The 72089-nt window shown below is 32.7% G+C and overlaps 1 protein-coding gene across 2 annotated transcripts; it reads right to left on the bottom strand.

Annotated features, from left to right (window-relative positions):
- Positions 1 to 28394: 28394 nt before the first annotated feature.
- On the bottom strand, positions 28395 to 53154 carry LOC133172263 (basement membrane-specific heparan sulfate proteoglycan core protein-like). Of its 2 annotated transcripts, none has more exons than XM_061307122.1 (8): positions 52989 to 53154; positions 51187 to 51380; positions 38416 to 38522; positions 37142 to 37361; positions 34645 to 34668; positions 33859 to 34158; positions 31263 to 31307; positions 28395 to 30037 (listed from the first exon to the last, which is right to left on the bottom strand). In XM_061307122.1, exons 2-8 carry the CDS (start codon positions 51257 to 51259, stop codon positions 29925 to 29927), a joined length of 882 nt encoding a protein of 293 aa, XP_061163106.1. In that variant the 5' UTR covers positions 51260 to 51380; positions 52989 to 53154; the 3' UTR covers positions 28395 to 29924. The 2 variants fall into 2 exon arrangements, with proteins under 2 accessions (XP_061163106.1, XP_061163111.1); XM_061307127.1 differs by lacking the exon at positions 52989 to 53154 and adding an exon at positions 52509 to 52705.
- Between the last annotated feature and the right edge of the window lie 18935 nt (positions 53155 to 72089).

Here is a 72089-nt window from a genome sequence, read left to right as displayed (position 1 = left end):
GATTCAAGTTTGTTCAAATCATGACCCCCGGGGGTAGGGTGGGGCCACAATGAACGATCAAAGTCTTACATAGGAATATATAGGAAAAATCTTTAAAATCTTCTCAAAACCAGCAAAGCCACGGTTTGTCATATTTATATGGAAGCATCATCATGACTTCCAGGGATAGGGTGGGGCCACGATGAAAGTTCAAACTTGTAGAAAAAAAAGTCACAGTTAGACAAAAAGTTGTGCAAGTATCCTTAGTTAGTGTAGATTTAATTTTGTTCAAATCATACCCCCCTCCCCCACTCCCTTTTAGGGGTAGGTTGGGACCACCTATACATTTAAGCTTTTCAATACTAAACTGATTTTTCCTTTTTTCCTAGCCACAGTGCTCAGGTGAGCGATATGGCCCCTGGGCCTCCTGTTTGTTAAATGTTGTTTTGTACCAAATTGTACCAATTTTTGAAGAAAGAATGTTTGCATAACAGACAGCTTTAAGTGCTTCGAATGCTTTGATTCTTCGTCGACAGAACTGAGCAACTACTGTAATACTGCATGAAAGTCTGGTTTCAATAATTTTTCTAAATTTAAGCGCGAGACATATATTCTAGTGATGTCAAATAAGGTTGTTCAGTAACACCCATTCCCATCTAACCTTTGTACAATAACTACTGTAATACTGCATGAAAGTCTGGTTTTAATAATTTTTCTAAATTTAAGCGTGAGACATATATTCTAGTGATGTCAAATAAGGTTCTTCAGTAACACCCATCCCCATCTAACCTTTGTACAATTCAAAATTTGATTAACCTAAGATTACTATCTGTTCTGTTAGTAGTGATAAATTTGAATATTTTTATTACAAAACAACCCAAATTTGGTTTCATTGAAATTTCCTTATTTCAGGCCTCCTGGCAATTTCCACATGTAGTCACCTATTGCCAGTTTCTCTTTCTTCTTAAAATTTGAATTTTCTTATGACTTGTCGTATTGAAAAAGGGTGTATTTTTGGGGGTGAATGACTTTTTCTTCGTGAACCCCTTTTCCGTATTACCCAAACAAACAAAATTGTGGACGAAAAAAACCTTTGAATTTCACTGCAGAATGTTTTTCACGATTATAAAAGAAAAATAAACTTTGGGGCATTATTTGTAATAAAACATACTGCACATGTCTCTGTCTGTAAACATTGTTAAAATCTATTTGTAGAAATGTTTATGTATTTCAGATAAAAGGCTAGTAATATATACGTGTACACATACTCCCTGTAGCGTACTGTTTAAAACCTTGATTTATTGAGAATATGGAGGTCAGTTCTACGATTGAAATGAATGCATCCAGTTTTTAGATCGATGTTAGGTATCTGCAGGCAGAAAAATATATCTAAGTCAACAATGTAATCAGTGTTGGTATTTTTCTCAGTGCTGGTATTTGATTAAAATATCCGCAATCTCAACCGTCGGTTGCATGAAGTGTTTGGTTAGGGTCATAATTATACAAGAAAGAATACAGAGGAAAATTACATAGATTTTCTGCTTCCAAGTCGGCTCAAAAATGCAATTTCAAATTGGCAAAATTTTCTCCACGTCATCACAATGTGTATTCTTGGCAATTTAAAAGTCAAAGCGCATCAAACTATAATGTCCATGTGATTTTCCCTGTCAAAAAAATGTACTTGACTACAGTCTACTATGGACAAGTATAGTGAATTCCATAGTATTTTGATTCACTTTGATACTTTTATAATACATGTACTGGAATCCCTTAATTTTTTTTTATACATTCAGTTCGAAGGGCATATACTCTATGTTTTTTTTTTTTTTTTTTTTTTTAAATTTTATTAAGACCCGCGGAACTTAACATCATTGGTAACAATAAGGAGATACAGTCATACACTATTGGAAAAACAAACTCTAAGGTACCTTAATGGTTGGATTGGATAGAAGCGAAAACTAACTGCAGTTCTCAACGATAGATTATATAATTATAATTTGATATTAATGGAACGAAGTAGATTATGGCAGGATAAAGTGGCTACTTGATTTTCGGGTAAGGGGGAGGAGTGCAATTCAGTCGTATGGTTTTGAAAAAGCAAACGTCGAATGTCGTTTTTAAGCCCAAACAGGTATTGCATGTGCGCAAATAAACTAGTGTTATTTTTTCGCTCTTGTCAGATAAAATGCAATATATATTAGAACGTTTTCCCACTTTGAAGAACAAGGTCTACAATAAAATAATTTTTGTAGATACATACGGCTACGATAGATGACAATTTTACCAGCTCTCTAAATTCAGATACAAGCAAAGTTATTCTTAAAGGCCCGGGGACACAATTTTCAGAAGTCAATTGCTGGAATTCAGAATATAGTTCTGCAGTCTAAGCTTCTCTATATTCTGCAAAAACTAAATGATATCCGCAAGTTTTTCGGTAACGAATCTGCAGTCTCAGGATCTTTCAAGCAAGCTCGAAGAACTGTGCTAGCTAGCTTCCAGAAAGATATCCATGGGGTCGCTAGCATTAATATTTTTAGGAACAATAGAGCACAATACGAATTTTTCATTGGAATGCATGTTTCTCACAAGGCAATACATAACAAATCCCGAGGAGGTAAGATAAGAAATCCCAGTACCAAATAACATGAGGCTTCAATATGGTTTCTCTGCTTCTTTAAGCCATATTTTCTCTGTAACAGTTTTGCAATTAAAATTCTTAGATTTTGTAAAATGTTGAAATTGGTCGAGTACGATTTGTTGTTTAGAAACAATGATTACAGTATCTGGACAATTGGATTTCTAATCCAAAACGTCTTTTGAATCCGCTTGAGAGTCACCTCTATGGTTTGTGTTTATATGTTTATAGTGTACTATTGTATCATTGTCTTGGGTGAACTAAAGCTTACGTCTTAATGTGTGTGTGTGTTAGCACTGAATTATTGTACAGGTCTCAACGGAATTGTTAGGCTCTATTAGATTTGACGTCATCGTGACAGGAATTAGAGAAGAGTGCGTTGGTGAACGTTTCTTTATCGGCAAATGCAGTGCTGTTCCTCTTTCTTGTTATACTGTATAAAGAAATGTTTTATGTCTGTCACAAAAATATATTATTAGAAAATAGAATTGAAAGATGTTATCAATGAAATTTAATGAGATTCAGTTATATATCTATGACATATTGTATAATATACATTGTATATGACAGAATATCACTTTCATTCAATCAATAAATTACCTGAGCATTCAATTAATGTAGAGTTGGTTTGATACCCTATCATATTTTAGCTGTCTGTGGCGTAGGCTATATGCTTTCATAGCTGAGCGGTTGTGAGACATCATAGCTAAGCAGTTGTGAGATTGTAAACATGGGTTTTAACAATTTGGATAATCTTTGGTTAAAAGAAGTCAAGATTCACTCTGGTTATCTTTAATAAAAAGTATTATTCCAACGCTCTTCGTGAAGGGGAGTTTCACTGCGAATTTATTTTTACTGTGAATATATCATTTTTTTTTTAATTTTCAGAGTGAAAATAACAGTCAGTGAAAATAACTGTCTATGGAAAATATTCATTATATTCAAGGATAAATAGTATTTCATTGTTGAAAATTTAATAAAAAATATTTTTTTATTAATAAGTTATTTCTATACTTAGATATAAACGAACTAGTTGTACTGGATCAACATACTTATCAGAGCTATATTGGGGAAAATCTGACCTTCATAAACAGGACCGACTTCCATAACAGTTTATCCAGACTAAAAAAAAAAGCAGGCGATGATATGATAATCAAATGGTAACACACATGAAATATTCATTTGTGGGTAATGTAGAAAGCTTTGAGCCGATAGTTTAAACTCTTAACACTCACATCAAGCGGGGATAGGACCGCCATATATAGAATGCACTCTAACGATTATTTAAAATGACTTTGTCCTTTTTGTTTCGGGAAGGTCCGCATTTTGAGGAACATTCTCTGATTATTAATCGTAAATTCGATGGCAACCATATGGAAAACAATGAAAATGTCAATAGGATTGGAGCATTTTAATCTTGGTTCTTTCGTTAGCAATTACTCCGTCCATCTGGCATTTGATGATGTCATTGTAGTAGCATTTAAAAAGCAAAATGATACCGGTTTATTTCATAGAAATTGAAGAAACAAAATTGAAATTAAACTGTTGCTTGTCGGATATAGAGAATGACGCAATGATCACAATATATTTAGAAAAAAAGAGTTATATATATACACTCCTGGTGGCACCTAAATATTTTGCCGGTTATTAAACATATTGAGTAAAACTTCCCTTCGAATATGAGTAAGAACTACTTATTTACACATAATCAATACTTAACCTGTATAGTATACTAATTAGATGTGCTTTAATAGTAAGTTGGCCTCAGATTTTTTTTTTTGCTGGTACAAGTACATTGACAGTATTTTTTTTAAAAGAGTTTTGAAAAAGAAGGGTTTTTTTTTTATACATTACTTGCCAGTTTAAATGGAATCCGTTTTGTCTGCAGGTTGGTAGAAACGATACATTTGGGTAAATGCTAACACCAGTAATCCAACAGTTTATTAATTATGAGTAAATAATTAATCAGGGATATATATTGTGGCTATTGAGTAGCTTTCATTCCGCATATAATGGAGAACCTCCCAGGAATTCGCTTGGAATATTGTAATTATTTTTCACACGCGCATCGGTAGTAGTTCTCCGTAGTTCATTTCCTTTCACCTACCATCCTAACGATACAACAGGGGTACGTTTAGTGTATGATTTCATCTGCAAAATAATTACATTTATTACTGCATATCCTGTATTAGCTTATCACTTAACACTTTTCATCACTTTTCACTTTTTAAAAAAAAAATGCGGGGATGAAGTTAGAGAGCAAGACATTATATATTTACATATACATATAAAACATTCTTGAGGCGATGAGGTTTCACCATACTTGAAACCTAAAAAAAAGTCTCAAAGATTAAAACGTCATGTCAATAAACTTATGTCACAATTATTTGGGAAAAGGCATGTTAGTCCAATTAAGTACAAAACTGATTATTATCTTTAAAGCATAACCAAAACGAAGCAATTAAGAAACAACAAAAATGATTTTTTTACATTCATTAAGGTATTTAAGGTATTACTGTACTGTTTAGCTTCAATGAAAAAGCAAAAATAATTAAAAACAAAACAAAATCAAAACACGGAAACAAACTGTCTAGATTGTGGAAAAGCTTATTTACATGTTGTTAAGCGAAGCTTTTACATAGTTCCAAAAAATCTGGGACAATTCTAAACACTGTTGTCAAATACAAACAAGTTAGAAATGTAATAGTAACTTTTATCAATATAGCCCATCGTTGAGATGATACGATTTTTGTGATTTGAATTTATTCAATAATGCTCTGTTAGATGCACAGCAAACAATTACATGTAGATCAGTGTTCTATATTTCCGGAAATAATTTTATAAAGTTAATCATTATATGCCATAAAAAATATATCCTGTCCCTGTTTGCTAAACGTTATTCAGAATATGAATTGCTTCATTTGAAACATATACCTCTAACTATCCCGACCGAATTATAAAAATATTGCAAACCAGTTATGGTACTATTGGGAACAGGATAAGGTTTTGTATTCTTTTAATCCAAACGCCAAATCAAATTCAAAACTACAAGGAAGCATCTAGGCAGAACCTAATTTTCTGTACGAACAGTATCATTTTGGAGAGAGGATTTGATATTTAGTTTGCCAAATAATTTATGTATACATGCAGTGGGTCAAAAATGTGTGCTTTGGTATTAATTTGGATCAAGGTCTCAAAATAATTATCTCGAAAGGGCGTTCACTTGGTAATTCTCGTCAACAGAACAAAGTTTAGCTCTATAAACAGGAAGACATATGTAGTTATATGCTTTGACTTACTTTTCTTAATGAATTCAATAAAAAGCTTTGCTTAACAACATGTAAATAAGCTTTTTCACAATCAAGAAATGTATGTTTGCCTAATTAAGTAGGAAACTGATATTTTGTGATTTAAATTTTTTTTTATAATGCCTTTTTAAATGCACAGCAAACAATTAGATCAGTATTGCCGGTATATACTTCCGAAAATGGAAAATTTATGGTGATATTTACATATAAGAATGGTGCTCATATAGATTTACAATTAGCTTTTATAAGTTGCCACATCTTTACTCTGTGATGCAACAAATTTGAAACTCAAAAACATTTTCTTGCAATTTAGCTTTGACACAGACAAGCTTTAACTTTCTAGAACCTATTATAACAAGAGGCCAATGGGCCACATCGCTCTTCTGAGCATTTTGGCTACGTAATTGAAAAGTTTGAAAATATAAACTGTCCCAATCTACCGCCTAAAAGGGGAGGGAAGGAGGTGGAAGATGATTTGAACGAAGTTAACTTGAATATATACTAACTTAAATCTACACTAACTACCCCAGGGGACATGATTTGAACAAACTAGAAACTATACTACCTGAGGATGCTTCTGTATTAATATGACTGATCATGGCTTTGCTTTTCTTGATCAGGAGATTTTTAAAGATATTTCCTATGTATTCCCATGTACATGTATAACTTTGACTTGCTGTTCCTGAGAAGAGTTTTGAAGATTTTTCCAATGTATTCCTTGGTATTACTTTCATCCCCTGTTGTGGCCTCACCTACCCCCAGGGGTAATGAAATGAACAATCTTGAATCTACACTAGAGGATGATTTCATATAAATATGACTTATCATGGCTTTGCTGTTTTTCAGAAGAATTTTTTAAAAAGATTTATCCTATATATTCCTATATATAACTTTGATCTCCTCGTGTGGCCCCCTACCCCCCCCCCCCCCCCGTCATGATTTGAACAAACTTGAATCTACACTACCTGAGGATGCTTCTGTATTAATACGAGTAATCATTTCTTAACTGTTCCTGAGAAAAGATTTTCAAAGATTTTTTCCTATAAATTCCTATGTAAAAATTTGATTGCCCATTGTGGTCTGCCCTACTTCCGGGGGTCATGATTTGAACGAACTTGAATCTACACTACCTGAGGATGCTTTCCTGTGAATATGACCAATCATGGAATTGCCGTTTTTGAGACGAAGATTTTTAAATATTTATCCTATATATTCCTAAGAAAAACGATTGCCCGTCGTGGCCCCATCCTACCATCAGGGCTCATGATTTTAGCAAACTTGAATCTACACTATGTCAGCAAGCTTTCAAATAAGTTTCATCTTTTCTGGCCCAGTAGTTCTTGAGAAGAAGACTTTTAAATGAACCCACCTAATACTTACTATTTCTCCATTTGGAAGAGTGAATAAATCTGAATGCCCTTCACCCAGACATACTCTATGCCAAGTTTGGTTGAAATTGGCCCATTTGTTCTGGAGAGGAAAATGAAAATGTAAAAAGGTCACGACGACAACAGACAAGGACAAATTTTGATCAGAAAAGCTCACTTGAGCATTCGGCTGCGTTTGTTTTTGTTTTGTTTTTTGCTTTGTGCATGCAGAAAGTCTTTAATTTTATTTACTTTCTGATTATTCTTGAATCAGTCTTTAAATAATCATTTCGAAAGAGAGTTGGTAATTCCCGTCAAAATATGTATGAAAAGCTTTCAGATCAAAATCCATAAAGAGTAAAATATACGTGATTCTGTTTTGACCAATTACATTTATAAATAACGAAAATTTTTGGGAGAATTCGAACTACCTCACCTTGAATAGTAGGTTTGCTTGTTTTTCTTTTCTTTCTAGTACTCGTTTAGGGCTGGAAATAAGTCTGGAAAAATACTTTTCGTCAATTGAAATCAAGTAAAAATTCTCGAAGGTTAAAAGCGCGACAAGTTTATGTCACAATTATATGGGAAAAAAGGCATGTTTACCAAATTAAATACACAGTTGATTGTTATCATAAAGCACAACCAAAATGAAGCGATTTAGAACGAACAGAAAATGCATTTTAACAACAATTACGATATTATTGTATCGTTCAGCTTCCATCAAAACAAGACAATTTTAAACTTAAAAAAATAGAGACTAGTTTGAACGAAAGCAAGCTTTATCAATAGAACTCATCGTTGATGTGACAGGATTTTTCTGTGATTTTTACAAATATGCTCAACTAGATGCCCAGCAAAGGATTAAATCAGTGTTATATGTTCCCAAAATAGGTTAGATAAGATTATTATAGATGCAGTCTGAACAAAACAAAACAGTCCTGTTTGCCAAAATCTATGATAGCCATTTTTACTTACATTGTTCAGGTGATTAGTTGTGGCTAAGAATGGTGTTATTATAGATTTATAATTAGTTTGTATAAGTATAAAAACCTTTATTACGTGATATAACATATTTTAAAATCAAGAACATTTTCTTGCCATTAAGCTTTGACACAGACAATTTTATCTATCCCAACCGAATTTTATAAATTGTTACAAATTATATAGGGAACAGGGTAAAGTTTGGGATTCCTTTAATCCAAAAGCCGGAAAAAGCATTTAAACACATTTCGGTGAAAAATCGAATTACCCTACATTCAACAAAGGTTTGTTTCTTATCTCTTTTAGTCCCTGTTAATGATTGAAAATAAGTATGGAATAATTTTTTTCTCCCTCAATTGAAAACAAGAAGTTTAAAAGAACTTGTAAATAAGCTTATGTCACAGTTATATGGGAAAAGGCATGTTTGTTTAATTAAGTATAAAGTTGATTGTTATCTTTAAAGCATATCCAAAACAAAGCAATTTAGAAACAACAGAAAATGCAATTTTACAGTATCTACGATATTAATGTATCATTCAACAAAAAAAGACAATTTTACCTTATTTTTCAAAAACAGACAATTATGAACTTATATAGTGCAATATGAACTACAAAGAGATGATGCAAATTTTGTTTAATTGTATTTATTTAATAATGCTTTGTTGCACATGCAAAAAAATAATTCGATATGTACAGTGTATGTCCGGAAGTGTTAAAAAAAGGTTAGCAAAGATGTCATCTTAAAAAAAATTATCCTGGCCCTGTTTGCAAAAACGTTATGTCAAATATGAAAAACAATTGTTTTGAAGCATGTACCTTGACATTCATACCTACAAATGGTAAGTTGTACGAAGAATGGTGCTGTTAAAGATTTATAATTAGCTTTGATTAGTATCCACATCTTCATTAAGTGATGCGACAACAAATTTGGACCCACGAAGATATTCTTTGTAATTTAGCTTTGACGCAGACCAATTTAAATACCCCGACCAAATTTTATAAATTGTTACAAACCAGTAATGACTTTTTGGGATCAGGGTAAGGTTTGGGATTATTTTAATCCATGAAAAATCGAATGAAGACTACAACGAAGAATCCAGACTGAACCTAAACCTTCTGTACAAACCAAATTTTTGGAAAAAGAATTTTGTAAATTAATTTACAACAAGGTTTATGTTATTTGTTTTAAGTACATACAGAAAGTCTACAATATCTTTTTTACTTTCTGGTATTAATTTAGATCAGTTCCTTAACTTTAAAAACATGTCGAAAGGGTGTTCGTGTATCCCATCAATGGATCAATGATAAGCTTTTTTTATTACACAATGTAGCTCTATAAAGATATATGTAAGTCTGTTTTCTGACCGGTTTTCTTTTATGACTAAACGGAAAGCATAAACACATTTTGGGAAAATTCGAACTACCCCACATTCGGCATAAGGTTCACTGATTCTCTTTTTTTTAGTACTTGTTTTTGTCTGAAAATATGTCTGGAATAAATGCTTTTCCTCAGTTGAAATTCTCAAAGCTGGAAACAACACATCAAAATGTTTCTGTTATATAGAAAAAGGCATGTTAACCTAATTAAGTACAAAACTGATTGATATCTTATAGCCAAAATGAAGCAATTGCAATATGATTATATCGTCCAGGGTCAATGAAAACATGACAATTTTAAACATTTTTTTCAAACACAAACAAGTTTAATCGACACAAGACTTTATCAATATAGCCCATAGTTGAGAATCTTTTGTGACTTGAATATGTTCATTATTGCTTAAGTAGATGCTCGGCAAATAATTAGATCAGGGTTAATTATATATTTCTGAAAGTGGCAAAAAAGTTAACAAGCTATTTCAGAGATATGTTATCCCAAGCTTTCGATTTCTTATCTTATGTCTGTCCTATCTTGTCTGTCCGTCACACTTAAAAAAAGTTTTTAATTTTGAAATTGACATGTAAGCTATTTTTTGTGAATTCTGTGCACATTGCCCACACTGAATTACATAAGTATACACCATTATTTATACTATGTTGACTTAATGGGGCAAATGCTCTTTAAACTCCTCTGGTGTCAAAGTTGACGCCCAAAGTCAAGGGCTTAAAAATCATAGTATATTAGAAAAGATCTTGAAACAGGTAATGCACAAATTAAACATAAAAACCCTATTTTTCTGGGAAAAAAATGTGATTTAGGTTAATTTTTTGTGACAGACAGACTGAAAGTCTAATGAGATTAAATGTCCTAGCGCTTATGAAACGGGGGACGATTTCAGTGGCCCTGTTTGCCAAAATGTATGTCAAATGTGAAAAATGCTGTTTTGAACTTTATAACTTCTATACTCCATGAATTCCAATAAATTTCCTGTCATTTCAAAGTCTAATGATTGGAATAAATAATCATTTTGAATTTGTTTTAGCATTTTGTCTTTTCTTACTGTTTTTTTTTTTAATTGAAGCTGTCTAAAAATCAATCGTTTTTACCTGAAAAAATAGCATATAGAGGTATAAAGGTGTCCTCACGCCAAAGCCGTTCAATTTTTTTTTTCAGCAATAAAAATCTACAAGTGAGTTTTCAAAGCTTACACAACACATGAAGAGATTTATGTCACAAGTATTTGTGGAGAGCATATTTGCCTTATTATGTACAAAGCTGATTATTATCTTTAAAGCAATAATCATGAAAACCTTGGAAATTCAGAGCCAATAGAAATAGCCATATACTATTGCATCCTTCAGTTTCATGGAACAATTTTTTTTATTCTAAAGAAAGAAGTTTGAACGAGAGCAAGCTGTCAATAGACATCGTTGAGATAATTGACATTTTTTGTGATTTGAGTTTATTTTTTTAAATGCTTCATTAAATACTCAGCAAGCATTTCATATTTCCAAAAGTGGTTAAAGAAGGTTAATTTAAGATGCAATCTGAAAAAACATCCTTGTCCTGTTTGCCAAAATTTATGTCAAGTATAAAAGAAATTGCTGTTTTAAGACTAGTGATTAGTTAAAAATTGTGTAACGTGTATTGATTTACAATTTATTTTATTGTCAAATATGGAGAAAAAAAAGCTGTTTTGAAACATGTACCTTGACATTTATACCTACAAATGAATAGTAGTTACTAAAAATGGTGCTGTGATAGATTTATAATTAGTTTTTATAAGTGACCACATCTTTATTACGTGATACAATTGCTTTGACGCAGACAAGTTTAACTATCCCGACCGAATTTTGTCAATTGTTACAAAATTGTAATGGCCCTATAGGGAACAGGAAAAATCGAAATTAAGACTTCAACGTAGGATCAGGCACAAGCTGTGAGGATTTGATTCTTTAATTTTATAATTTGTTTTGCTTTATACTTGCAGTAGGTTTACAGATTCAGTTTTACTTACTTTTATTCATCTGGATCTAATGTTCCAAAAATCATACCAACATGGTGTAATTTGTATTTGCTGTCAACACTTGCCAATATGAATAAAGAGCAAGATATATAAATATTTATGTTTTTTCTTTACACTAATTTTATCTTTGAATAATGAAAAAGCATATTTGTCTAACTTCATCAAAATATCTAGCTCAGTTGATTTATACTTATAAAAATAACAAAAGAACATAAAACATTTTCAAACACAGACACAGCATTTTTTCCATATAGTTCATCGATAAGATGAAGCAAATTGTTTCTAACTTTGAACTTACTAGCTCAATATCTAGCTCAGTTGATTTGTACTTATAAAAATAACAAAAGAACATGAAAACATTTTCATACACAGACAAAGCATTTTTTTTCCTCATATAGTTCATCGATAAGATGTAAATATAAAGATTTAAATATCTTTAAATCTTGAAATAATTGGTATTTCCCGTCAACAGCGATGACAAGCTTTTTAAAATTTTAGCTTTATAAACAGCAAGATATGTAAACGATATATATCTAGCTGATATATATCAAGTTGTGTTCATTTCAGTAATATTATTTTTTGAACAACGGAAAAACATTTATAATCACGATTTGCGTAGAATTGGAACTACCTCACATTCAACATTAGGTTCGCCCCTCAACTTTGCTAATACTTGTTTTTGGTTGAAAATAAGTTTGGAATAAACGTCTTTCCTCAATTTAAATCAAAAAATGAGTTCTTAGACTTAAACAACACGTCGATAGACTTACCGGTATGGCGTAATTAAGTATACAGTATTGATTGTTATCTTTAAAGCATAATCAAATCGAAGCAATTATAAACCGAAAGAAAATGTATTTTTTACAATTATGATGCTTCAATGAAAATTTGACAACTTAAAAAGAAAATGTTTTCAAACTCAGACGTGTTTGAACGAGGGAAAACAATATCAATGTAGCACATTGATTTTAGATGATACAATTTTAAAAGGAAAATTATTCAATAAAGCTTTTTGAAATGTGCAGCAAATAATTAAATTACTATTATACATTTCCGAAAAAGGTAAAAACGTTAATTACAGATGTAATCTGGACAATTTTCTTGCCTTGTTTGCTTAAATTATGTTATCTATCTTACGACAGGGTCTGAACCCTATGAAGTGGCCTCTTCTGTTTTTTAACATGTCATTATAAAACATTAAAAGGTTCAAATGAATAAAAAATTGCTTTTTTGAAAACTCTGTCTTGACATTTATACTTACCAGTGATTAGTTGTAACTAAAAATGGAAATGTTATAGATTTATAAGTAGCTTTATTAGTGGACATATCTTTAATTTATAACATGCTACGACAACACTTTTAAAACTCATACACATTTTCCTGCAATTTTATCTTTGACGCATGCCGATTTTTAGTATCTCGATCGAATTTTATAAATTGTTACAAAACAGTAATGACTCTATTGAGAAAAGGGTAGATTTAATTGGGAAAGGGTAAGGTTTTGAGATTTTTCTGATCAATGACACCCAAGAAAACATCAATACTATAATAAAAGGATCCAAGCGGTCAAAGGTAAATGAATGCAATGAATAATAGCATGGTTGCAAATGGATGAGACAAAATAATACAAAATAGAATAAAGGATGTATTTATGGAATTTTACATAGTTTTCATTTTACATGATATAGCTAAAATACAGCTTGAAGCGACATGTTACGCAAAAGAAGATGGGGGTATTTGGCGTTTAAATAGTTCGTAGTTTAAATGTCCTGTCAAGCAAACGATTTGGTCGGCTGGACAGACTTAACGAAAGTTACACTCACAGGGAAATGTTACATTGCATTGACACACCCACCCACACACCCACCCACATACATACATACATACATACATACATACATACATACATACATACATACATATATATATATATATATATATATATATATATATATATATATATATATATATATATATATATATATATATATATATATATATATCCGAAAGGCGTCAGCCAGTGCAAAAATGTATGTTATGATGAAATGAATATAAAGAGTAAATTTCAGGTTAACCTAGAGTAAATTTTTGGTTGCTTCTGTTACAAGTCAGCAAAAAGGCGGCATATAGTAATTACAGATGATCACTGATTACAGATTTATGATGATTGGTACTAAAATTAATCGACTCTCTGTTATATAATAAAGAAGATTGGCCCGGAATGTGATGAGATTTCAAATTAACGTTACATTTGTGGGTCGTAAAACCCAGTTGTGTTTGATATTTTTTTCGTGATTAGCTATCGTAACCGTGTTCTTGGTTTTTTTCCGGAGATGGCTTATTTTAAAATAGTATTCATGTACATAATCTGAGAATTATTGACATACCGTGTCAGTAAAATGAAAGGCATACCTAAAAAGAAAACTTGAAAAAGGTCTTAATAAAAGCATTTTATTGGAGTACTTAATGGTCACTGAACGATTTCAAAGAAAGATGGTAATCTTTTTTTTTTAAATTGGATTGTTTTAAAGAGTTGGAGTTGCTAGGACGAATTTTCCAGGTCAGTTGAAGTTTGCAGTTGCAGCATTTCTTTAAGAGCCATTCTCTGTAACGACTTGAACTTTTATATAGGAGCTGTGGCACGCATAGTCTCAGAATTTCTCCAAACTCTCTATGATAAAAGTCTTTGATACTGTAAACTCAAATCAGGCAGAAAATGGTTGCTATGTGTCATGGTTACCATGGCAACATGTCCTAAAGTTTGAAAAATGGCATTTTTCAACATGTTCAGAGTCCCACAGTTAACGTTTGCAGCAAAGCAAACAAGTGGCAATGATTGTTTCTGAAAGTTGAAGCCTGATGTCTTAAATGCGCGATAAACATGTTTGGTAAATCAACTATTACATTCGTTGCTATGGAAACAAAGTATTCAAAAGTAATAATTTTGCCCGTTTAATTTTATAAAATCATACACTTAAGAATAAAAAAAAAATATAGGTTGAAATGCAAGCAAATAATAGACAAAAGATCCTTGTAACATATATCAAGGAAGAAATATGATATTTCTTATAGGATGGCAATGGTTGCCATGGTTTTAATACCAAGAAAGGATTTTAAATTTACTCTCTTAGTGTTTAAATCTTATCCTATCTTTTTAAAAAGCATATTTTTATATAACTGATGATCAATTTTTAAAGACGTTCATGTGACCCTAATTTTCACGTTTCAAAAAATTCAAATTCAATTCTTTAAATAGTGCGTTGCTATGGAAATGAGCCGAAAAAATATGCATGGAACTCTGAAAAATATTTTGTTTCCTTGGATACGTACCCTTGTATGTAGATTCCCAAAACTTTTACGATTGATAATTATGAACAACTAACCTGACTTTCAATTTTGACTGCCACCCAATCTCTAACTGGATGCAAAAAGCTGGCACATAGGGTTTCATATTGATATAAAATTAACAAAATCGAACATTTTCCCTTCTGGGTTACCATAGCAACAGTGTTGTATTTTTCCACAAACGTTATCAATATATGATATTCAACTTTAGTTCTTCCAGATAAGTACTATTTAAGGTGAGTCAAATAATATGTTTCTTGAATAAAAGGTAAGTAAATTCCTAAGGCAGCAAAAAAATATCACTTTAAACAACTGGTACATTGTTTCCATGGTTACACTGCAAAGTAACAATTAATCCCAATTTTTCTTATGTTGCCGGTGTTGCAAGGTCCTAAGGATGTATATGTGCCAGTCATGAATTTTATTGTTTTTCCTGAAGATAGTAGCATTAACCCAATCTTAGCAACATATTTTGCACGGTTACACTGTATTACCATGGCAACCAAGTTTTTTTTAGAATAATATTGCCAATACCTAATTACTTAAGGTCAAATATTTTTATTGTTTTTTGTTAGGTTGTTGATTGAGTTTGATCATTTAACACCTATCATTAGTGAATATTGAGCGTTTTTTCTGCATTTTTCGGCATCTAAAAGGTATTCCAAATGTACCCATGGTTACAACTTACTTAGAGATAAATTCTAAATAGTTTCTTTACAGCAGAAGTGGCAACAAGGTTTCGGGTTTTTGTGAGAATGGTTTGTTTGTTTTTCTTAGTCTTTATTAAGGCTTAATAAAGATTCAAAGTAGCAGAAAATCTCAATTTTTCCAACTTTTCTGGCTGTTACCATGGCAACCAAGACGCATAGCAACGAAATTTTATTTGATATATGTTTCTGGTGTCAAGTTGTAATAATGGGCAAAGTTTCATCAAAATCGGTGACCATGCGTGGCAAAGAAGTTTAAGTGGTTACAGAGAATCGCTATTAAAACGAAGACACGAATTTAGAATCATCAATGCAAGATTACAGTAAGACTTGATCTTTCAGCTGACAGATCACGTGACCTACCCGAGCACATTAATTTTTTTTCATTTTTTTTTTAAGCAAGCACAACTTGGTTGATTTTGGGTATATATTGATTAATGTATTTAAAATTGATTATTATTCTGTTTGATTTTTCATCTTTCTGATGTTTCTAATTGGATACCACCAAGAACATCCCATTAATTAACACAGTCTGAATTCTCTCGAGAGGAGACAGGTACTTTAAATTGCAAATTAAGTAAACATTGTTCTTTCTTTTTTATTTTAGAGAATTATTGAACGAATTGTTTTACAGTATGCGTATACTTCTGAGGTCTATAAAGGTATTGGCATAAAATCTTCAATGACTAAATGAATGAAAGAGAATTTTTAGAGCTGGTTGTCTTAGAGAATCATTGCAGTTTGCTTTAATGATTACACATGTTAGGAACCCTGGCTTCAGTTCCAGACATATTTTATTTTCTTTCAAAGATAGCATGTGCGTTTTCGAAGGAAAAACACAACAAGAAACTTATTTTTACTTTTCAGGCATTCATATTAAATAACTTGATTTCTTTCTTTCATATATCAATGAAAACACTTGGCAGATGAATAGACAAGATTTCAAAATTGACTCGAAAGTTCAAAAGAAAAAACCTCATGCACACAGAATATTTCTTATTAAGATACATGTACAATGAGCTATAAATAAAGAGAATCATAATTATTTGCACGCAGGGACTTCGAGCTTTTAATTTATTCATATACTCATTACCTATGTAAATTAATCAGAAAATATTTAGCTGTTTATCTATCTGAAGCATTACATTCATGGTTTTGAACCCTAATACATTTCCAAATCCTTGTGAAGTGGGGCATTTTAGTTCATTTATCACGAGACAGTAATTAACATAGCACAATGCAGGATGCCGTCTTGAACTAATCATCTATATCGTTGTGTTTTACCAGATCAATGGATGGTGCAAATGCCTTGAAGCAGGAGACAAAAGACAACAAACACTTGAATTCGATAAATTTCCTATAATCGGGGGCAATCTAGGAAATGCTGCTTGAAATAAATGTCTTTCTCCAATAGATTTTTTTTCTTTTTTATTATTGTGACCAAGTCCTTTAATCAAGGAATTGATTGAAGATCTATTACTTAATTACAGAAATCCTTTATTTGTTTTTTTTATGCACAAATAGAATCGAATGTTTACTCTGGCTAAACGGCACGCAAGGAGCAAGGATCACGACATTCACAAGAGTTCAAAGGGAAATAACTTCGATTTGCAATTCAAATTACTTCACAGTTTTAATTCATATAAGTATAATTACTTATTGGTATCGCAAAGTTGTAATGTCCATATTTAATTTATATCATCGTGTGTGCAAAATATACATGTTTCTATATTTGGGTCAACTTAATTCCTCACATACAGTCAGTTTGTTTCTTCAGCATCTTACTGATAAGGAATTTAACCAGCACATCATAATACATGTAATCACGTCTTGGTGCTAACTGGCTTAGTACGTTAGAGGTAATCTCTTGGTGATAAGGAATTTACTAACTTTAAAAAAAAAAAAAATATTTTACTATTTTGATTTTTTGGTTACGGATAACTTTAATTTCCCAATTTTTTCCATTCAGTGAACTAAGTAATTTCTGATTTTCAATTACTAGTACGATTAAATTGTAATATCAACCTTTCATCTGTGCATATAAGTAAATGTCAGGAAATGCATGCAAAAGTCAAAGAATTTACGACTGAGTTTACACATGTCCGAACAATCTTTTTCATTTTAAACATAGAAATGCTTTTTTTCTTTCAAAAATGTTTCCGTGTGTTAAGTATAACAATATATCTCACCAATCAATACTTGTATCAAACGGTTCTTTGTAGTATTATGTTGGTTTATTCAAGAAAATTATCGGTAAAATGGAACAATACATTTAGCAAACAAGTTTATGAGGAAAGGTCATTTGTATACAATAATAATAATGCAGTAGATGGAATAGAAGTACATGTGTTTTGAAACGTTTATGAATGCACTTTTTGAAGGAAGGACTTGTGATATATAAACATTCACTGTATCCTACCATATGTTAAGTTGAAGTGTACACCTTTTATTTCTTACATATCTTCCCGACCCATTGCATCCAAAATTTTCAATTATTAACAAACTCTACAGTGTGTAGATATTGTCTATCTAAAACAAAATCCTCCTCAGTGTTCTTGTTCGTCCTATTTTTTCAACTATTAGTCCAGCTGGCCACATAATTTAAATAGTTCAAGATGACGACCTAAAAGCTATCATTTTAAAAGGTCCTTAATTCAGCGAGCCTATATCTTTCAAATGGCGACAGAACTTCATTTCTATTATGAATTCCGGTGAGGAGTATACTATACAATGAAAGGGAAGACCTTGACACTCTGTCAGAATGGATTAAAAGTTTTAAATATATATTAAAAAATAGAGAATTAATGGGCAAAATGGGAACTACATGTATCTAGCCTTCCGTTTATAGTAGACCAGAAGTGATAAAAGAATTAGAAAGACTTCAGATGACAAAGCTTTTAACAATATCCAATAACAAAAATTCAACCTATGCTCACAGTTCTTTTCAAAGGTTGAAATTCTTTAAAACTACTATCAGTTTTAAATACGTTTAACATTCCAATCAATGGAAGTGAGTTAAATTTGCCGTACATATACTGGATTCCAAAACTTCATAAATTTTTTTACAAAGTTATATTGCAGGGTTCAGTAAATGTTCAACCAAGCTTCTCACCAAAATATTAATTTCTGTGAAGGAGAAAACTGCAGACGTATATATTGTACAAAATATTCTTGAAGTGGTGTAAATCAAATGTGGATTCTAAAAAAACTCCCAAGAACTTTTGAAAAAATTCAAATATCACAACTTTAAAACATCAGTAGCACCAAAACTTATGACCCATACGCTTTATACAACCATTTTTTACGATAAATGAGAGAACAGGCTTTTTGACATCATAGTCAAATACCTCCTCAATAAAAATTGACCCGCGAGTAAATTTTCATATTTTGTGATTAGTCATCTGCAAAATTACTTTGTTAGAAACCATTCTGATTCTACATACAAGTACTCTGAAGTTGATATGAATAAGGTGCTGGAGTTTCTCACTGACATTATCTATGTAGTCTTTGGACACCAGGTCTTCTAACAATCTGCTGGAATTTCTATGGGCACTCATTGTGTTTCTTTATTAGCCGACCTTTTTTTATTGTTCCTATGAAGTGGAATTTTTTTTAAAAACTTCTTCATGAGAGGAAGAAAACTCTTGCTGTGGTTCTCAACTCAACATTTAGATTTATTGACGTTTTACCAATTAACAATAGTTACTTTCATTCATATGACGACTCGATATATCCCATTGAACTTGAAACAAAAGACACTACAGTCTGCCACATCTGTTTCATATTTTGATGTTCTACTGACTAGAGACAATAATCACCTACTAATAACTTAACTTCATGACAAACAGGATGACTTCAGCTTTTCCACTGTCAACTTCCCTTATTTATTTAGCAATATTCAAACATCACCTGCATGTGGTATGTATGTTTCCCAACTGATTAGATACGCAAGAGCATGCACTGAAAACGATCAATTTTTAAACCGAGGTAAGCTACTGAAAAATAAGTTGATGTTACAAGGATTTCACACAATCCCATTTAAAGTCAGCTTTTGACATATTCTACAGTCGTTATAATGATCTTGTTTGTAAATACAATCTATCGTTGGGCTGTATATTGTCTGACATGTTTCATATAATTTGTGAGGACATGTATTTATATACTATATTTGACTACGGAGTACTCTGATCAATGCACAGGACTCCCAGCGGTTGTGACCGGTCGACAGGGGATGCTTAATCCTTCATGACACCTGATCCCTCTTTTTGGCGTTTTCATGGGTCCATGTCTCTGCCCTGTTCACGATTTGTTTTGTTTACTAGATTTATGAGCTTGATCACTGTTATCTTCACATTTTACATTCGTTTACATTAACTGATACTATAGTACATGTCCATCACAGGTTCAATCGGTGCTGAGGATGATTTTGTATTTGCTTTTTTTAAAACAAATTTATTTCTTTCTATTATTTTATTCAATATCTTTTAGTAAACTTTTGGATAACTACGATATAATTTCTCAATTTTATCTTTTTCTAGTAAACAAAGTAATGTTTGGTTTTCGATTATGCTGAAATTCTGAATTAATCAACCATTTTATCCGTGCATGTAACCAAGGTCTGGAAACGTATGCAAAAGCAAAAGAAAGCTTATGTACACAAGGCCAAAATATTCCTTTCATTTAAAACCGTCATTATGGTACATTTTTCTTCAAAAAACTTTTTCATGTGTCAAGTAATATGAACGATATACTTCACCACGCAATCAATACTTGTTACTATCTTTAAAAGCTTTCCTTGCAGTATTATGTATATGTTTAATCATTCAAGGAAATTTATCGAACACATGGAACATACATTTACCAAACATCAGGTGTACATTTAACTTGTTACTTTTTTCAGATGCAGTAAATGGAATAAAATACCACTTTTGGTCACATTTGATCACAAAAACTACCTGTATAACTGTGTGCGTTTTTGAATGTTCATGAGGGTACATGTACCTTGTTAAATTAAAAATTGCGATATAATATTCATTCGTTTACAAATATTTCGTTAATCTGGTAAGAACATTGATAAGCTGTCGATGTAACGATTCAAGCATGTACTCTGCCCTTTAATTGATTAATGCTGGAAGAGTTGCATTTCTTTTTCCTCTCTCGATAGCTATGGTTATGTTTTATTAACTAAAACTAAGAAAGCGATCAAGTCATTTTGAGACCTTTAAAAACACATCTTTAGTTAAACTATTGATATTTAAAAGAATTCTTTTTTCTTATTTCTCTTTGTAATTTTGTATATACGATATACTATTCCATGACAGGAATTGACCGAGATAAACATTGCAGATGAATGAAATTTACATAAAACTTTATTAACTACAACAAAATTAAAACACGTAACCCAGGGCAAAATTTGTACAGGAAACAATTTTCTTAAGCATTTTTTTTTTAAAATATTGACTGGGTTTTCGGGCAAAATGCGATTTGCTGTTGTAAAGTAGAATATTGACTCGGGTTGAAAATTAAACCGGGGTTCATTTTTAGACCCTAGAACCATTAATTGCTGCATTCGGTCTAAATAACTACAGAGGATAAAACACTTATCTTCGGATAATATTGGAAATTAGTCAAGCCTAGCAGAGTTGTCGTTCGTTCCTATGATACTAACAGTTTGATTTCAAAGTCCGAAAAAATCACATTGCCCTTGAACCCAGTCAATATAATGAATGTTTTCCTTATCCCAGAGCTAAATCAAAATGTATTTTCTTATCACATCTAGGATTTGATTTCAGAGAATTTCGGAGCTAGGTACTTCGTTGTTTTGTACTTTCTTCATCTTAAAAATTCTTGCTTTTCTTTTCTTGTCTTTCGATGATGGCTTGAGTTCTTTGTCCTTTCTTTTTTTAAGGGATAAAAAAAAAATATTCAAATATTTTTTTTAGCTAAGTAATAGGATATTTATTTTCTTGAGTAAAAAAAATTACCTGGTTAAAAAACTATTGAATTGGAGTAAAGATACTGCAATGTGAGTAACACAGTCATTTAAGGAATAACTGTCTTATTTTTTGGATTCATGATGTGATCAATCGAGTGGCTTGCGTGATAATTTGCATAAACGCCGAAGGCGTTTATGCATAAAATTATCACGCAAGCCAATCGATTGATCATCGTCATGAATCTAAAAAATCTGACAGTTATTCCTTATATTTACATGCTCCTGATTCTGCAAATTCCCGTGCTAACAGCCCCGCTTCTGTCTCTATTTGTCCCGCCCCGCACGTGATTTTTTTTTAACCGCGCCTATCGATGAACCAGTAGATTTATGTAGAAATAAAGTATTTTTACAATTTGTAATTTTATCTCGGACAAAGACATTGGAAATGTAAATATTTCTAATTACACTCTTACTGACAACGTAATAACAGGCAATAAATATGTTTTCACGCCTTTTCAATTTTGGTAAAAAGAGGTGTTCCGTGGGCGCTGTTTTGTCGGGAAAATTCCAAGTCTGAGACATCTGTGCGACATGTTTCATTCCCTATAGTTTTAAAAGTATTTCATACGTAATGTGTTTCACACTGATGCACTATCAATCTGTATAATTTCAGTTTTACATTTGAGGATTCCAGTTTTTGATTGCTTTTTGAATTGATGAGTCTTGATAAGCAAGTTCTGAACATAACTTTAATTATTCGGTGTATTAGTGGATCGGAGGCATGTCGTAAATCACAGATTCACCGTCCCCTTGCAATTAGTATTCATTATCATGGGTGACATTGCAGTTCCCTTGGGATAGCCCCTGATCACATTATCCAGAAACCCCGATCATTCAGGCACGGCTGAGCGTGTGTGTGTGTGCAACAGTTAATATGTTATAATGTGATTGGACATATTAAGTCTATCAGTTGTGTAGATTAGTATATTGATAAGACTTTTATCTCTCTTGCCCATTTGTTTCAATTTAGATAGCATGCATAATTGTTTTTAATGCAATGTCATCTATGCACATTAAATTCCCTGTTATTTCGAGACGATTCTATAGATATTAAACATGGTTTTTTTTTTAATATTACAGTTGATTTTATTTCCATAGGAATTACAAAAGATGATCCATAATGTGAACTGTTTGAGATGCTAGCACTCCGATTTTAAAATCATATACATGTATTATGCAAAAATAACGTCGCGATTCGGATGAGACTGTATTAACCGAGGTCCCGTGTCGCAGTAGATGCTGGTACGAAAAAGATCCCTCACTGCTCAATGGCCTTAAGTGCCGAGTATACATGTAGGTCAAAATTTGCAGTTCTCTACCTGCAAGTGGTGAGTGAAATGTGAGTGAAAATTCTCGAGAGGGACGTTAAACAACAAGCAAACAAAGAAAACAAAATAAAATTATATATTAAAGAGAAATATTTGCTTTTCTGATAACCGAGGACCGTCGGATCATTGCTCGAACTTGGAGGGAAAAAATTGCACAGTATCATTATGAACTTCTCCTGGCCAATACATATGAGACGTTTGTTCTTTAAGAAACTGCTTTGCTTGGCACAAACTCTATGTTGTTTCAATGCCTTGTCATACATTCAGTAAACCAATTCCTTTTCGTAATCGGCTGCGAACATTGTCGCTTATATCCAAATTATCGTGCAAATGCAACAATTTGCGCCATGCTTACTGTAAGATATGCAGCTTCCATCTGTTCGGTAGATGCTCTTAAGAAGGTTTTTTCTTAGCTTAAGGAAGCTCTTAACACTAGTTTTTTTTTTACTACAAAAATTGCATCATTTAAAGGTTGATTCATTCATAGGGTACCTGCCATATTTACCCGGGAAATATTTTCAAGACAGTGAAATATTATTGAGCCAAAAATCACTGTTACCCATTTTCAGTGGGAAACATACATTTAAGTAGTTTCATTCACTGTAGATTTCCATGTATTCGATCTTTAACATCTCAAGTGTAGGTCACTCTAGCTGCATAAAAACAAACGTGGAATTGGAAGTCTTCAATGGGCAATGTTCAGAGCTTCTTAAAGATACATTATGGTACAAATATGTGAAACAAGTAAAAGAAAGAAAGGTATGTCATCGGCCTTTCTTGTCAAGGTCACTTCAAGGTCAACATATTTTCTCAACTGTCGTCACAAAAGACATTCTTATGCGGATTTTAAACTTTAACAGAACAGGAACTTATTTTAAAAAAAACTTCTTAAGTCAGAAATCAATCAGTACCTACTAAATCTAATAATACATTAGGACCAAGTTTGAAGATTCTTTTTTCTAAGAAAGTCATTTTATTCATGGACAGGAGCCACAATGCCATCGCTGGAATTCTAATCAAGTGAACTAGAATGTAGGCGTACAGCTGTGTAGTTTAAGAAATTTGATTGAAGACATTCTAATGATGAAAATAAAAATCAATAATTTTTTCAATACATTTGTAGTTAGCGTAAAGTGTAATGACCTTTGCAGAAATGATATGCCTATTCAAAGACAGAAAAAAGACTCCCCGATCCTGACATGAAATCGGATTAAAGCCTGTAAGCTTAAAGAGCTATCAAAAGTTCAGTACAGGAACTTGAAATTAACATATTAAGCTTTTATTCAAATTATATTAATTGTCAAAATTTCCAATATCTTTTGTTTAAACTGTGGACGTGAATAAAATTTATATTTTTAACCAATTTGTAAATATGTATTGTGCATTTCACATTTCGGAGTCTGATACTAATTCTACGGAAGCCGGTTGGTGCCAGGTAGAAAAAATATTTTATCTGGCGGCCGCCAAATAAATAACTGGAGTCCGCCAGAAACTTATCTGGCGGCCGCCAAATATTTTTCTGGCGGCCGCCAGATAAAAAGATCTGGCGATCGCCAGAAAGTTATCTCGCGGCCGCCAGAAAATTATTTGGCGGCCGCCAGATAAGTTTGTGACGGCCGCCAGATAAAATATTTTTCTACCTGGTACCTCCCGGCTTCCGTATAATTCTACATAGAATCTACTTGTACAAGTACATCAGCTTTAGCTACTATATCTCTTAGAAAGGAATTTAATAAAAATCATTGAATACTTTTTCGTTTTTCATGTTAAGTATTAATTACCATGACTGTGTATTGTATAAATAACTGCAAAAAATAAGAAATCTGAATTTCATTTTTTTTTTCATTGAAGAAGATTTGTTCATGATACAAATAGCTTAGAATTTTTTTGCTTATGTTTCGACCTTGATCTTGTTTAATTGACCTTGATTCTGGTTGACGATTGACACTCTCTAGTTTAAGCACTCTGAGCGTTATTAAAAGTATGGACGCTGTTGCAATCCTGGATGACACACGTATAAGCTGGAAAGAGTTAATTCTTCTTACCCTTAATACTGTCGAAATGACCTTTGCTTTAATAGGGCCAGGATGTCCTCTGCTCTAGAGCAGATTGTGTGTGACAAGAATTAAATCTGCCTATCTCTGCATGATGCATTTATGACCACAACAAATAATTCTACCATGCCGATCCCTGTGCCATTAAGCGAAAACATTTGGTTCCAGATTGGAGACATCCCTTGGACATGGATGACATGTATGTAAGTTTTGAGTATACCAAAGTCCTCTATTTTCTAAGACAGAGGGAAGTGCATAATAGCTAGAATAATACATAATAGACAATGCTTAGAGAAGACAAGTCACACCCAGCCGATGTTTCCTCAGCCACGGTTATCTTAAAATGGTCGCAAAGTAAAGAGTCTGCAGAGTTTGCTGCATCCAAAGTGCTCTCCAGCATATCAATGCACATTTAAACCAGAAGGTACTGTCAAGACGTTAGCACTTCTAGTTTGTAATTTTGATAATGAGAGAGAAAGGTTTCACCTTGTCTAAACACTCTGTCATTTACGGAATTCTGCATGCTGCTCACTGAGCTTTTTCCAAGTGTTACTGAAATAAATTCAAATTTTTTGCAGAATCATTTTGAAAGATTTTCACAGATTATTCTTTCTTTGGTAGACCAAATACCACCCATTAGAATATAAAGCCAATGATAATCATGATCGAGCCTTTTTTTACAAGTCAGGTGAAAACTGTAGTTAAGTAGCCTTTTGAAATGATTCCACAATTTCATTTGTTTGGTAACCTTGGCAAGAATTTTCATCAAAATCAGAAATCGATAAACATGAATTTTTTTAATTGAGTTCAGACAAAAAAAAAACTGTAGGAAGAATAACATCTTAAAAGAATTTCAAGGACATTTCTATTTACCATGGTAACACCTTTCATCAAATCAAAAATAATAGCTGTTGTAGTCTAATGCGTACTCGAGTTACCTCCCTTTGTTAATATGATAACTTTTTCTGATGCACCGTCAATACCCCCAAGGGTATTGATGGAAGTCGCTGAACTCCGGCCACAGAATTTATTAACAAAGTGGACATGCTCTGTCATATAGCAGACAAGAGCGCAGTCTAGCATGGCTGTTTTGGCACAAACAAGTTGCTTGGCTGTATTCGAAATGTTTTCAAGTAATATATAACATTCCTAATATCACATACACAAAAACCAAAGAACCTTTTAGTATTTCCATATGAAGTGAATTGTGCGCATAAGTATACTGGATAAAACATAAATAATTCTAGGGGATCTTTCGTTCTTCCGGATTTTAAATCTTTTTATGCCGGTTTGGAGGAATATACTTGTTGGTCTGTCCATCTGTCTGTCCGCAAAAAACTTTAACCATGGCCATAATTTTTGAAAGGTTGGTGTTATGGCTTCATTTTTCACATTTGTACTCCTTGTGACAAACTTTTTTGGGTATCAACATTTTTGTCCCCAAGTTTCACTGAAAGTGGAGGATATTAATTTCGATCTGTCTGTCTGTCTGTCTAGCTGTATTTCTGTCTGTAACACTTTGTTTCCGCGCGACATCTTGAGAAGCCTTCGAGCTTTCTCAATGACATTTTACATAGCAATTCCCTTGGCCTGAAGAAGAACCCTATTGATTTTGAGGTCAAAAGGTCTTAGGTCAAGGTCATAAATTCTCTCTGTTTTAACACTTTTCTTTCCGCGAGATATCTTGAGAAGCCTTTCAGCTTTTGCAATGAAAATTTGCATAACAACTCCCTGTGGCCTAAGGAAAACCCCTATTGATTTTTAGGCCAAAAGTTCAAAGGTCAAGGCCATAATTCATACATTCTGTCTGCGTGTAACACTTTCGTTTCCGGGCGATATCTTACGAAGCTTTTGATCTTTTGCAATGAAATTTTGTATCATAACTCCCTATGGCCTCTCTCGCCCCTATCAAAGTGTCCCGCCCCGGTTTTTTTATTGTATTAAAAGTCGCGTGGTGCTATTTTTAGTACAGGAGCACATGGAGAGTTATTACATATAATACAGTTTGTCGGCGGACTTCATATTCTAATTACATCTATTGGAACTGTTTAGTAAAGGCTAAATTAGACACCATGTGTTGTGTAAAATTTTGACAATATCGAACGTGAATAAAAACATGTATATGTGACCTGATGTTTACATTTAATTAGCTTAAAAGACAAGCGCCTTGTTAGTCCAGGGGTATGATTCTTGCTTAGTGTATGAGAGGTCCCAGGTTCAAATCCTGGACGATCCCGTATTTTTTTTTTTTTTTGACTCTTTTTTTCGATTTACTAAATGACAGTATTCAACGTATGAAATGAAGAAGTTATGACGTCTGGCGTATACACACTTTCTCATAAAACCATTATTACAGTGTGATAAATATTCTATATAAAAAGAATCTTCTGTACACATATTAAAGAATAAGCAATCAAATCTATATATCAATATTGGCATTTTTTATTTCTTTCAGTAATAATTCTGCAAATCCGGGGGGGGGGGGGCTGCTTATGCTCTTCTTTTTTCCTTAAGCGGGGGACACAAATCCTCTGAAATTAGCTTGTTACCTCATGACCTTTACCTACTTTTAAAAAAACTTTAACCTTGTTCATAACTTCTGAACGGTTGGTGTTAGGGCTTTCATATTTCACATGTGTATTCCTTGTGACAAGACTTTTTTGGGGTATCAACATTTTTGACCTCATGACCGTGACCTTGGGATTTGACCTACTTTTGAAAGACTTTAACCTTAGTGATGAGCTGTCAAACAGGGACTGTTTCACACATCTAGGTCCACTCTGTCCTAAGCTAGATGTACCTTGCCTGTCAAAATTAGCTCCGTCAAACTGTCATATTCGAGAAAAGAACAAAAAAATCGAGCATATTGGAATTGCTCCACCTCCATGGAATACTTATTGAAATGTTCACAACTTTTTGTGATTTTTTTTAGACAAAGAGAAAAGACTGAGAACATAACCATTTATCGTTTGCAAAAATGATATAAAAGATGCTAAGTTAAATTGCCAAAGATGTATGAGGAAAAAATTACTCTAAAAAGCATTTTTCTAATAAATCTTTCTGGGTGAAAACGGGGAAATTTGCCATTCAGAGTTCGATTTTTAACTGCAGGAATCTGTTTCCTGTGGGAAATTTTGGTCTTTGACACAAGAAATCCTCCATATAACAGCACTATTTTAATTGCTATTTTACAGTTATGTTCACGGAAATGTAAAATAAATATTTATAACTACTGGAATATAAATCGTTCTCTCTTTGAGAGGGTCCTGTAATAAAAACTATCAAGCTGTGTTCCAATAACGTATTAGTTTATGTTTTATTCATAAATGTCATGATATAATAGGACTTAAAACAAATGCTTAATAAATGTTTCACTTTGAACATGCTACACTATCCTCTTTTTTACGCATACTCTATTGAAATTTTAATGTTCAAAAAGACATAAAAATGAATATTTTTTCTTACTATTTACAATATGTAGATGACAACCACAAAATGTAAAGAGTTAAGCGCTACTTAGAATACCGAATTTATTTTCGTATGATACTTAATGTCAAACTAAATTAATCTAATTAAATTAATCTTTGTCCAATTCGCTTCACAAAAATGAAGAAGAGAACAGATAATGATATTACTCAACACAATTATTTTTTCCTCATAGAGTACTCTTTATGATAAATAATTTTTATCACCTTGAAGATGATGGCCTCGGCTTTATGTTTTTTTTCTAAATTTACTATAACCATCTTCATTTTATTGTTAATAAAAAAGTAACAAAATATCTCTGTATTTTCAAACTATGCAGAATATAAATGAAAATCAAATAATGCGACTCTTATTTAGATGAATATTAGATTTTGAACAAGCATTCGGTACATTTTGATATTTTCTCAAGCTTCCATTGAAGTTATTGGTGATAAATTTTAAATATACAATTATACACGAAGGTACATATCATTTTCAACGTGAGGGAACCAAATTTTATATGAATTACTTCAAAATCTCCCCCTTTAACTACCAAGGATAACTTCATACTTGTTATATTTTTCAATGCACGTTTGCTCGGAATATCTACAGACAATATAGTTATATGCCAATTTAATTATGTACAAACTTGTCAAAAGAAATTTACTATTTTGCGAATGCTAGCTGTTCATTTTTGTTGATATGTAATTATCTAATACTGTTTATCTTGACTTATATTTTGTCCTTGTCATAAATTTTTCATGTTTCAATTTATTTTTGAAGACTTCGATGTTTGTGTATTGACAATCGGTATACCACCCCGGCTGTAAAATCCATTACATTTATACACAAGGGTCTGTAGTACCGTGTCGAACCAGATGTTGGTATTCATCACCATTAATTATTTATAAAATGTCACATTGAAATGGAATGATGTGCGAAAAATATAAACAACAATCTTAATAAGACTATGTACATAAAAAAAATGAAATATAGACAGTTCATTCAAATTCATGATTAAAAATTCCCTCTATGGTAGTAGCAATGGACTTGTGTTCAATGAAAGCGCCACAAAAACAGTTCACAAGTACATATTTCCGTGCAATTACTCTGCCATTTCTGAGCTCGCACCTTAACTGGTAGTAAAAAACACTAATCCTGATTGAAAAGCGCATAAATATTTCATAAATCCAGAATCTTGTTCACTTGAATGATCGAGTCTCTACCACGGCGGGACAGCATCCTTTGTACCTGACAGTCGGGCTCGGCAAACAGGCGGGTGGAAGGAATTGGACGAATGTCGATGTCCCTTTACTAAGACGAAGGCACTTATTTCATGAGAAGGAACAACTCGTGTCAACTATTCCATGTCAGTGCTATCAATTGAATTATTAATGTTAAATGAACACAAGAACTGTGCAAAGAATTGCTTGAACCATTCTTTCGATCCGAAACGAACTTTCCGTGATCTGCAACAGACATAAAAAATGTTAACGACTTCAATTTATCGAACGACTTCACACTTGTCGATAAACAATATTCTATTGTTCAAATTTGAAGGACCCTCTATACAAGAAAGAAAAAGATGTTTTGGACATTTAGAATAATTATAATGTGTAAAGGTGTAAATATTGAGCTTGTCTATTACATTTTCAAATTTCAACATAGGATACCTTACATTTAAACACCCCCCCCCCCCCCCGAAATAAAATTCAAAGACAATAAAGTACTGATGATCAGGAATCATTATTTTTTTTTAGCTTAAGTGAGCAAAATACCTGCAAATGAAGTGTTCAGTCTATTTATCTTGACCTATTAAAATGCTATGAAAAGGTCCTTAAAATTCAACCAACTTCATTCGAATGTGCACGTGCCTATTGCGATACTGCAAATGTTCAGTTTATTTAATCAGTGAAACTTACTAGAAAGAAATCCAAGAAGAATGCATCAAATAAAAAAAAGTCTTTATATTTACACTTGTTGGAACTTGTGAAATGATTTTTTTTTTAATTAGAGCTATTAGCCGATTGTAGTTTACATGTATTAATCACTATTTGTACTGAAGTGAGTGTGGAATTTACTGGATAACCAACGCCAATCAACGGCAAACCTACATCCAACTTATACGAGCATTAATAATACATATTAAAAAAAACATCAATATATTTCAATAAATAAAATCCCTCTCTGATCTGAAGAATAGAATTGAACGCGACCCCACCAATACAGCTAGTCAATTATAAAATTTATTACATAATTTAAAACTTTTGATTGTACGTCTCTATTTTCATTGAAATAAGAGGCCCCGATTAAGAAAAGGGAGATCAAAATGGAGCAGGAACATCAGGAACGCTTTAGAATGTAAATACATATTATAAGGAATAACTGTCTATTTCATTGATTGTAAATACATATTATAAGGAATACGTGTCTATTTCATTGATTGTAAATACATATTATAAGGAATACGTGTCTATTTCATTGATTGTAAATACATATTATAAGGAATACGTGTCTATTTCATTGATTGTAAATATATTATAAGGAATGCGTGTCTATTTCATCGAATGTATATGCAATATATACTGTAATATTTGCCTAACAATTGCTTCGGATAATTTTGATTTAAATAAATTACGCTAAAGTAAGCTAACACCGAAGATAGACGACATATTTCCTCCAGTTGATACTTACTATTGCCTGTTACATCTCTATTTTTCTTGGGCTTTGATGTCGGAGCTGAAAACAGAATAAAATTTTAAATAATTGAATAGTTCTTGTTTTGTATATTTTATTTCGTATTGTTATAAAAAAAATCCTAAAGAATCGAAGACATTTCCGACAATTTAATTGGATACTGTAAACCAACTTTTATTCGCGACGACTTTATTTCGCGATATACCGGGGATAAACTAGTTTGCGACGATTAATTTTCGCGATCAAGCCTTTTTTTGATCTGTTGTTAATAGAAAGAGAGACTTAAAGGACCGGTTCACGGCGAGAAATATTCGCGATAACGAGGCTCTCGCGAACCTCGCGAAAATTTCTCGCACGCGAATAAAAGTTGGTTTACAGTAACCATACATACAAATTACTAAAAAATAAAAGAAATATCACATCATATTTAGAGACGGTTACATTCTAAAAGCACCCTCAACAGATCAGACCTGAAATGATGAGGTTTTCCCTTTTTCTCATTAATCAATTTGCTGCAGAAACCTTGTTCTATAAGCTAACCTGGTCAAAATGCTTAACAAAGTTTCCGTGATCCAAGCTTCAGCATCGTCATTTGAACAATTTCAATTTCTATTGACTCTCGAGAATTTAACCACAAGTTGATTTAAATCAAAACTGGGTACAAACCTTGACAATTTAATGAAAATTCATATTAAGGGGAGTGGGATAATTAGGAGAAGGACTTCTTTTGCTTAAGGGGAAACAAATGCATGTGCACAAATAGAAAACCCGATTGTACATAATGTACTACACAAATACTGCAAAATTCTAATTAGTACATTCAACACAATAATTGACCTAAAAATTCCCTCGGAACATGCAAAGCCAACAAAAGCTGTGTTCCCTCTTTTTGTTATGACTTCGGGATGCCTCGGATTACATCAACTGTTGTGGGGCTACAGTTTGAGTTCTATTTAAAGCAAATTGATATATATAAAATCTTAAAAACCCAGGATACTAAAATTTATCAAAGTTCAGGGAGTGCATGCATATTGTCTTGATTAAGTTTTGTCCAAACGAAGATCTTTTCCTTGATGGGAATTCAGTACAAGAGACTCAATGTGTACCGGATAAAAGGTCCAAGGAGCCTCAAGGGACTCGAGTAGACCACAGACTTCATGTTACATTTATTGCTAGCAACTCTCTCGAGCGCTAGCAACTACGTTAGTCTATTTTCCTGGAATACGCATGCTCGACTTCACGGTAGGGCATTCTGGGAACACAACTGTAGATAAACTGTTCCATGTAAATTTCGTTTAATTATCTGAAAATACATATGATCTGAAGTTTATTTGCTTTGTTGTCTAAGCTGTATACAAATGTTAAAAAAGTAGCAGTTAAACTTAGGTCTTATAATGCCAAGACTGAAGAGATCGGTTAATTCTAAAAAGAATACTAAATAACCAAGTTTTTCTTAACTTCTTTCTGGCAAGCTCGGAAAACAATCTCGGATATATATGTTGCCAACCTGAATAAAATCTTGGCCTTGTGCAGCAATCTATGTGAGCGGATTAGAGGATCTGATTTTAATCAGGTTGTATATGTTACCGGAAAGACCCGAGAAGATGCGATTGCTATAAAACAGTACTACACTGGATTATTTTAAACTAGGTGCCCATACCTAGGCTCTACTGATCTCTTATATTTCACCTCAAAATTGAAATAACAGTAAGCTACAGAATGCTTAAAGCACAGTTAATGACTTATGCCATCGCAGATGTGAAGCCCACTTTCACCATTCATTCTGAATTGAGACCCCTACCTTACACCACCCCAGTGCACCACTGCACCTATTAATAATTAATCGATTCAGCAACTTAACAAAGGGGTTCAGATATCTACTTCTGTGTTTTATGATGGCTAACGCGCTAGCTCACCTATCTTTTTTTTAAAAGATAAGCTTGTGTACGTATACATCATTCACAGCATATAAGCCAACTTTGCCGGACAAAATTATGCACATGTATATTGCGGTTGACAAGGCTATACATTTTCACTGACCCTTAACAGTGTTTTGTTTCTTTTATGAATATTTTGCTTTTTTTTTTTTTTAAAAAAATGTGTATCATTGATAAACATTGATCATGTTGATCTCCAACCAAACTAAGAAGGGGTCACAATCGGTGGTTAAATATTTTTCAATCAGTATAAATCTTTTTTTCATGAAAAGTAGGACCAAATTAACATTCAAGCATTCCCATACAATACAGATTCAAAAATGTGTTACTAAGTACATAGAATGGTCTCTGGGAGTTAAGTGTTGGGCCACAGTAGGAGGTCAAGCAGGACAACAGTCATTCAAACTCATATGCAAGCAACTCCATGTAGCAAAGATTCAAAATTGTTCAAATCATGCCCCCCCCCTTTCCAATTATGACTGGATCTCAGAGTGAGGTGGGGGCTGTAGGCGACTTTCTTTAAAAGCTAATAAAAGTATTGCAATAGATATTTATGAATACATTGTAATTGAAAATAAGGACATCAAAATTGATTTTAAACTCTATTGCCTTTCCAGTATCAGTTAAGCATGCGCAATGAAAATATTCGTGCTCACCCTCAAGGATACTGACTGAGATACTCTTCACGAGATCCGCACTAGCTCTGCAAACATACACACCCCGATCGCTGAAACGACTGTTGTCGATGAGTAGATGACTTTTGAACTCTCGTTTGTAAGGCTCCCGTTCTCGCGTGATGTAAACCCTATTACGCCATCGACTGCTACCAGGAACTATTTTCACACCGTTAAAAAACCAGTCCACATCTTCTGGTGCACGACTTTCTCCTTTTACCAAACATGTGAGGTTGATCGGTTCATTATGATTGACAATATTTATTCCCTTTAATGTCAACCCTGTGAATGAAGATTTTAGTGTTATACGGGGAATTTTTGACACTGAAAAAAGTTCCAATGTTATGTACGAACAGGGACTTTTTTTCACCCTATTTACCTTATGATGTGCTGTGCGCATGCTTATTTTCACGTATTTAAACAATGTCCAATTATGCAGTTATAGATTTTCATTTCGAAATTCATAAGTAAAAATTGCAAACTTGTCTTACCCAAACCTTTTTAAACATTAACTTATGTTTATTCCTCTAAAATTTCACTTATAATACTTAATATGTAATGTATTGATTAAACAAACAACTTGATGAATTTGAATTTAATTTTATTTAGTCCAACAACTGCCTGGTATTCCAACGCGCCAAAATGTACAATTTTAAAAGTTTGATGCAATAAAAAACAACCCCCTTCACTGAGAATTAAAACAAACCCAAATGATACCTGTGTTGGCTGTAATTACCAAAATAGCGCCAGAAATGTTAATTATCGTACCTGGTGAAGGCTCCGGTGGGGAATCTGAAATAAGAAATATCTTAAGTATTGATTTGTACGCCGATGTCTAAGACTTAATAAGAAATGTGCAGTCCATCCTGGTACAGATCTAGAGCTACATATCCCCAAACGAAGCAGTGAATTATGAGCAGGTCCATGTGTCTGATTATCATCAATATGGAGAAAGTCCACAAAACCTGGATAACAGCCAAGCTATCCATATATAAAAGCGATAATGTTGCTGTTATAACAGCTATTACTTTGAACACTCTAATATTTTTTTTTATTTTGAAACAAATTACAGTATAATGTTACAATAAGTCCACAGCCAATCATGCCTCATTACAAACTGCATCAAGATCAAAGCAAATGATATTTCAAACGTAACTATTTCCTTCAGCTCCAGAATAAAAAAAACATGATGTCTTTCTTAAACATTAACATTCAGTATAATTTTCTTTTAATTATGAATTACATTGGAAATCTACAATATTCAATCTCCTACAAAACAACTTAAACCTTGTCACTGCGCGGTAGAATACACAATAGGAACTATATGCATTTTCAGTGCTCTAGGAACACCAAAATGTATATTGTTTTGGCTCAATTTAATAAAAAAAAATTATGCTATTAAATTATTGTAAAAAATATTACAAATGTATGTTTAAAATTAAATTGTTATATCCCCTCGCAATATTCATTTGCGTTAGAATTCATAATATAGATTTATGAAATTAACAATTATGAAGGGAAAAAATTAGAGAATATATTGAATTCTTATTTTAGGATGACGTCGGTTCCATAACAGCACCTGGCCGTGCCAACGAATTATCATATTCAATTTTGTCGGCATGGTCAGGTGCTGTTATAGGAACGAAGACATCCCAAAATAAGAACTCAAAGCTTTAAAAAAAAAAAAGCAACCCCAAGTTGTGATGTGAATGTAAGTTCCAGAATGTACTATTTGTGTAAGTTTTGCAAACCAAATGCTAATATTTTCCTAAAATTTTAAGGCCGTAAAAAGGCTTTATATTTTTTTCTAGTTAGAAAGTGATGTTTTGCTAGGCTAACGATCATTTAAAAGATACAGTTACTTCATTATAATATAAGACATTCCTACTTTAATTTCAAATCTGGTAACTTCATTATTTTCATTTCTGTCTTCATTTCAAATTCATTTATCAGCAAAACGGGTCTATGGTCTTTTACTACCCCTCACAGCAAGCTCCAAATTAGAAGACCCCCCACCCACCACCATCCCCGAAAAATTTCGTTCCATGAAAGTTTACATGTTTGTAATGCATCAATAAATTCAATGCAATCCCAAGCTTTTATCAACTTTGACTAATCGACATTAATGCAGAAAATGCCCTTCAATTTGAAAAAAAAATACGTTTGCGTCCTTGGAAATTCTAATAAATAGACAATATTTATATCTGTTTTCCCTTGAAAAGAATTGATCACATAGTGGGCTATTTTTGTCCAGAATTTTTCAGAATAATGAGAATCTGGCGTGTATATTATTAACACTAAGACAATCGTTACAAGTATTTATTTCTTTAATCTAGTTTACCCTTGACTTCCCATAAGATTCATGCACATCTTTTTTTGTGAGGAGTCTCTACAATTGACTGAATTAATAATTATATTGTTGTGTGACTGTGCAAATTTTCTCGGCATACATGCCAACTTTTGAAAGAGACCGGATATTCCCTGGACAGTTCCTGCAATGATCTATATTACCTTCTAACTTGTACAAAGAGCTGATTAAAGTGATATATGCACGTGTGCATGCAAATAAATGAATCGATAGGTCATTCATCCTTCTTCCAAAGCAGAATGATTTAAGAATCAAAAGGACCCTTATTTAGGGTTACTGTCTTCAGTTTCCAAGCGTTAGAAAATCCATGTCAAAATTTATAACCCTATCGGTTTAGTTCTAAAGTTAATAAACTTTACATAAAACACTAGTTCTCCGTCTGTATGAAATGTAATCAATCTTTTTATGTAAAACAAATAAAGTTGGATTTATGTGAATGAAATGTGACAAAATACATTAAGGCCTCTTGGATCACTTTGATGAAGATCATATTCCTGTGGTGAAGTAAGAAATGGATGGTATTTGCTGTCCGTGTTTACAACAAATCAGATATCAATGATGTTTCGTGCAGCCAACATAATTCTGGCTGAATTATAAAATTTTAAATTATCTTCCAACCATTTCAATTTTTCATTCAGCTGTAGCCCCAAACAAACCCTGGAGCCATTACTTCATCAACTGCAGTTGAGCATATACCGAAAGATCAGATAAGAAATCTGATGGTTTATAAATGTTTCCGTTTGTCCATGATTCGAACAAAAATGAATATACATGGATGCTTGCATATGCAATTAATAATTAATTTATAGATATATTTTTTTCTTGGAGCTTTGAAAGTACAGCAATTAAATTCACCAAAATCTAACTTCAGATATTTCACAGATATGAACTTTTTACCAATAACGTTTAGTTGCACCAGGTACACGAACGATTCAGAAGAAGAAACTTGGCATTCGTACTGGCCAGCATCGCTTGGATCCACCCGTTTGATGACCAAGTTCCAATGATCTCTCCCCATCCAGTCTTTTTTCTGCTGGAGGTCGATTTTATCATTAGCAGGGAAGACCATTTCACCAATTGTAAGTGGATATCCGGAACCAAGTTTTCGCCAGACCACCTGATAATCAGAAAAAAAATTTACTTTGTGGAAGAAAAACTTTATTTTTCAGCATCATTAATATGAAATACGGTGAGGAGACAATGTCAGAGATACCTTGTGCTATTAATATACTATGGGGTAAACTTTTCTTACAGAAACAAGTGCACCTGTACTAAGACCAATGTCCAACAAAAGATATAAATTTACATTGATAATCAGAGACGCGAAAAAAATAACCAAAAGTATGCTCTTTATGCTCCAAAGGAAATGAACATATACATGAAAGGTTCTTTTTCAAATGTAAAGTTAACTTTATCTCACAAGTCAAGACTGGTTACAAAAGTTTCACAATGGCGGCCTAAATTCCAGCTTCTCTAAAAATGTCAATCTTTCTCAAGAATATATAATATGGGTACAATATAATTCTTATATCTTGATCACGCTGACTTTTTCTCTCAAACAGACAAAATTATCCTGAATTTAAGTCTCCAGAAATCACTTTGATTTTTTACTCTTGCAAATATGATTAGCAAGCAATATATTGGTAAAGTGAATGTAAGTGATATTATGGGAATTCCTTTTTGAACATCATTAGTTAAAAACCAAATTCTCAAGGCGATTGGAACAAGAAGAATGGCAATATTTTTATGACTAAATCGCGAAGACGTCAAAGCATTTATTTCATTTGATTTTCGCCTTCCAGAATATTGATGTGTAGAAACTATCCTTGTCGAATATATATATTAGACTGACATGTTTCTCTAAAGACCCTTGTCTTAGCTTGAGAAGAAGATCGGGAAATTTCTCTCTTTGTCCAAGGTTAACCACTGAGCAGAATAATGTACGGTGCCCAAAGCCAATTGTTTAGGGAACATATTAGCGTTAATCACCTGCGTCCTATTGGAATCGGCTTATTTGACCTCTCTGTTACATTCCTAATATCTAAATCATTATAGGAAAAAGAAATAGAGTTCCTAGAATTATATTTCCCATAAGGCCATTGGTGCTAGCCCGACCTTTGGTTTCTTACTAATGATTTAAGGGTTATGACAATCAAAAGCAAGAATTTTACCATTTTTGGCCCCAGATTTTCTATTGTGCACCGTAGAATCGCTGTTTGTCCTGTATGGACTGTAATGTTTGGTTCCGTCTCGTGGAAATAGGGAACCTGAGTGTATCCTGAAATTATAGAAACCTGTCAATATTACTAAAAAGATATATTCAGGTTGAGGCTATGAAAAATAACAAGCATGATTTAGAGTACTTTGAGAAATATGATCGTAAAATTTATTTATGAGACCCTAAGAAAAAATTTACTATAATAGTTAATTATGTTCTACTTAAGTAAACGATAGTTTTCTATAATAGTTCCTTTATTACTTCGATAGTTTACTTTAATACTATGTTTTATTATGGTATACTTTGAAAATTTGCTGTGGAAATTTTATTTACTATGAAATTTTATTAAACTTGTTTTTGAGAATAGGGTATTTATTGTCACCCGCTATCACAGAGAGTAGGGGATATTAATTTGGGTTTATCCGTCCGTCTGTCTGTGTGTCATTCTATACGCGTGTCTAATTTAAAAGCCTTAAGTTTGAGATTTTGCAATAAAATTTTATTATCACATCTCCCTATGACCTATAAAAAATCCCTATTGATTTTGAGGTCAAAAGGTCAAAGGCCATAAATTCATACATTCAGTCTGTAACACTTTTTTCCGTACAATATCTTTAAAAACTTCTGAATCTTTGCAATTAATTTATACCACAACTCCTAGTGACTTAAAGAGGACCCTATTAAATTTAGGTCCAAAAGTCAAGGTCATAATTGCAAACATTGCAAGAAACAGTTTCCAGATGATAACTTAGTTGTCTTTCAGCTTTTCACAATGAAATTTAATATTCCAACTCCCTATGGTCTAAAAAATACTATTGATTTTGAGGTCAAAGGTCAAGGTCATAATTCATATATTCTATCTGTGTGTAACACTTTCATTTGAAGCGATAGCTTCAAAGCCTTCGAGATTTTGCAATGAAATTCTATATCACAACTCCCTATGGCCTAAAGAAGACCCTTATTAATTCTTAGTTCCAAAGGTCAAGGTCATAAATATATATATTTCAACAATGGTTTCCAGATGATAGTTTTTTCAGTGAAGTTAAATACTGAGTATCATTACTCCTAATGACTTAAAGAAGACCCCTTTTGATTTTTAGGTCAGAAGGTCTAGGTCAGAATTTCATACAATCCAAGACATGGTTTCCAGATGATAATTTTAGTTTTCCTTGAGCTTTTTCTATGAAATTTTATATCATAACTCCCAATGACTTAAAGAAGACCACTTTTCATTTTGATGTTAAGATAAAAATTCAAATCTTGTATAAAATGGTTTCCTGGTGATAATTCTAGTTCTTTATGAGTTTTTGCAATGAAATTTTATACCTTTAGTCAATACGATTTTTTTAAAAAAAGTACCAAGGTCCGAAATTTAATATTGCACACATTTGACCATTTCAGATGATAACTTTAGTTATCTGTAAGCTTTTGCAATGAAACTTAAGATCAAGAATTTCTTTAATTTAAAAAAAAACCTTATTGACTTTATGGCCAAAAGGTGAAAGGTCAAGTTTGACCTTTTTTCTCCATTTGTATATCTTTTTCATTTCTTCCATCCTTCCTTAAGCAGGGGACATAAATTCTCTGAATTAGCTTGTTTCTTTAAAATTTTATATCAATGATATTAAATTTTGGAAATAGGGTATTTATTTCTTTCATATTTTATATCAATGATGTTAAATTTTGGATATAATATTTGAATATACATTTTCAAAATATCTCATTTGAGAATTTGGATTGATGAAATTCATGAATAGCAATTTGAAGTTCATACTAAAAATACTTTTATTTATAGTAAAAACTTTGATTTAAAATAGTAAATACTTTGATCGACTTAAAACTTCGAAATATTGATTTGATATAGTAAGCTATAATTAACAACAGAATAGTTTACTATAGTACTTTTGTGAGGGAAGGAATCTTAACTACCATATTATACAGACACTTCAGCAAAACTACCATTACAATCAATAAATGACTAGGACTGAAATAAAATACTTTTGATTAAATGAAAAAGAGAAAAGAAAAGAAATTCAATATTTTATTTTTGCAGTGGGATTTACAACAAGTGAATAACAAAGGATAAATATATATACTGTATATTCAAACCAAATAGCCGTTCTCTACCATTGTAAATGAAGAATCAAAATTCGGTTATCTGTATCTTAAATTATTTGTCTCTTTAATCGAATTCTTTCATGGTTTGTCATTGTCTTCAAAAGTAAGGCTTGTTCGAATTAGACGAAAATATTTTACTCAGATGTTAAATACACCTGATTAAAACTTTTTTTCTATTCAGGACACTAATTAAGCCAAACGATGAAAGTACTACTCTTCCCCACGAATTCAATCAACAAGAATATAATAATTAAGCTTTCTCTTCGTGAGTTCATCTGTTTTTACGTCTGAATGTTTCATTTACGCTTGTTAAAAGATCTTTTTTTTAGGAAAACGGCAGCAATTACTAACGTTGTTTGTGAGCGCTGTGTGTAAACATAGAACTCCACTTTCAATTAGAGAAAGATAGTCCATCGACCTGCTCTAAACGCCAATATTAACACATTTCCTTTGTTTAACCATGCTTTTTTGATCGCCTGGAGTAACTGAGTGTAGAAATTGAGGACCACCTCGCTTCCACGATTGTCTCTGGTTGTCCATTTGACGCTTGCCTAATGGCGTCTGTAAACACGTTAGATTGTGCTTATGTTTGCATTTTGTTCTTCTGTAAATGTATAACTTCACATTGCAAATAAAAGGATGTTAAATCACTTAATGAAACCTTGACAATCTACTCCATGCCAGATTTAATTCTATTCGATGTTTAGTACCAGTCACCCAACAGCGTGAGCATCAAAACCCTGCAGTGGTGCATCTGGACTATAGTTCGTATGAAAATATCCTTTCAAATTTCCTTTTGAAAGAAAGCAGTTTATCATGTTTGACACATAGAAATTGGAAACAACTTTGACAATTCCTCGTACAATATATAATTCATGTTAATATTTTCAGATCTTCAAACGAATATGAATATAATCAATGGTTCCTTTTGCTGTTTAAATGCAACAGCAATTCATAATTATGTCTTAACGCTAGGAGTGCCTTAATTGCTCGAAAGAAATATTTCAAAATTGATTTTGTTATTTTGGCAAATTTTGAAAATTCCAGAATCTAATTTTTTTTAAATATTTGAATGTTAAACTAACAAGAGGCCCAAGGGCCTTAACACTCACCTGAGTACAATACAATACTATAAAGGATTCATAGAAATATAACTAAAACGAAATAAAATGATAGATGAAGCTATGTTGCCCATGAACAAGGGAAAGATGATGATCAGGGATCAAGAAAATAATTAGTAATCAGTAACAAATCTTAGAGTAGATTTATCTACTTGCCTGTACCTGCCCCCCATTTGTCACTATCACCAAGCAAACTAAGCTACTGTTGAACCCATCTCATTCCCTCTCACAATGGCTTCTCTTTGTCTTTGAAGAATATTTAATACATACAAAGATAAGGTATTTTGTCTCATTTTAATTTATCTATTATTAAGAAGTACGTGACCATTAAAAACATTGAAAGTACATTTTGTATTTTATCTATTATAAAAATTCTTGTATAAGTCTCTTATTTAATTGACCTTTCATTAACATTATTTACAGTAGTTATTTATCATAGGTGAATTACGAAGGGGAATAATTTCTCTCAGAAGAATAAAAATTAATTAACAGAGCCCTGCCCAGCACCAGAACACTTGACAAAGTCGTCCAGAATTTCATAAATGTGGTAAAAATTACCTTGCAGGCCTTGCTTATAATAACTTTTTACTTTGTTTGCCCAGAAGTAGAGCAGATTTTCAAAGAAATAAAGCATTTTTACTAAGGATTTAACACAGTCCCACCCTAATACCAAAATCCCCCAGCCAGGGGCCATGAAATTCACAATTTTGGAAAAGGTACACTTGCTTATCTTTACTATGCACTAATTTTATCTTCTAAATACCTAGGAGCAGAGAAGAAGATTTTCAAAGAATTAATGCATTTTCACCATGTAATCAATAGAGCCCCTGACCCAAGGGCCGAGAAACTCATAATTTTGGAAGAAGCATCCTTGCACATAATAACCATGCATTTACTTTGTTTGGCAAAAACCCAGGGACAGAGAAGATTTTCAAAGAAATAAATAACACCATAACTCCCGACCCAGGGGCTATGAATTTCATATTTTTCGGAGAGGCATCCTTGCTCATAACAACCATGCAATTAGTTTGTCTGCTAAATACCAAGGGACAGAGAAGAAGATATTTAAAGAATTATTGCATCTCACCATCAGATCTATAGAGCCCAACCCTAACACCCAGACCCAGGAGCCATGAAATTCACAATTTTGGAAGAGTCACCCTGGTCATCATAACCATGCATTTAGTTTATCTGCTAATATCAATATGGAACTTGACAATATAATCAACAGAGCTCCGCCCTAACACCTAAGCCACTGACCCTGGGGCCATGAAATTCACAATTTTTGAAGAGGCATCATTGTTCATCACAACCATGCAATTAGTTTTTCCTTACCCAGGAGCAGAGCAGAAGATTTTGCAATAGATATTGCATTTTCACTATACACCTGTATAATGAAAATTAAAAGCAAAAAAAAAAAAACAACAACAACAAAAAACAAAAAAAACAAAAACAAAAACAAAAACAAAAAAAAAAAACAAAAAAAAGCCCCAAAAAATGTATCCTGGTATGGTGTACCTGGGTAAGTCTTTATTGCAATCAGAATTAAACCATACGAGGGAAGCGTTTTGAAAGAATTTTACTCAAGTATAAACCTTAAGTAACTATGACAAAACCGTTCGTTGAAATAAAAATAATTTAAAACCATACACAGTATACCCGCGTAGCAGGTTTCATTGAAATCGGACCAAGACTGTAGGGGTAACACTTTAAAGGATTTTTTATGGGAACCAAGGCAGCAGCACGATTCATTGAAAACAAAAACCGATAAAAGAATGACTAGTATGATTCTTAGTGTAGTCTACATGTACTTGTGTAGCAAGTTTTAAAATTTTGGAGGAGTAGCGAGTTGTAAGAATTTCACATAATTTTCTATATTTAGTAACACCGTCTAATTCAGAAACCGATTAGAGGGAATTAGTATTAAGTATTAGTAAAAGTGGGGTCGGTGATGTAAATTTTGAAATCGTGTAATAATCATAAATATCAGGTTGAAAACAAAGTTACTTTTATGTTGACTTTTTTCAATATATCTGCAATTTTTGGCAAAGAGACAGTGTGTAAAAATTTGATCTAAAAATATCATTTGAAACCAAATTAAATATTCCTAGCATAAACAGGAAAATTAATTCTGTGAGTAAAATTGAATTGAATAAATTAAATCTATACGTTTTTGAGAATTTTCTTCCTAATATCCTTCCACCACAAGAAAAAGTACCCCCTATATCCTATTTAATCCAATTTTGACAGCGATTTTAAATTGAATGTCGTACAATTTGAATTGTTCAATTCAAACATGTTATAAAAATTAAACTGTAATTGAAAATTTTGATATTGGAGGTTCTAAACAAACTTTTCTCAAAAGCTGTCCTAAAATGCTTCATTGGCCGATTAAGATACTTGCTTATGCAGAGGAGGAAAACTTGCATACAAATTCTTGACTGCATACTGTCCAATCCCTTTTCGTTTTGGAAATTTAAATACATGTAAATTTATTGTTTGCTGGTTGATACTTTTTCTAGTGTTCCCATATACCTTGTGCTAATTCTTTAAATGCTGATTGATGTAACGTAAAATGGTCCATATATATTGTATATCGTTTTGCACCAGAATCTTCTTGATGCTGATACATGTACACCTTTCAGCTTAAGTGAATGGGGGAAAACAGAATTAACGCTTCTAATCTATGTTTTTAGGGGTTAGCGATTTCTGTACTCTAAAGTAGATTAAAGAATATTTAAAGTATATAATGTACTTGAATTACTAAACTTAAATATTTCGAACAATCTGAATTTATAAAGGGTGTTCTATTAAACAATAAAACGCTTTCTTTGGTTGTTAATATAGGAATTAATAATGCAGCTGTTCAATGAAAAATACACATCTTCACAGTGTCAAGGTTTTGTTCCGTAATAACAAAACCTTGACATTGTGGCGTAAGCGGGTTCTGTAATTTTTTACTGCCATAGGCTGAATAGCTGCAACGTTAATTCCAGTTCTAACAAAGGAAGACATTTTATTGTTTATATTTATGTCTGTATAAAATATGTATGTTTATAAACAGACGTTTTGTATTTTAAAAGATTTTAATGAATCACATTTACAAAGAATACAACAGTTCCTCTGACACACAGCTGGCTAGGAACCACGAGGATACAGACGCTCAGATAATGTAAAAGTCCCATAAACACTGATGTAATGGTTTTTGCCATCACTGGACATTATCTAATTACAATATAAAGAGGCTAAGTATCAATAAAACATAACTGCTGCATGGTTAGAAACAGGATTATCATAGATGTAATTACATCTCCTACGTAAATTATCCCCCAACATTGACTCCCCCGAGATCTAACTTATATGGTTATTCTCTTGGTGGTACTTCCGGTGAGGTTACCTCGTTGTTTCCTCCTTTTTTAAAGGATTTTTTATTTTCTGCTTTCTCTCATACCGCCACTCTATGCTTGAGGGAATCGATTTTTTTCCTCTCCACTTTAAAACTACAGGGGGAAATTTGTTATTTTCGACACCACTTATACACATAACTCACGTCACCCAGACAAGACGCAGCCTTTGTCTCTTTGAAAGTACACCAGTTCTGTGAATTCGTATTTCTGACTTAAGATCTCCTTTGTATTTTACTGATTTAAAAAGGATTATTGACTTTCTGTTGGGTTTCTTTTTGCAAACATTCAATTCCCTCTGAAATACACATCAATTGAATTTTTCTCGTTTCCCACAAAATTAATGTTTGACGTTATTTTCTATGATAATCTATAAAGGTTTTAGATAAGGTGACATCTGTTAATTCATTAAAGTATCCAACATACTTTTAAAAGGAGGGTACGCAATTAAAAATGGTTAAAAGAAATTAGTGAGAATAATGATGTGCTAAAAAATGTGTGACCTTGTCAGCAAATACAATTTATCATTGAGTCAAATGCTGACTGACGTTTTTCATATTAATTGTTAGGCCATTATTTACACACTGAATTGTCGACGAATTTTGCAGTTATTTCCCGATCATGACATGGAGCACACGGCGGGTGTGACCGGTCGGCAGGGGATATTCACTCCTCCATGGCACCTGATCCCACCTCTGATGTTTTGGAGGTCCGTGTTTGCTCTGCACCTATTTTGTAATGCTTAATGGACTTTTGAGCTTGAATACTGTTCGTTATCTCCATATATTTCATTGATTTGTGTTCCTTGTGCTAAAAGACGCCTTACAAATGACTAACACTTTCCCTTAAAGAAGTCTTGAAGCGAGGTGTCGGAGTCTGTTTAAGTTCATAGGCAACAAACCCTACAACATACTTTATCCATTGATAATTTTTCAAGACATTCTTAGTTTAAAATCATAGTACGATCAAAAATTCCTTGACCAAAAATTTACAAACAATACCAAGGGTTTTGAATAAGATATCAAATGAGGAAAATCTTTCTGTCATTTAAAGAAAAAAAATAAATTACCAAACATAGTTTTTGCTGTCAAACTTTGTTTAAGAAAAAATTAGGCATTATAAAAGTTGCACACAAGTCCTTCAATTATTTAGAAATCTTCAATTATACAGGGAATAAGAAAAAAAAGTTCAGAGCTATGTTGTGTTTGTCCTTAACACTTCTCATGTCTAATGAAGCAAATATAAGTGTTTAATTTTGCAGAAAACGTCAAATTCATTTATAAAGTTAAACAGCTCCTTGTCACTGATTTTACTACATGTACCTAGAGTAAATAATCAATGTATTACACGTACCGTACTAATTATTTTCACCTCATGAATTTGCTTTTTTAATTAATTACTGGATTGTTTCATTAATTACATCTTCATGGAAAGAAGCAAAAGGTTATTTTTACGAGCATTATTTTCAAAAAGACATTTCTACAAATTTTCGCACTGGCAGTGAAAAGTGTGTACAGGATACTCAGAAAGTATTATAAATATAATTCTCAGGAGGGTATATATATATTATTACTAACAGAGGGACGGGTACAGCTAAAAGGTGTATAGTAAAAAGCATGGCTCAGTTACGCTTGTAGTCTTTAACACAGAAATTAAATATTTATATTCTAATAGAAAAACAAATATATTAAATATATGAGAAGGCGAGCGGATCATTTATTTTCGTAGTTGTAACTAATAAAAGATTAATAATTAACATCCTCTTCCTTATACTTATGGGTATTTGTCACATACTGCTAGTTGCTATCATCGATTCACAGGAAGATTTTATCTATGAAAAAGAAGTCTTTTGTTTTTTTATGTAGCGAAATGACTCGTGAAATGATAAAACATTTTCTGAAATCCTTCAATTATTATCAGTCAGTTTACTGTTTCATCAAACAAGAGCAGAGCATTATTGGCCATTCCTTTATTGTTTACGAATAAAAAGCCGTTTAGATTTACTTTCTATATTTGAGTTTTGCACAATTTTGTTTGCAAAATTTTGTTGTATATTTAACTAATATATTTCACCTGTTATTTTTCATGAAATACATTTCATTTGATATCATATGATATCTGATAGCTACGTGCATTTTTTTTTTTCGAGGAAAATGCGCATTAATTCTAAGCAATCAGGGGGATCTGAGAAGACAATTACTTCAGAATGCGTAAAATCAGCGAGACAAGTTTAAGTACGCTACAAAATACGTAAGTAGAAAAGCAATTAGAGGTAACATTTCGGCATTGGACATATAGTCATAATATTGATTTAATGCTTCGGATATTTTGCACCAAATAATTGGAATCTATAAAAGGAATGCAACAATTTTTCTCGTCGACAGATCTGACTCTGATAGGGAAAATGACATTCATATATGTTAAGCCTCCAACATGTTTCACTGAATCGGAATCGTTCAGGATCCCCACTGAATACCGACGAAAGTCAACTCCACAGAATAGGACTCGTGATAATTATTTGATTGATGAGGAAAAGTCCAGTTTATATAGAGGACAGTTGATGAGAGTCTAAGGAATTAAAGGCTAACATTCAATTTTTTGTTACCAATGACGATGGGTATTAAAATGTTATTTCAAAAAAAAAACTTTTATAACTTTAATTATTATCATTTTGTGAATAATAATTATTTATTTTTATTTATTGTTATAATTATTTTATTTTCTTGCAAAATATCTTGTGTCAAAGTTTCGTAATACTACGACGGAGTAAAGAGTGTGCTTGATTAAAATTGCTTGTGTCAAATAAATAAATAAATATATATATATATATATATATATATATATATATATATATATATATATATATATATATATATATATATATATATATATATATATATATATATCAGCTTCACCTTATATTACTGCATAAAAGTGTGCGAGATATTCTATAGAATTTTAATATCCTAGACCAGATGCAGGGTTAGGTTTCCTACTTTATCAATTAAATATTATATAATTCATGTACTTTTGTGGTGTTCGAGAGGATAGAGAAATCAAACTACAGATATTTTTAATGTTGAGTGTTTTGAAACAACAATAGCCACAGAGTTTCATTTTCAGTTATGAAATGAATCATTATAATTTTTTTTTAATTCGTTGGCTGCATATTAGGTGTAATATGAGCTTCAATCATTGTTCAAAAATTGACATTCTTTGATTTGTTAAAATATTGTAAAAGAAAAAAATGCTTCTTTTCATCTCTCATACAATTTAATAAATAAACATACAATACTGAAATTCAATTATTAAACAAATGACGGAAATACTAACATGGAAAATAAAAAAAAAATACATTTGATACCACTGATCAATCGGTCTGAACGAGTAGGAAGTGCTGTATCTTAAATTCATTTGATATTATAGAACAGTTACTGATGTAAATGGCTGCACATCTGTTGACTCCTGAACACATCATTCATGAATTTAACGGAAATCGGTATTTAGCTGGTTCAGATGTAAAATGTTAAGATACAAATGGTGTTTAATGAGTTGCATTATTTCGAAGGAAAAGTTGCACTTGTAAGCAATAGGTTCTTTCAAGCAATAGCCAGTGATCGGCAGTAAAACGAAAATGAAAAGTCTAGTATAGGAAGACATTCAACTGCTGATAATTGGCTAAAATGCCGGTAAATTTTCCATTTCTCCTGCATTATCTTTTGGAGTGGGTTTTCTTATATCGATTTTCACGTACGTATCAATTCAGACACTAATGAAATGCCAATAGTTTCCCCACTAACATTCAAGGGTATGGTACAGGGCAGCCATCGTAGTGTTTTGCGTTAAGGATTTCTTATATTGCCCCTCCAGCACGGAAGCCGATCACTTGATAAACTCAGTGACAATTCCTCATTAGCAAGTTGAAGAAACTCCTTTTTCCCCCGTCTGATAAAATGAAAACTTGCGAGTGGCATCTCCAACGCCCATCTCTTGTACATCAGGATTGAATCGCTAATTAAATCCCCTATCTTGATTTACCGTTGCTTTGTACATGAATGGAAAAATTTAGACATTGACTGTTTGTCAAAGTGCTTAAGTTGCTTGTTTTTTTTAATTATCAAAAGTGAGGCTATCAAATGACAAAATGACAAATACTGATGTATTCGTTGTTCAAGTGTTAAATGGAGATAAGCCTCGCACCTGTCATCCTCGGGAGAATTAAAGATCCTCAGAGAATAAGAGTCAACCCTCCTAACAGCATTTTCAGTTTTTCATATCTGTAAACCTTTGAATCCATTACAGATGTATATCAGAGGTATCAAATTTCAAAGCTCATTTAAAAATAACCCGTATCTACTTATTAAATGACTTTTCCGTCATTGAACTTGAAAAGGGAGTTTATTCATGTAACAAAAGATATTCTCTTGATTCAAAGTTACAATATAATTAAAGTGATGCCAAAAAGTAACAGTATGGCTTGCTACAGATTGCATTTCAACCACGTGCATGACTAAGTTTTATCTTTGATGCTTGTCGAAGAAATAGAATTCTATTTTTCAGTTCAATATTTCTAATAATAAATAACAAAACAAATACTTTCATGATGAGATTTCTTGCGAGTAATAGTGTTCTAGTTTGATTAAATAAGTGACTGCATATCACAAATTGTAGGATTATGTTTAATTGAATCGATCAAACACTTGTGATGTTTTTTTCAATCCTTGTCACGCTACACCACATGGAAATAAAATTCTTTCTCGAAGAATGTAATTGCATGTATCTGAAACTGAGTATATGATGCGGTATTTGACATGTAAATTTGGAAGTAAAAATTTGTTATCAAATGAGTAAAAGGACCCCGAATCTCATAAATGAAGACAAAATGATATAATTATTAGTGTCACTGGAACTCTGATCCGTTCTGTTTTCTTTCATCTTATCTTAGATAAATATAGAGACAAGGAAACAATTATGTCTAATCTCATTCCATCATGCCTCTTAACATTATTGTTGCAGTTTCGTACTGCGATTTCCCACTAAATTTCTGAAATAAGCAACGAAAAATAGCATAGCATTAATAGTTTAGGTTTGTAATATTTATTTTTCAATCCATACAAGTGCAATTCGCTCTTGTATTACTTTCGAAGAAATAGACACTAAATATCAGAAAATAGCCACTAAATATCAGAAAATAGACACTAAATATCAGAAAATATCAAATACTTATCGTCAAGATTTTAACAAATTAATTCCATTGTATAACGTACCTATCAAGTGTTTTAATTATGTTTTCCCCTTAAAGAAAGAAGTAGTAAATGTAAAATATGAATGACAAATTTTGAATATTTGAGGCAAGAAATAGGTAAACATGATTTGGTAAGTTGTCAAATGTTGCATGTCAAACAATTGTCACAGGTTGTAACTTAAAATGTTCACATTTAAAACAGTAGAAATATGTAGGCCAAGTATCCGATCATTCAAGAGGTACTTGAAACTGTTAGTCACAGAAATACCAAAAACAAAAATTTACATTTTACGACAACCTCAAGTGGGTATAATGTCACGCTGTATGCATTTATATATGTCGATGGCAACTCTTTAAAGACAGTTTGGTAATAAAATTCATACAACTCAGGAAATAAAACAAAAACATTTCTCATTAGGAATTTATACAGATGTAGGTTTGCTCCGTCAAATTGTTTTGACTCAATTACTTATCCATATCGCTGCTTGCAACAGGATGTGAATTGAAAAGTATTTTTCATCCATATTGTAAATTTGCTGTCTCCTTATGAAACTCATGTTCTATTTCATAGAATTTTTAAAATGAAAATTAAGCCATGCATATTTTCTGCACTAGAATGAGAAATTCGGATTAAAATGAATTTCAAAATATGAATATAAATTTGAGCTGTTCTAAGTTGTTTTAGCAAAAAACAATTCAATTGCGGATTTTTTTTACTTTCTTTTTTTCCAAATTCAAGTTCGCTTTTTTTTTTCCAATTAATGTTTTGCCTTGGAAATGTCTGTTTTATCGCCACACATTCTACTAAACTTAACAAAAATGTTTTTAAGTCTTACCTGAAATAAACGTCACAGAAGACAGCGAACTAAAAGTGAAAAACACCATCATCCAACTGTGAATTAATTCCATTATTTTACGTTCCTTGGAATCTGCTCACGTTGAGTATGTTCTGAATTTTTCATTGTCTCCTTGACAGACAACTTTCACTAATTAAAGTTCACAACCCCTAACTTTACTTTGGTATGTCGTTCTGGAAAAAATAAGCAGAACAAAAGAGAGATTGCGTTAGTTCATGTTGGCAGCCCGCTGGACGAACAGTTTAAGCATGCATTATCAGTCCCAAAAATCTTAAAGCCGATATCAATGTCATTTGCTGCGAAAAAACTCATTTACTTAATTCAGTGTTTTATATCGTCAGAGGTCATAACTGTTTTTGTAGAGTGTTCTGCGGAAGAATCTCCCAAAAAATATCGTTTGTGAGAGAAAATGTCTCCCCACGGACAGGCCGCATGGGACTAAAACTATAGACAGCATAATAAAATGTTTTACACATATACAGTTTTTTCCTTGACAAAAATCAGCTATTCACGCTTGAGAGGTCGGCCATTGATTCAGCTGTCCAAGTACACCGATGCAGGCGAACCGACCCCGCCATAATCAATATTCATTAGAAGTTAATAAAAAGTTTGTAAGACGGCAATTCACAACAGATTAATTGGGTTTTTAATGAATTAATGCCTACCACATTTTTTTTTTATTTAAAGCTTTTACTGCAAACAAGAAAGCCATTAAAGTGTATTGAATCGAAGGGAAGTAGAATCCGCTATTTATTGAAGCTCGCTGGTTTTTGACGTAAAGTGTTAGCCTTGAAGTCGAAGAGTTCAAGCTCGGAGGCAAGGAAATTCTAATTAATGGTTTGTTGGTAAATATTTCTAAAATTCCTCGAAAGTAAGACGTTTAATGACATTTTTTTTTTACAGAACAATAAAACATCACCCACATGATATCTATAAAGACTTAAAAGAATTTCATGGAATATATCATTTTTCAACATTTATCACCTAATAATAAATCTTATGCGCTCATATAAATTATTTTTGGTTAAGCAATGTGCGTGTAACCCACTTTGATTCGGATACCAAGTACACGATCTTCGCAGCAAAAACAGGATACCAGGAGACTGAAAAATACACCCATCATCTCTTGGCCTCATCTCTTAAGATACGAACTGTTTCTCAAAGAATGTAATTAACCAAATTTTGAAATTAGGCTAGACAGTTTTGACAACTTTTCTAATGGCTTAGATTATTCTGTCCTCGCTTTTCAGATGTTTTTATGTACCAAATGAAAAAGCAACATCAAAATAATTATTACTTACGACAACTCTGACAGCATGATTTACCACCAAATATTTTGTCCACAAATAGAAAGAAAACTAATATTTAAGTAAGATTTTTACATGCTGAGTTAATTCAGACGTAAAGCGACTGTTGTCAACCCGGAAACTTGAACAGTCTGGCGCTGAAACACGCACTGAATAAAATTTCTAATTAATATTTTAATTTCCTAATTTTTCATTAAATGTTTGTGGTGGACATTAAAGGCATCTCAAAATTACGAGAGCCTTGAACACCAAATACATGAAATGTACAGCGCATTATCATATCCGTGTCCAGACCACCAACAAAGTGGGGGGAAATATACAAGTTATTAAATTATCTTCTTTTGAAATATCATATCACTAGCATGACTAAACGCATGGTATTGCTTAATCGTTTTATCAAACCATCCAGAGGTCGGTGGATCAAATCGGTGCTTCCCCTAACAGCTAATGAATTAATTGACTTAAAATACTCACTTTTTTGCAAAACAATAATCCAAACAGAAAGTATGCGATATATCTAGATCTCGTGTGTGTTTTTCTCCTTAATCAACTTCATATGTGGAGAATTCCGCATGTCACAAAGGAGCTAGAAACTATCAACACCAATTAAACTCAAATTAAGACGACAAAATATGCTTGACACACATGCAGACTGTGCCTCTGTGGTCTCAGAATCGGCTCTATCTTCGACTTTCTCCTCTCTAACACGTAAGGCGAGTAACTGATCAATTCTTATTACAACTATGAGTATCGGGTGTAGGGACTGGGCTTTTTATCAGACGATCGCGATAAAATCGCACAGATGAACTAGTGCGAGTTGGTCACGCTCTTAAGAGGTCTCGATCCTGTTAATCAATTTACAGCACAATAATTGATATTCGATGCTGATTGGACATGTAACATTTCATTTATCATTTTCGCGTCAATTGCATTTCGCCGGTAATTATAATTGTCCCAAACAACTGTAGGTTTACTGCGATAAATGTGATTAAAGTCAATCGGCATTTACCCCTTTATCCGCCTCATAATCTAGCTGTTTACTCCGAGCCACCTTCTATCGATGCTTTGATTGTGGCCACTCAGAGCAAATGATCTTCCGTTTTCAAGTGATTGATGCTTTATTTAGCGGCTGAAACCCATTTTTCATGTAAAAGTATCTTTGACTACAGGATCATTTTACAATGTTTTAGAGTTGTGTGCACACACTCACACACTCTTCTGCAACCCTCCGATTGGATTCTTTTAATTTTCAACAAACCTCAGGGTACATGTATTTGTTTTCCTATGTAAGATTGGCATTTAAACAAAATCCTGTTTAATATCCATTTTCTGATCGATACTACTGAACAATGCTAACAAGCCCTAACTGAACTTTGGTTTATTGGTACATGTATGGAAATACTGAATTCCTTAGAGAAGATTCTGTAAGACCTTTTAACGTCACAAAATGTAACAACGACACAAAACGTAACACGTCATGTGATTATTACATTTAGCAAACAGTGTTCATTCAGTTGAGTAGTAAAAAAAATCATTGAATATGTTTTGACTAACTCTCAAGTAATAAAACATAATCCTTGGATTTAACAGAACTACACTGGAATCAAGTCTAAAATTACAGGATATATACCAGAAGCTTCTGAAACTGTACGTGTAGGTCTACTGGTTTATTCCTATGAAAATGAAAAGAGGAAACTTGCACATAGCTTGGGCCAGAAACATTTTTTTTAAAGTTTCTCATTTACAGAATTATGTATGCTTACTGTATGTTCTTCATACTTGTATTACAGTAGTTTACTGAACAGCCTAATTAAAATTAGATGTTCCGAATCCGCTACCGCTTTGAGAAGCGGTAGCGGATTCGGAACATCTAATTTTAATTAGATTGTTTACTGAAATGAAAAAGGCGAAACATTCAACAACAAAAAAATCACAAAAAATTATTAATCATGACAACACTGTTCACTGAAATTAAAACCCAGTGAACAAGATCATGTAATTTGGGGTAGTGAACTTGTGAACGAAAGTGTAATTATAATAAAAACTAAACTGTAAAAGAAGTAACCTTTTTTTTAAAAAAAAGAATTTCTTAGAAATTTCTATTTTTACTTACTATGGCAACACCGTTTAAACTTTTCTTCGTTTTATTGAAATCAAACAAAAACTGTTGGAAGTGAATTATTATGGGGAAAAATCTTTAAATTTTGTTTTTAGTAACCATGACAACACTGTTCATCGAAGTTAAAAAATCAATATGCAAGATTATATGTAACTTGGGGTAGTCTACTTGTTCACCTACATATGTGTTTTAATAGAAATCGGATTAAAATTGTAGGAGGATTAAGTTTTTGACAGAATTTTACAGAAATTTTAAATTTTAGTAGCAATGCTTCTCTATGCAAAGTTCTATTCAAATTGGACTAAAATCCATAAATTTGACAGATTTATTAATTTGCATTCTCTTTTTCTGAAGCACTATCTACCTAAAAAAAATATGGAAAAAATAAATTTGAAACTCGGATAAAATTCAGGAATTTGACATTTCTTCTCCTTCCCATTGCTCTAGTGTTTGCTGTCTTCTATAACTTTTTGTTCCAATTTTAAAATTGATTATATTTACTTACTGTATCCTTCCAAGAGTCATCCAAAGATGGTGGAGAGAGAGAGAGAGAGATAGAGATATTATCATACCCGTCATGCTATATGTACATGAAATATATCCTATTATACATGTACTATCTGTTATGCAGCCTATTACCCTACGTAATATATTCTACGAAATTTCTATCATTATCCTACCTTGTTCTTGAATCAGAATTCTCACTTCATCGTCCTCTCTGATAAGTACTGTCTTTCTGACATATTTTCTATTTATCAATAAAAATCTGCATTATGACTACTTTTATGTCAAATGCTCTATCTTGTGTTGTCAACGATCATCTTTAATACCAGTCTGAAAAAAAAAAAACTAAATGGGGAAAGAATGGAAGGCTGGGCGAATTTTTCTGGCGAAGTTTGAATTAAAGCCATTGAATATGGGAAATTAAATGTATTAGCCAATACAGGATCGAGAAATAAATCTGTTCCTATGGAAACCGACTTTGACAAGAACATTCATTATCTTTATAAGTTACTATCATAGTATTCCGTCTTTAAGAGAGAGAGAGAGACAAAGAGTTGTTCTGTCATTCTTTGACTTGAATGTCTAGATGAATCAGACACCTTATTAGGACCATGTCATAGCCAGCTCTTTATTCCACAAAATAATTTCAAAGTTACACTCCACTAATTACATCAACTATTACAAGTGAGAATGCCCAAACTTTTTCTTTTTCCCTGCTTAGTTTTTCGATGGATGCCAATCACCTAAACAATGCAACAGAAAAAATGTCAATCAAAACATTGTTCTAAATAAAAGTAAATGAAATGATGTAATTGTTTCAAGTAGAAACATTTTCTGTTCGAATAAATGTCAAAAATATTTCAAAAACTAAATCTGTCAATAGTCTTGTACCAAAAATTGAATCGTTATTTCATTTAAAAGCTCCAGGTACAAAAGTGATCATTACCCACGGAAGGTTTAACAAATACTTTAGATTTGTAATCTTAAGTGTTCGTCGATGCAACCTTTTGTGTTAACTTGTGAAATCAATATAATGTCATAACCTTATTTGTGTTTATCATTTTGAATGCGGTGTTTTAATTCTTTTGTAAATTTAAGTTCTATCTAGCGATTATCTTTGCTTTCTCTTAAAGCATAAAAACGAGTCTTTAATTTCTTTTTTCGATTGCATTACTTTTCTTTTTTGTATCAGAGTAAATAAATGTAAAAGTGCATCCTAATATTGTATATTTGCATACACCTTGTTAACCCTCTCCGATCTGAAAAATAAACAAAGTTCGAAGAAGTTATTTGTAATATATAATATACATGCTACTATTGTTATTCACTGAAGAGCCAAGAGTCGAAAGCGCTATGGATTAAAGTGCCATTTTCTACGATTCTTTATAATATATATATATATAAATATATATAAATATATATATATATATATATATATATATATATATATATATATATATATATATATATATATATATATATATATATATATATATATAAACTTATTTTTATGTAAGCTACGTATACAGTACAACAGTACATGTAATCGTATCAGACAGCAGATACTGCGTATTCAAGCCTTCTCCATATATTTTAGAGCTATGTCAATAAATGGTTTTTCACAGCAATTATCATTATTGAACAAAATATGACTGATGTTTTAGGTTAATAAGCATTTACCATTCTATCTCTCAGGTTCTCGGCAGCATCCCAATTACTTACCAAGCATGCCAGAAATGTTGAATCTGATCCACAAAATGCATAATAATAATGATAAAGAATTATTCATAATAATCATTCTTGACCTCTCTTTGAATTTACTCTCAGAAATTCTAATAACATAAGGTTTGTTTTGTGCTTTCACTTTTAGGAAAAAGCAGGTTCGTAAGTGATTTGGTACTTTGTTTTTAATGAGTACTTGCAGCATTTTTGTAAGTTCAGTTCGATGAAATGTATATAGTATTGCAAACCTTTTTCTTCAGCTGAGGCAATTTCATGGTCAAATCCTTTGGCCAGGGAAACGGGAGATAAAGACTCAAATTAAAATAACCTAAGGCTTTAAAAATCATATACTTTTTTACTTCTGGACATGTAGAACTAGGAAACAGTGTGTCTACAGGCCAATCACAACTTCTCGGACCTTTCCGGCAAACGGAAATGTGTTACGTATAGGCGTGCATGACAATCCTCCTTTTCATAAACATTGAAATAAATGTTGGGAGCCTTTAACCTGTAGGGTCTGGAAATTAACTTAATTGAATGTAAAGGGAGTACCTAATATATAAAATATAAATGAACTACAGAAGGGACACTCAATTCTGTATCTCCAATACTTAAATAAATAGGAAGAGACTCCATTTTCTGTAAAATTTTAGCATCCGGTGATGGAAATACACTCGAGGTGCTTTTCCGAGATTGCCGAAAAGTTCCGAGAATATGCGATTGTCTATAGGCTGGCCTATGCATGTTGTATAAAAGATTTATGCCTGCCCAGGATAGGGTTACGTAGGGAAGGACATGGAAGCTTGAAATATTTAATTTAATAATGGGTACGAAGAATACTTCTCTTTATACTTACAATATGAATTTATAATGTACACAGTAATTATAATTACATATTCGTACGTTTGTTTGTTGTTTAACGTCCCTCTCGAGAATTTTCACTCATATGGAGACACCACCACTTGCCGGTGGAGGGCTGTATAACAACCGCTAATGATAAAACGCAGCTTAATGACAGAAATATCATTAAGCGTTGCAATGCAACGCTAAGTGTTAAAAATTATTGTATTAATAGTTGACATTTCGCAACCGCTTAATGATATAATTCTTTCATTAAGCAGCGATTTAGCATTGAAGATTGAGAATGTCAACTATTAATGCAATAATATATGACATTAAACGTTGCAATTGCAACGCTTAATGATATTTCTATCATTAAGCGACGTTTTATCATTAGCGGTTGTTACAGGGTTGTAAATTTATACCTATACTGGGCACTTAGGGCCTTTGAGCAGTGAGGGATCTTTTTCGTGCCAACACCTACTCGGTTTTTACGGTCTTATCCGAAGTACCGGTCTCCACGTCCCGCAGTGGGATTCGAACCCGCGACGTTATGATCAACTCCTTACTCCACGACTCCAAAGCAGATGCTCTAACCACTGCGCCACGCGGGCGACCATATTCTTACGAAAACAAAACCAAAAATTTAAACAGGTACCAGAATAGGAAACAATGACCTTGTCAGCAAATACAACCTATCACTAAGTCAAATGCTGACTGACGTTTTTCAGACTAATTGTTAGGCCATTATTTACACACTGAATTGTCTACGGATTTTTCCGTTTTTCCAGATCGTAACAAGGAGCACATGGCGGGTGTTACCGGTCGGCAGGGGATGCTCACTCCTCCATGGCACCTCATCCTGCCTCCGATGTTTTTGGAGGTCCGTACGCGTGTTTGCTCTGCTCCCGATTTGTATTGTTTAAATGGACTTTGAACTTGAATACTATTCCTTATCTCCATATTTCATCATTCAAAGCCTGAATCCCCGGACCAGGGAAAATGAATTTGGAAATTTTTGAGAAAGGCCCATTTCTCATTATTATCATGCAGAGATGTCTAGGACTAAAGAAGATTTTGAAGATATCTTCTGAGATTCTGGCCTGATAGGTAACGTCCTCACACTGTAACTGATGAGGGTCACAGTCACTCGGGACAACGAACAGTTTATATGCTTATAGCAATAAGGTCTCGTGAAATAAAACCTGGTATGGTTTAATGCTAATGTTATGCTTTAAGGTTCATTGATACTCTGGATAAATTTCCATTATTATTCTATTTTGTCAAGTTCAAATGTCTTTTTCTTGTCCATTTTTGCCCCGCAAGCTATGTTTAAATTGCTTGCATTTTACTTGTAAAATACACATTTTTTTCCTTTTGAGAAATCATAAGCCTTATTTGAAGCAACATTTTATAAGAGTGAACAGAGGGTTTATAAACCTTAAGACAATATACTAGTAGTATAAATTTTTTTGAAGACCTACTTCATACTAGTTACCCGCAGATCTGTAGCTCGCTGGTCTGAAAAAATTTGGATGGACGACCAAAGAGTTACCTATGAAAAAGGTATATTTATTGAGCACAAAAAGTGAGCAATTTCTCGATTTATTTCTCCGTATATTTTAGCTGCCATCTCAAAATATTACTAACCGTGTGTTCCTAACATTTTCTTTTAATACTTCAATAGCAAACCATTCCCCAAAACCGTTGTTAATATCCCTCGTGGTCCTGAATTTGAGACGATCGAAAATTTCGCCTATTTAAACTGCCAATTTAGGTGGCAAGGCGATTCGGTCAAATGCGCTTCGTGCATGACTTTGTTGTGGAAGTAGTAAAAATATATATTTAATTTAGGATCACACGACTAGTAATATTTTGAAATGGCAGCTTAAATATACGGAGAAATATAGCGAGAAACAGCACAGTTTTTGTGCATCTACATACTTAGTCTAGTAACCCTAAGGGTTCAGTAAATCTCTCCATATCATGCACTATCTCCCTAACAGTTCTAAAAAAAGTTCACAGCCGCATTTTTCTTGATACTTTGTATATATTCCCCCATGTTTCCTCCCCGTTAGGGAACCCTGATCAATTAATTAGGTTACAATCCGTTTGAACTGTCTAATTGGGACATTCTGTATTTCCTATATTGATTCATTGGCAATCAGTCCTACATTCCACTTGGAAATGAATTATTTACTCTTTGCATTCTTCAGTGACCCCGGTTGGACGAGGGATATGTTGATTATTTAATGCCAAGGGAATTCGAATACGTCCAGCAAGGACTATTGAAAGGGATCTAGCTCATCGGCAGTAAATTTTGTGCCGCCCATTTTTCATCAATATTGAATAACGACACTCACGTATTAGGTTAACAAATTTTAACAAAGCCATGGGGCAATATTAGTATCCTATGTTCGATTGACAATGTTCGCATAATTCCTTTGTGGAAGGAAGTAATTATTTCTTTTTCACCATAGTTCATTTTTGCCTGCCCTCCGATTGCTTTCAAAATAAATTTATTCTATCTGTCTTAGTAGTAATAGAGGTTTAATTAATAAGTCCATTTTTAGTAAAAAAAAATAATTTAATCAAACAGTACTTATCTTCCCTGTAAGATTAAACTTACAAAATTTTCAAATATTTTAAATAAGTGTCTGTTTTTAAGTATAACCAAATTGATAGTATTTCTCTGTCTAACATGTCTAAATTCATAATAGGTTTGGAAATATTCAAGTCTCCAAGGTATTCTTCCGGCGGGTTCGACGAATTCTCAGAAGATAGCCTGATGTCAAGCTCCTGATAGTACTTTATAGTCAAGTGTGAAATGTTCATAAGTGGACCATGTGTTCTGTAAAGTCTATAAAATTGGTTGTCATTGCAATTCTCCTCAAGACTTGAATAAAAGGTTGCAGAGAGAATAGAATTAATTCAGACATCCATCTGAATGATCCTATCAACTACATACCAAATCCAGCGAAAACTTCCAATATTTATCGCTTGATGACATTCTCTGCAGACGTAACTATGTGAATATATTGCATGATTTTTGACAGAAAAAATATTATATTTTACACTTTTTGATAAATTCTTATGATGAATTGATATTGTTAACCTTTAAGCAAAATTGCTTAACACAAATTGAAGAAATGTTTAATGCTTGAACCTTTCCGAAAGGTCTGAGACCCCGACCCTTCTAACTCGCCAAGATCAACACTTAATGCTGTCATGCAGAAAATCTAAATACTACATCTATCCCAAATTGCTTTTCTTTATTGCCTTAATTAGGTAACATCATAGACATTAGCTTGCTGATTTCCGCCATGACAAGTCACACTCCACACAAGGGATGCGAGACTCCGAAGCATAAGGCCGCATTGCTACTCCTTAAAATGCATTCATCATACATTAATTAGATGAGAAGTACGCCAAATTGCGTTCATTGATACTCGCTACTTGTTTTCTTCTCAAAGATGGCAAAATAAAATAAAGTCCTTTTGAAATATCAATATTACAGATTTCCAAGTGAGGGTCTCAAGGGGAAAATACATTGGTCAATGCAGTGGTCAGTATATGGTAATAGTAATAGCCATGACAACGTCATAGGTAGAGAGTAAACCTATTCAAATCAGCCGCCCAAGTTCGGTTATAGTCTTAGAGGACTTATAAATTACATTTTATAGTTACCGCAACATAGTATATACATATAAGTGATAATGTACTCAACGTGTGGGCCCCCCTCCAGAGATCTATTGACCTAGTCAGTACTTTGAGTGGTTTCAATCAGAAATGGACAGGGATGATGTTAATGTCATTTGAACAAATCAATATCTTTTTCAACACTACTGAACCAAGATAGTCAGGAAGATTAAATACCTTCTGTTGAATCCTTTATGTAAAGATCTGAGGAAGAAAAAAAAAATACTTGAAAGTTAATAGCTTTGGTTTTAATTTATCTGGAATAATTATCATGCATATTTTATAAACATTTGTGTGAGAAGAATTGAACACACTCCTTTGTGGACTACTGGGTTTTGTTCAATAAGCTACAACAGGCGATAGAATTCTGAAGAAAGACACCTCAGATCGTTCATCGTGACTTAAAAGAATTGGAATGTACCCACCCACCAAATATTTATTTCAAAATGTAAGTTAAAAATGACAAAGGACTCTTGGTTAATGCTATTTGTCGGTGCCCCTCTTCAAAGACTCTCGATTGACGGCTTATTTTGAATAAACAGTATAAGTGTCATATAGTAAACCTTTCCTCATGGTGAATCATCCCCCGCAAAATATATTCATATATATATTATATAGCTTGAATATGTAGCTTGAATACTGTTCGTTATCTCCATATATTTCATACCTTTCATAAGGTTTCTATTATAGTATCTTATAGTAAGCTTTCCCACTGAATCATGATCTGTCTGGACTTTACTTTAAAGGTTCTATAGAATGTACATGTAATATAGCTGACCCTTGTAAAAATGGTAATAATGTTTTTTAAAGAGGCTACCAATTGGTACATTTCATGTATAATAATTGTTAGATCGTTTTCAATTGTTGCAGTAAAAATTCCGGGGGATGAATTTCTATGCATGGAAAAAGTTTTCTATAAAGAAAATCCTCTCCCTGATTTAAAATTTACTATACTTTTCCAGGGAAAGATTTACTATATAGTATTTATTCCCATGGGAAAAGTTTACTATAAAGAAAATCATCTCCCTGAAAGAAAATTTACTAACAATTTTCCAGGGAAAGATTTACTATGTAGTATGTATTCCTATGGGAAAAGTTTATTCCAAAGTAAACATTCTAGATCTAGGGGAAAGGTAAACGACTGGTGCAATAATATAATCTGGCTGAACTGGTAACGTATAGAAGAGAAAGATTGTTTCATTAGTAAATCTTTGATGAAGACACCCCAGGTAATTGTTCAAGATAGAATATTGCAAAGATTTTTCAAATTTCAATTCTATCATCCTTTTTGAGGTCTTTGTGTTGGTTGCAGGAATTTTTACAAATAATGCAGAGAGGTAGATTAGTGCAAATGTTTGCATTATAAAAATTGACAAATGCTGAAAAAATATTAATTCTGGAGCTCGAAGAAAAAATTAAGATAATGGCTAAAAAAGCATTTTTGTCTGTTGTCCATAGATATACAGTTAATAAACACACTTAATGTTTAAATAAAGTAAATTTTTTTGTAACTTTTTTAAAATTAATATAATTATATCATTAGGAAGAGAATGAAATATAGAGATAAAGAACAGTAATCAAGCGATAAAGTGAAACAATGCAATCTGAAGCAGAGCAAACACGGACCTTTAAAAGCATCAGAGGTAGGTTCAAGTGCAATGGAGGAGATAGCATCCCCTGTCAACCGCTCACACCCGCCCTGTGCTTCTTGTTATGATCGGGCAAACGGAAAAATCCGTAGACAATTTAGTGTGTAAATAATGGCCTAACAATTAGTATGAAAAACATCAATCAGCATTCGACTTAATCATAGATTGAATTTGTTGACAAGGTCATTGTATCGACCATAGAACTTCAAACGAGGCTGATGATATCCTTGTTTCATCAAACTTGTCTGAAAATAGCTTGCTTCGTTTTAGAAATTGTTCGTACGTAATACGAACATGTTCTTTCGTAACGAATCAACTGGGAGACATAAATTCCATATGCAGGTGATAAGGGTATACTGCTACATAAATAAGGGAAGTTGACGATAAAAAAGTTGGTGTCATGTCATGATGAAGTTTATCATAAAGTTTTGTTGTTAGGTTTCCATTAACGTCTTTTTCTAGTAAAATATCTAAATATGAAACAGATGTGTCAGACTCTGTAGTATCTTTCATTTCAGGTTCACTGGGATATATCGAGTCCACATATGAATCGAAGTTACCGCAACAATTGTTAATTGATAATACGTCGTCGATATATCTAAATGTCGAGTTGAAGGCCACCGCAATTAGTACCCATGGGAATTCCGACAGATTCTTGGATGACTTGATCTCCAAAAACTACATAGATATTGTCAATCAGAAACTCAAGTATCTTTTTAATATCAACTTCGGAGTACTTGTGTGTGCAATCAGTATGTTTTAACAAAATAATTGTGCAAATGACCAATGACAATTGCAAGGCAAGTAAATTTACGAGTTCCATTTTTATTGAAAAAGCAGCTGTCTATGACGTCAAAAAGCCTGGACTTTAATTTATCATGGGGAATGGTTGTATAAAGTATTAAAAAGCCGTATGATTTGATGTTATTGATTTTGGTAAAATTTTGTGATTTCAAATTTTCTAAAAATTCCTTGGAGTTTTTAAGAATCCACACAACTTCTCGAATATATTGTTGCACAGTACTCCTGAAGTTTTTCTTTCACTGCTGTTAATATTTCAGTGAGAAGTAAAGAAAGAAATCTTCGTTTGTAATCCAGTATAAGTATGGTAATTCAAATTCTATTTGAATGGTGGGAATATTAAAAATATTTAAAACTGACATATGATTTTGAAGAATTTCCTCCTTAGGAGAAAGCTATTGGTATGAGTTGGATTACCACTTGCAGAATTAATTAATAGCTCTCTAAAATACAATTAAATAATGGGTCTTTTAAAGAAATACAATGTTGTTACCTGCTTTGAAAGCTGGAACCAGTACATATTCATCGTGTAATCTATCTGATTCTTTTTTTTTTATTTTTAACTTTCGAATTATTGAAGACATAAGGATAGATGGTTTTCAGATTTCCCCTCAATCGCTTAATGCGAGATTTCAACATCCATCTCATATTTTCAATCTATTCTGACAAAGTATCAATGTCTTTTTTTTCATGTTTGGTCCATCGCCTGGCGTAATCTACCACATAATTCATAATATTTATGAAATTATGACGCCATTTGAATGATCGGGGTTCCCTAAATTCTGGTCCCTTCAAAATAAGTGATTTTAGGTCTTCATTATCAACTACATATATAGTTAAAAGACGTGTCCAGCAGGACTATACCTGTTGGGTGAAGAAGAACATCAACACGTTGGAGGATTATGTTTCAGATGTTCCAAATCTAGGCACTGAAGAGTTTTTTTTTAAGTTAGGAAGCAATAGTCGTTGTATATTTGTAAAAAATACAAGGTAAGTACTTCAGCTTGATATATGGTGGAATACAAGACTGAATCCTTTAGTGATTTTATAATTAAGAATATTACTTACATTAAGTGCATTAATTTCTTTGTTAGCAGATTGAAGTTTAAAGAACAAACGGGTTGTTTGAGAAGTATTTCCTTCGCAAAATGTGGCGGTTTAAAGAGCCTATAAGTTGCAATATCCATAATCACAGATCCGAGCCTGTATTTTGGTGTCGAAGAATCCAAATATGGACTTTCCTGGACTTTTTTAAGTAGACTATTTAAAACTTTCAAAGGAACAGAGTAAAGTTTGGTATGGATTTGATGAAGACCTAATTGTTTATTTACATATAAACGTAATAGTGAATCAAAAGAGACATCGTGTGTAATAAGTTTATTGTAAGACCGATGTCTATGACTACGCTTACACACACATTCACATTCACATTCCTACCTATGGACTTTTAAGATTCCCATACTACCGACATAGTCATTGCTACCATATGGAAAGACCGTGCCTGGTTTCCTAATCCAATATTCTTTTCGTTGTCTATGGAAAATTATACTAAATGATGGGATATGATGATAAATCTTTTCTAGAATTTCTAGAATTCTAACTTTCCTTGAAAAAATAGAATGATCAAGAAAATTAAGGTGCTTGTAGAGAAGCTGTTGGCCCCCGTTGTTAATTTGAAATAGATGTCCCATTTTCTCTTATTGAGTGAATCATTGGTTTCAACAACATAAATAAGCCCTCAAAGTTTTGATATAGAAGCTCTGACTAGTAAGAATAGTAAAATAATAGCTTGTAATCAAAACATCACAGGTTTTATAGTTTTTGACAGAACATTTGGAAATAGAAGACAAGTGATCGGAAAAGGAATCTTCAAATTTATCTCTAAAGGGAGAAAGGAACTACGGTTATATCATTATAATATTGTGATGCATTCAACTCATAAATGACTGAAGGGATAGCAAGGAATTTTCAGATTTGATAAAGTTCATATTGTTGAATCCATACTTTACTGTTGGGGATACTTCATTAAGTGTTGCTGAAAATGAATATCTTTTTTTTCCATTGTACATTTATATATTCAGCATTCTGGTAAATTTAAATGATAATTCTTGTATACTACAATTGTATATTAGTAATTTTCTTGCAGTTTATAAATACATGTTATGAGTTAATCGAATTTATCTATGTTTCCATCATCAGGTTTTTCTAAATATGAAATTATGTCACATTAAATAGCTAAATAAAGAAAAACTGTAAATTTCATGAAACACACTTATTATTGAACCCGGGAAACTTTTCAAAACATCTGACTTTTTCGGTCATTTTTTCTAGATCCTTTGACTACTTTCAAGCTTTATTCAAACATTAACAAATTCATTTAAATTTTTTTTAGGTTAGAATGACAAAATTGTCAGTTTTAATAAAAGTTGGTCTTCTCTCGTCTTTAAAAAAGTGTCAATAATATTCCATATCTTGATTGGAAAAGGCTGTGCTTAGAAATCAGAAGCCTACATTTAATACTGCTGGTCAAGTATTTTCACAAGAAAAAAAAAACCCTAATTGCTAAAAGGCATTTTCATTACATCCGGTTTGATTGTCTGTCAATTTGTATTTGATGTCAGTTTTTTTCTCAGTGTATATTTATTTTTCCCTTTAACTTCTCACCAAAAGTTGCCACATGACGTAACAAAGCAAATATTAGATACAAAAATAAATACAGGATTCTGTAGTGTTATTCTATGCGTCAGAGGATAAGTCTACAAATAACAAATAATTCATTTAATACATCCACCTCAAATAGAAAGGAAAATATGAATAGTGCTCGAGGTCACTGTACTTACATGAATGTACTTTATCTTTGAGAAGGGGGGTTTGAGTATTTGAGAAAGAAAAAAAAAATCTGAAGAACTCTCTCTCAAAAAAAAAAAATTCTAGAGCGCATAGAAAAACCTTGAAGAAGACCAAAAATGTCTATAAATACAATTGTAATGTTTGTTTTTTTTTTAAACTTATTTTTGTTGTAGTTGCTAGAAAGGGACACCTACATGTATCACAAAGAACGGTGTTTTCCTGGACAGCGAGCTGGATGCATATAAGAGGAAATGCAAATAAATTCATTCTCCCTCACACTCAAGTTCAGTTTTTTTCCTCACATCATTGATATAATGATGTATGAGGTATACAATATAATGATTTACAATTTTGAAAGTATAGAGCGAAAGGTACCTGAAATATAAAAATACATATATATACAATGTATACACATAGAATTAATCAGCTGTTAAGGAGGATGGGCTGATTCATAAAGAACTAGGCTCCATTTATGTATAAAATGGTCCTGTAGATATACCAATTTATTGACTCTATGTCCCATTTCGAAAATCAATATAAAGTAGACTTGGTACTCTCATTTCCTATAAAAAAAAGTTTCCTCTCAGATTCCAGGTATTAGAAATCAGACTTTGTGAATTAGCAATTATCTTGATTTTTTTTTTTAAGAAAACGGGTGTATTTGAGTACTGTCACCAAAGATTCAAAATATGAGCACACCCCTCGATCCAAAAAATAAATGATAGTTTGTAGTTTGTAATCTTCAGAGAAAGTGCTATCGTTATATAATTGCAAATTTTAGATGAGAGGTTGCGTAGTATAAAAATTGAAATATAGCTTAAATTTTTGGCCATTTTTGTAGAAATTTTCAGGATATGGGAAAAAAGGCGCAATTCATGACTAGTTGACTAGCCAGAAAATTTCATCATTTTTGATAGATACATCTATGTAGTCATCAAGGGTCCAAATGATATTTAATGCATTGTCAACTAAAACTAAGAGTTTCAATTTTTCATAAATTCACAGATCCAAAAAGACCCTGCTCTTTTAAGTATATACGATTTATTCCCCAATATCTAAGTTAACACTAATTCCAAGACCTTAAAAATATTTGGAAACAGAATCTAGACTCTTAAGTATTTTTTCTTATATATAATAGCTTTACATTCCAAAATAAAATGCATTTATTCGGCTATTTGTCTTGTATTACAAAAGATTACATCTTTCAATGAGTGCCGTACCACCTTCCAGTCTCGATTGGCAGATGATGATATGAAATGCGATATTTTACAAAAATCTCTCTAAATTTTATTGGCGAAACTCAAGAAATGATGTCAAATATTGGACAAGAGCATTCGTGCTAAAATTGATTGACTCCTGATACTGGAAACTTATATTCTTCATAATCTCAGATTATTTCATACAAATGATTTCCTTTATTCATTAATGCTTTCCTTCATAAATTTTGTATATGAATTATTATCTTCACGAGCCAAGGGTACTGATACTTTGTATATGACAAGTGCAAAATGATGACATATTTTTAATCGTCCTTTGGAGAGCCCCTCAAGATAATGTAATTACCGCTGAATCCTTAAAACGTTAGAATACAAATGGGTTTCAAGTTGATTAACAATTGTGTGAGTCACAAAATTTTAAATACAATTCTAAGGCAGAACTATGTGAAAATTAACATCTGCAATATGACAAATTCTAAAGAGAAACGAGCATGACAGAAAATTACAAATCGATAATTGCGGTGAGAAAATTAAAGAAAAAATCTTGCATTTTAAATAACATTTGAGTGACGGTAGTTGCACTTCAAAACACTTCTGAAATTAATCCAAATACAGATTACAATGTAACTAGATTTGTCCTAATGGGACCGATACCTCTGCAGGGGCACACACAAAGCATGAAGGTATCCAAAGGTGCACAATCTCTATAATTTGGAATGGATACCCCTTCAAGCTTGAAACAAGCATTTTGAGAGCAATGCATATTAAGCAATATATACTACACCACTACTGGGGGGTAATCTGGTTACCTTAATAAAATAATTAAAAAGTCCGTTATTCTGTCAAAATTCGCCGAAGCGGAAAGAAATGCAAACTTGATCTGCCAAAAATCAGCTTAACTTACTAAAAATCAGCTCAATACCTACGAGCGCGAAGAAAAAAAGCACGGAAAAACCAAGTGGGACAGACAGATAGACCGACGAAAAGGAAACCTACATCCCTTCCAGTTTCACCGGTAAAGACTAATAAGCAGAAAGTGATCGTAATCTAAACACTGAGCTTATCAATGCGTCTACAAATCTACAGACGGACAGACAGATGGCATCAATGCGTCTACAAACCTTCAGACGGAAAGACAAATGGCGTCAATGCGTCTACAAACCTACAGACGGACAGACAGATGGATGGACATGTTCATTCTGTTATTTTCCCTACAACTCCGCGTTGCGAAGGATATAATTATAAGTGTCAGTTGCGTTGGGGATATAGTCGTACTTCGTGAACATCAACGTCATTTTTCTTGAAGTTTGACGAAAATTAAATTCATATATCTTAATTGATCTAAATTCGAAAGCTTACAATGTCCATATTTTTTATGCTTTTTTTCTTTTATTGTCGTCTAGTTCTTTCTATCGGTTCTGTTTGGTCTTACATATTATGTAGATCATGTTCAATATCTATTACAGTGATGGATCGAAAGCGGCTTTCGTCGCCTGACAATTTTTATTGGCATCATACATCAAACTCACTTCATATCTACATGCAAAACCCTTTCAATATTCAATGATGAATCGGAATACATTTTCTCTCGCAGGCTAGTAAATTCAATCCATATCGAAGTAATACGTCTGTTTTTGTGGACTTTCTTCGTCCGCGATACAAATCCAAAAAGTCGGTTCTAATTGCTGTATCCAGAACAGTAATCCGCTAGGATCTGTCCATTCTTCTCCGAGAGTTAAGGAAGGGTCACTGGCGAATAGCGAGATTGAGCCTCCGAAAGATGATTTTGCACAGAGAAATAGATTTATTAAAGTCTTATAAAAGCGTCCATCATTTTCCTTTTGCGCCTTAGCCGGAATGAATATGCGGGTAATCTGATATCGCGCTTCCTTGGGAATTAAGATCAACCAGCAATTCCGTTTCCCTATTGATATTGAACCATTCAGCAACACACGCGTGAGAAAATTTTTCTGAAGTTTTAATAAAGTAAGAGGAGAAAGACATATGTAAATTTTCAGAATCCATTAACATCCGGATTAAAAAGAAATAAAATCAAGCCGTTTGAACAAAGTTTGAAAAAGAAATTTAAAAGTCACTTTTTGTTATTTTTACTTACAAAAAATAGAAGAAAAAACTTTCAATCGCACTTGAAACCCTTCTTTTCTTTAGTTTTACAAATGGCAACACCATCTATTCAAATATTAAACAGATAAACAGAATTATGAACCATGGTACTGCACCAAGTTTTATTAAAATAAGACCAAATATGTTGGATGAGTAATAGTTTTAAAAGAATTCCACATTTTATTTAATCTCCGGCCAGTAGAGATAAAAATACTTAGCAAATAATTTAGAATATTAGCTTGAAATACTAGTATACAGTGGACAAGAATGTCATAAATCTTCTCTTCATGATTATCTTAGAGTATTGTGTTTGATAAAAGGAAAAAATATGTCAAGCCATTTTTTTTTACTAATTTTTTTCCTTGGCCTGCTACAGCCAAATGTTTTCACTTTTAAGTGATTACTAAGGAAAACCTTGAATTAGTTTTAATGCTACATCAAACCATGGATTAGTCACGACGTGGTACAGCTAAAACTGTATTAAGATTTCATTGACCTGGTCTACCTACATGCCTTGAAGTAACACCCCCCCCCCTTCCAAAACATTATTGATCGAAATCAGTACTATGGGGAGAAAACACACAATGTTTTGCGGAGCATCTCCTCACACATGACTTGATTCTAAGAACACAGGTTCTCAGACAATAACTTAATATAACGTTCACAACATAGTGAAAACCAATCAGTGTCCTTGACCTTTGATCTTTTGACCTTGGAATCAATTTCACTGTATCTTTTTCTCCTTGACACTATGCATCTATGCAAGAAGTATGAGACTGCAGTATCAAGTGATTCTCTCTAAATTGTGTCCACCACTACGTTTATACCTGTGAATTTCTTTAACTTAAATGTGAAACTGGGATCTAAAGACCTCTTTCTTTCTTCTACCACCGTCCATCTCTGCAGCAAATATAATTCAGTATGTTTTATTTTTACTAGAGAAAGACATTGATGGCAAACTACCAGCTAAACTTTATGATAAACATGATGCCCTCAACTTTTCTATCGTCAACTTCCCTTATTTACGTAGTGATATACTATTATACTATATTATTGCATATGGTTTATGTCTCCAAGTCTCCTCTACACAAGAGCATGTTCGTTTTACGTACAAACAATTTCAAAAAACGAGGCAGGCTATTGTTAAATAAGTTGATGATACAAGAATATCAACAATCTCGTTCAATGTCAACATTTGGCAAATTGTACGGTCGATACAATGACCTTGTTTGCAGATACAATCTGCCGTTAAGTCAAGTGCTGACTGACGTCTTTCATGCAAATTGTTAGGCCATTGTTTTCACACTGAATTTTCTATGAATTTTTTTTCTATTTACTCGATCCTGACCAGGAGCACACGGCGGGTGTGACCAGTTGACAGGGGATGCTACCTCCTCCATGACACCTGATCCTACATCTGTTTGCATAGGTCTATGTTGGCTCAGCTAATAATTTTATTGTTTAAATGGACTTTTGAAAATGACACCGTTCGTTATCTTCACATTGCATTCTAAAATTTGTAAGTAAATTACCTCTTTGAAAATATTTTTCTTAATTCTTGGATATCCAGCAGGCAAACTTTTTTTTTGCTTTATGACAAAAAATACTCAGCCGTTAGCTTAAATAAAAAAATATGGCCCCTCAGTCTATTTCGTTATATATTGAAAGAAAATAACATCTTTCAAAATCCTTTTCTTAAATTCTGGATATCTAGCATGCAAACTTCTTGCATGATTACAATTACTAGTTCTTTACAAAGATTTTGAATTCATGTCAAGAATTCAGGCCTCTGGGTGGGGCTTTGTTGAACATATACTGAACATTTTTTAAAGAGTTTACCTTTGAACAATTTATTTATTCGTGAACATTCAGCAAGCAGACGTTAAGCATGGTGACAGTAAACTAACTGGCCTTTACCAATTAAATGTGTCTCTTTAGAGCTCACGCCCAAGGATGGGGCTAAGTTGATCATAATTTTAAATACAGTCGCCCGAGTGGCACAGTGTTTAGAGCGTCACTCTGCTCTAGAGTCGCGGAATAAGGAGCTGAT

This window comes from Saccostrea echinata, unplaced genomic scaffold (genome assembly GCF_033153115.1).
Source record: "Saccostrea echinata isolate AGI-Se365-2 ecotype Australia unplaced genomic scaffold, CSIRO_AGI_Sech_v1 ptg000002l, whole genome shotgun sequence".
Classification (NCBI taxonomy): Eukaryota; Metazoa; Mollusca; class Bivalvia; order Ostreida; family Ostreidae; genus Saccostrea; species Saccostrea echinata.
The sequence above is the reverse complement of the archived record's forward strand: the minus strand, read 5'-3'. Positions and strand labels throughout refer to the sequence as shown.

Coding starts and splice junctions, on each gene's coding strand:
- LOC133172263 (XM_061307122.1), bottom strand. CDS start 51,259: ATGGAATTAATTCACAGTTGGATGATGGTGTTTTTCACTTTTAGTTCG. Junction 38,523..51,186: donor TTCTGTGACGTTTATTTCAG/GTAAGACTTAAA, acceptor CTATAATTTCAG/GATACACTCAGGTTCCCTAT. Junction 34,669..37,141: donor GGTGCAACTAAACGTTATTG/GTAAAAAGTTCA, acceptor TTCTTATTTCAG/ATTCCCCACCGGAGCCTTCA.